At 36.2% G+C, this 72089-nt stretch overlaps 2 protein-coding genes and 1 pseudogene across 2 annotated transcripts; 1 reads left to right on the top strand and 2 right to left on the bottom strand.

The window, feature by feature from the left end:
* Nucleotides 1-6148: 6148 nt before the first annotated feature.
* LOC101253346 (12-oxophytodienoate reductase 1-like) lies at nt 6149-8112 on the bottom strand (annotated as a pseudogene).
* Nucleotides 8113-52581: 44469 nt separating this feature from the next.
* On the bottom strand, nt 52582-53259 carry LOC138339363 (uncharacterized). Its single transcript, XM_069290955.1, has 2 exons — nt 52889-53259; nt 52582-52819 (listed from the first exon to the last, which is right to left on the bottom strand). Exons 1-2 carry the CDS (start codon nt 53257-53259, stop codon nt 52582-52584), a joined length of 609 nt encoding a protein of 202 aa, XP_069147056.1.
* Nucleotides 53260-57901: 4642 nt separating this feature from the next.
* Nucleotides 57902-59165, top strand: LOC138339362 (uncharacterized). The gene is made up of 3 exons (XM_069290954.1): nt 57902-57914; nt 58015-58169; nt 58725-59165. The coding sequence occupies exons 1-3, from the start codon at nt 57902-57904 to the stop codon at nt 59163-59165; spliced, it is 609 nt and encodes a 202-aa protein (XP_069147055.1).
* The last annotated feature ends 12924 nt before the right edge of the window (nt 59166-72089 follow it).

The following is a 72089-nucleotide window of genomic DNA, read 5'->3' as shown; positions in this document are numbered from 1 at the left end:
AAAAGGAATGCATATTGTTTTGGACTAGAGAACAAACATATTTGGTAGTGTATGTTAGTTACTTAATGGGACATGAATGTGTAGACTATTTGATTACAATCTTCTCAATAGGTATGGTATGTTAGTGGTGGATGTACAAACTTTCACGATGCGATACTAATGGTATATGAAAAAAGATATGTTGATTGTTAAAAGTGAATATTAACTACCTAAGGAGTTATCAATTGTATCACATGATCATATAATAATGTTCGATGTTGAATTCATATTTGAGAAATCAACTAGATTGCTAGTACGAATTGATGTATTAAGCATTATTTATAAGAAAGCTTATAGTGGTGGATGTTTGTTATTATATTCATGTGTTCAGGTTGTGAAGTGTATCTCCAAGATTTTAAATGAGTAGTATTTCATCATAAGCACGTCGAAAGTGGATCAATATTAGGATGACAAAATTATAGGTAAAGGAAGTCTCAAGGAGTATACTTTCGTGAACGTAATTGGGAATTTTAGTAAGAAAGTGCGTATAAAATTGTGTTAATATTTTGAATGTGATTGGTATAGTTGGTTTGAGACGTAATCTCGATAAGAGTTGACTTTGTGGTGATGGAAAGGGCTAACTAAGCATAATGGTAATAAGAATTTGTGATGGATTACGACTGAGGAGAACTATTTGATAAAGATTGTTGGTTAACTATATTTTGACATGGTAATGATAACTTGCGGGTATCTAATGTTATGATATGCTATTATTTGGTGAATAGAGGGTTGCAAAGAAAGTTGTGGTAGGTATTGAAACACCGCTCGAATAGAATTTAAAGGAGTTAGATTCATAATAAAAAATACTAATAAATTAGTGGAATATAGTTTAACCTTCAAAAAGGGGTGTGAGAGTAAGAATGTTTTCTCTTATTTCAAGGGCCAAGGAGGTATCTTCAGAGGGGTTGAAAATTTGGTTCATAGATACGTGATTTCATCCGTTTTGTTCAGATTATGATAATATTTAGTGTCACAGGATCACCATATTGTTTTTTTAAAAAAATATTAGATAAAACTTGAGAATAAAGTGTAAGGACGTTAAGCTCGAGTATGATGATTAGTTCATTTGTATGTTTGAGCTTGATACTCAGTATGGTAGAAATTTTAGTGAAAGATATGCTAAGGTTGATGGAGAGGCGATCAATGATAATCTATGAAACGTGAGTTCATAAAAATCTTCAAGGTATGAGATAATGTTCATAGATAAAGTGATTGAGTTACATAGTTGAATTCAAAAATTCAAGTTTTTCATGGTGAAAGTTTGTGGTAGTGTGTTTTGTCAAGGTATAAATAAGTAAATTAAGAAAATGATCGATTGCATCGGGAGTTGGCCATTTTGAAGGACTTGTACATCGATTCGAGTAAAAAATATGTACTTTTTATTGTTAAAGGGCCTAAGAAAGTATTTCTCTTAATGTTTTTGTTTAAAGTATTCGATCAAGTGATAAGATTAGTAAGAAAGTCATCGAAAAGAAAAAAAATTGTGGTATTGAAGAGTTAAAGGTATTTAAAATTTGCGTCATGAAAAGAATTTAAGAGATTTGAAGGAATAAGATCTCTCGTATAGATCCTTGGTATGGAGTTAAAGTTTGTATAAATTCTTACCTTTGTGTTTGACTATGAGATGTGACCTAGTTTGGTACCAATTTACTTAGAGTTTATCATCGATTTTATGAAGTTTGGGTGTGTTTGGGAGGAAGAAATGGGAGTGGAAAATTCTATGTGATTATGTCAAGCTAGATTGATCAAAATATATTAGGTAATTTATTGATGTTAAAAGGTGTGGACCTATAGTTCTACATGGTTAATGAGTATTTTGATGGAATTGAAACTATTTTGATGATGGGACGATATACACTATTATGATGTGTTACATAGTCATTTGATGGTGAGTAGAGGTTATGAGCTTATAGTACACAAAATTATTGGAGTGATAGAGAGTTTCTCTAAGATTTGGGACGATGTATATGATGGTTTGAAAGGTGGTTGAAACTTGATATATGAATGATTGCATAGAGTTGACATTTGGTATGAATCAATTATTTTACCTTGATGGGAAAGTTCTTTTAGATTTGAAACTAGTATCAACAGTTTTGGGTGTGACCTATATTTATCATGAAATGATTAAATGAAAAGAAAGAGAGTCATAGTTCAAAAATTTTGAAGGCTACAATGTGTTTGATAAGAAATTTTTTATACTAATGACAGTTTAGCAGTAAAGCAAATGGCTAGTTTGGTTATGATATTAGTTAATTTTAAGAGTCTTGGCTCTAGTAGAGTACTATGAGAAGTATGTGGAGTCATACAAATGGAAATGTTTGATAGAGACACTATAGAAGAAGTATTTAGTGTTATTCAACTTTGGTTCCATATATTCTTACTTGATCACCTACTTCGTTTAGGATGGAGTATAATTCATTGCATATGTCCACATGTTTTTTTACATCTATGCGTAAATTCCTAGTGGTGGATCGGATATACCGATCCTCTTATGTCCTCTTGATAGAGTAGGATCCTTTAACAGACTTGGTCATTTCATTTATGATAAAGTTGGCGTTGTTGATATAGTCAAAGTATCTCAATACGTCTATAAAAACAACCTTGCTTATAAGAACTTATATAAGAGCTGCTATTAAGAGTTACAATTGTCTAAAAGTGTTGTTAGAGATTCTGCATTTTGGAGTGTATTATTTGTTCGGTGTTTACTTAGTCATTTTCTTCTTTGGATTAGATAAGTTTGATTCTCCCTTGATGGGCACCCGATGTCTGAAGATCGGTTTTTTAAACTTAAGTTGGTGAAAAGATTATGTTGTGAAAAAAAAATCTTGATAAGATCTGTGATGGTTTGTGCATTATAAGTGTATGGTGGTTGGTTAAAGTTCACTTTGGGTTGTAGTCGGAATTGACCGAGAAAGTTATCATGGATATATGAAGAAATAGTAATTTTTATGGTCGTGTTAAGGTCTAGTGAGTTTCATTTCAAATTGGGTCCATTTTTTAGTCTTTGACTTGGTAATCACTCCTTCTTAGAAGATTTTCCAAATATTGTTTCGAAATTTCAGTTCTTGATAGTTGATTTTGATGGAATGGTCCCAAGTATTAGTTCACTTGGAAATAGAATCATGACTCTGAAAGTTTTACATTAGGATCTTGGTATCCCCTTAGTATTTGACTTTCCTTGACTTTATGTTCGCGGACGAACATGGTTTTTAGTGGTGGATATTGTAATGACTCGGAAGGTCATTTGTGGAAATTTTAAATATTCATTTAACTAAATTTAATTAATTGATGGATAATTATAGATAATTGACCTAATTGATAGTTAATGGGTTAAAATGACAATTTATTTGGAACTGTACTTTTTGACCCTTATGTATTAAAATAACTAGTAGGGTTATCACTTTATAAAATCAAAAAAATAAGAAGAAGAAGAAGAGAAGAAAATTACCCAGGTGGTGTCGGACGATAGAGGCGGAGGGCACGGTCAATGCCATGATGCGAAGACCCAAATTTAGTTCATGTAACAATTTTGTTCGAGAAAAATGAAGATTTGAAATTTTCCTTTCATTTATAACATTGTAATCATCACTTCCAAATATTATAAGATAAAATATTGGTTGGATTTATGAGGAAACTAACACCAATAAATTCCATTATTGGAAAAACCAAATTGTGTTACAGATTGATGTTTTGGTGGGAAAAAAATAAGTGTGTTAATGGAGGATTAATTATTAGAGTAATTGTGGTATGTGGGTGTGAGTGCACTATTTCAAAAGGTATTAACACATAAGTATTATGGCTACGGTTCTTGATATATAAGTTTTGAGTTTGTTTATCCTTACATGATTGAAAGTTTATTGTATGCTATCACTGGATCAAGTTTTGTTATATTAAAATAGATAATTAAATATCAGGTGTATTACGTTATGTGAATATTATTAGATTTATGATATTGGAGAAATTGAAATATTATTGTGATTATTTGCTTGAATAGATTGTAATTATTTGGAAGTCCAAGGAAAGGGGTAGGCTCAAGTATCAGAGTGATTGTTCGACTATTTGAGGCAAGTGGATTTCTAAACCCTTGTTAAGTGTATGAAATATGTGGATTTACTTGTGGTATATGTTGGGAGTAATGGGACTTGTGTTTGGTTGACTTGTTCATATTGATTAATTCTAATGATGAAAACAAAGGGTAATAAAAGGTAGTGTAAATAATTGGTTGTGTGTGATGTGTTGATAATAGAGAATGGTTTGAAAGTCGTGTTGAATCTTTGTTGATGTTGTTGTGAAGTGTGCAATGTTATGAAAATGGTGATATCCTCTTTATTTGTGTGAACATGTCATTTGCATTATTTTAAGACATTGCTGTGAAAAGTGTTATGTGCATTGAGAAAGAATAATAACTTAAAGCGGATGAACCCTTTCGAGGGAAGTATCACATGCCGCGATAGATACTTATTTCATTGCACGTATCGCGCGCCACGATGATTACTATTATCGAGGGTCGTGTCGTGCACCGCGACAGATGCATGGACAAATATGTTCCTTATGGATCCTGGACTGAGAGCCAGTGGGTGTGTATCACTAGGTCAGACATGTATCATTATAATAGACGTTGCATTCCATTGCAATGTACATACTTATCATTAGTGAACTTGATATTGTGTTTTGTTGATCTTGTGATTGTCTTTCTGCGAAACTTGTGATTGATGAATACTGAGCTTGTTATTAAGGATATTGAATTTGTTGAAGTGTTATTGTTCAAAATATGTAAGTTATTGAAGTGTTGTTGTTGAGGATATGTATTTTGTTGAAGTGTTGTTGTTGAGGATATGCAATTTGTCAAAGTGTTGTTGTGGAAGACATATAATTTGTCTAAGTGTTGTTGTTGAGCTACGTGCTATCTAAAGTGTGAGCTGTTGGGATGAGCTGATTGTTATGCAGGTGTTAGTTGTCGAGATTTGGTTGGGGTTGTAGGAGTACCCTTATTTCATCTCTTTAGCTTGTGTTTAGACGTTTACTTGCTGAGTACCGTGTGGTTTGGTACTCACCCCTTGCTTCTACAATTTTATTGTAGGTTACTAGCCCGGACCTTATGATATATTCTCTTCTATTTTGAGGCTTCTCGGAGATTTGTGATGTAGCTGTTTGTCATCTCAGCAGACCTTCTTACTCCTGTTTATGATTTTGTTCTACTCTAAAAAAATGTCATATCAGACTTATATTTTCTTTTGATTCAATTGTATACTTTAGAGGCTTGTACACGTGACAATCAGGTTTTGGGGTATAATTTAAGTTGATAGTAAATTTTCCGCATTTTATTGTAATGATTGAGTTTTAGGCTGATTTGTCTTGGTGATAAGACGAGTGTCATCAAGTCCATTTTTGGGTCGTGACATTAGCTCTACATTTCGGCTAGCGAGGGCTTGATATACAAGGTGCATCAGTGTTCTATCTTCTATTATTATTAGCTACAACGTATATTTCAAGATTTTCCACACACATGTGTTCATATATACACACATTATGTTGTTGTATGTGTGAGGATCATATAAAATCATAAAATAACTACTTTTTGCAATTATGTTAGTCGATGAAGTTAAAGATATACATACCATAAATATGGTTGAAACATGCCTACAATAATAGAATTGCAAAAAAAATGCATAAATTCGTCCATGACCTTGTCCCGAAAAGTCAAATATACAACACCACCCGAGTTTGTACAACTTAATTAGGATATATGTGCTGATGATTTTCTTTTTTAATATGTTATGAATGAAGAAAGTTTCTCCTGAACCTTATATTCCCTCGCGATGCCTTTGGTTCATTCTTCTTTCATTTCATCATTATGTTGTGTTGTTCCAGAACCTAAAAATAAAATTTCTGGAGTAGGGCGACTTGGTTGACAATATATTGCATAATTCAAGGGAAGCTTGTGTTGAGAAGACGAAACACGAGTGGAATAGAGTTGTTGTGGTTGAAAATAGGTACAAAACGTTTTGCTAGTAAACTTTTCCTGAGAAGAATTGCCTGAACTTGAGTTGTGATCTGATGTAGGTAATTTATTTTAAAGATTTTCTCTTACTATTTGAAGATATGAACATCCATCCAACTTTTAATACTTCATTGCCTTTATAACAATAAAGAAATTACTCAATGATGTTTGAATTCGAATGGGGATATTAGTTTATATCATCTTACAAACCCCTACATCCATGAAAAGAGTAGTGGTTCGTTGGTGTCATATTGTGGTTTCTAGAAATGCAACAGGATCATCAGTATAGAATGTTTCCCTGTTATATTTGTTCAGAGGTGCATCAAGCTCAAATCTCCTTGGTAAATCCGGATTAGCTATGAACATACGTCCATATGAAACAAGATCAGCTCGGTCTTCGTCCACAACTTTGTTTCCATCTTCTCTATCGTAACCACCAACTACAATAAAAGTACCTTTAAATACCTTCCTCATGGGTATAAGGATTTCAGGACAGTCATCTTTTTCCTTAAGTGTTCTCATTCTTGGCTCAACCTTGTGGAAATATGCAATGCCATGTTTATTCAAGGATTCAGCCATGTAAAGTCCCAGAGCACTTGTATTTGAGTCACCTGAATCCATGTAGTCAGCAAATGGGGAAAGCCTTATTCCTGACTCTGTCAGCTCCTATCTCATTAAGAACTGCTACAACTATTTCGAGTGCAAATCTACAACGGTTCTCTAAAGACCCTTCATATTGGTTTGTTTGATCATTGACTTGGTCTTTCATAAATTGGTCAATTATATAGCCATGAGCTCCATGGATCTCAATCCCATCAAAATCTACACATTTAACACATAATTAAAACAAGGAATAATACATATATTGGATCCTATACTTGATTTCAAATTTTAACTTTGACCTCCAATTTTCATAATGCACAAACAAGCACTTTAACAATTCAACTTTTAAATAAATAAATACATGAGTCCTACATGGCACAATACACGTATCACACCACGTAGACAAAAAATGACATGTAGGATGACATGCAGGACATACTTGTCTATTTGTTTAACTTTATACAAGTTGAAGTGTCTACTTGCGCACACCCAAAGTTCAAGGCATAAATGTGATTCGAAGCCAAGTTAAAAGGCATATTTATGTATTATTTATTAAAATAACTCTCCTTTGTAATAGAAAACATGTCTAGTACTACCTCTATCCCTATTTACTTGTCCATATTTTCTCTTTAGTTGTTCCTACTTACTTTTCCATTTTGACAAATCAAGAAAGAACAATTTTTTTTCCTATTATACCCTCATTTAAACTTTTTGAAAATTATCAAGTTTTAATTTTTTTAATACATGATTAATACGGGTAAAATTATAACTTTACTATGCTAATTATTGCTATCTTAATATGTGTGTCATTTCTAATGTGGATAACTAAATAGAGACAGAGGAGGTATGTTTTACCAAATTCAATTGCATTTTTAGCAGCAAGTTGTCAACCGCTGTGGTGGTGGAAATTGTTGGACATCAAAACAAATTAGAGGTTTTGATGGCTTGTCTGTGCAGGAGATAGGAGCCTGTCCATTGGGCTGAAAATCTGTGGTAGGAGTCGGTTAAGAAGTAGGAAGCATGCATCAAATTTGAGTATATGAAGTGAGTTAGTTAAGTACCTATGCTGGAAACCGTCCCTGTATGCCAAAGTTGACAAAAGAAGATTACACCTTTGGCATGGACTGCACCTACAACTGGTTTCCAGGCCTCAATTGGCTGGTGTGTCCATATACCAGATGTATCTTTTTAACTTCAATAAATAATATTACTTGAAAACCATATTTGGAAGATATATGAGAAAATATAAGTTTATAACTGGTTACCCATGAGCAGTGTCAGAAATTCCACAGCCTTCTGCTATTAGAAGACCCCCTTTTGTGGTTCTTTGAGAGAAATAAAGGATAGCATTTGATTGTGGAACATTGTCATATGATCTTTGTCATGTTAATGGTGCCAATACAACTCTGGGAAACATATCTAAGTGTTATAATAACAAGTAATTCAGATTTTATTCATCCTTTAAAGAATCAAACTTCAAATGACTTACAACATATGAATTAAAAAAAAGAATAAATTGAATAGATGTGGAATAAAAATACTATGTGATAATTGGAAGTTTTCTATTTTATAAGGCCTCAGTAAAGGAATTTGTTGTTTTCCTTCACCTGATTTGTTTTCTATTTTGGACTTATTTGTGAGAGTATTCTTTTTTGATTTATGCAGCAATGACAGATGCTAGCTATGCATATTTATAACCTGTAGGGAAGGAGAAAGTATAATATAAGGGAGGTGCTTATATTCATTGCTTTTTTTCTTTTATTACTATATTATTCATATTTATTTCGAATTGTTATAAATATTACGTCAATATCCTTCGTTAATCTCTTGAGTTGTGTATATCCTATCATTAATATTTTGGAATGTATATACCCTTAAAATAAACGAGGAAAACATTTCATGATCTTAATGTTCAATCCAAATTTAATTTAATTCTTATACATAATAAAAAAAAGAAGCACCCATCTTTCATAATTTTATCTCATCCGTAACCCAAATTGTAACCAAAAGCACCCAAAATAAAAAAAATAAGTAACCGCAAGACAATCAACTCTCTCAACTTTCTCTTTTATTAGCTTCTACAACAAAGACTTATTTAAAACATTTCGAATTGAACAACATTTTCAAACGAAGAACATAATCTTTTCTTCCAGAAATCCTTTGGACAATTACTTATTTAGATAACTTGGATGAAATCACTCATAAAGATTTTAGTTTTGAATGTATGAAATTGGAAAAACATAAGAATACTAAAATCCCTTCCCCAAACTAAATCTATCATAAAACCACTTTTAAATTTTGATATTTTCTCAACTTTTATTGCATATCCAGTTTTTCATGCCTCTAGGAACACAGAAACTAGAGAATGAAGCATCCCACAAGTTGTTTGTGCTGACAATGTGCACGGTAGCTATGCTAACACAGAAGGAGTGCAAAATCAGATGGTGTTTGCTCATCTATTATGCGCGGGGCTCGAAGTCTAGAAGAAAAAGAATTAGTTTATGGGACAACTGTCTTAAGTGGGTGTTTAAGTTGAGTTCGGAGCCAAAAGGGCAAAAAAATTGTTAAAAATTTCAAAAAGGCACATTAGTTTTCTTTTAACCAAAAGGGTAAAGTCGCTCATGACGGAGCGATTTTGATTTGATAAAATTGACTCCGTTATATAAAACTCGCTGCCCCAGCAACGATTTTATCAATTTTTTTCTTTTAAACATCGCTGCAGGTGCAACGTTTTTCTACAACCAAAAAACACTTTTAACAATTGAAATCACAGCTATAGCAACAATTTTCTTTAAAACGTGAATTTTATTTGTTAAATCGCTAACCAGACAGTGATAACCTTAAATTCTTTTTTAATTTTGAACATATTGCTGCCTTGAAGAAAGCAGATTTTTTTTTTAAAAAAAATCAGCAATTGGGCAGAATTAGTACACTTTTTTCACTTTGATGTTGATATCGCTGCCACAACAGCAATTCTAGGTAAAAAAAAAATAATTTGGACAAAATCGTTGCTAGGATAACAATATTAATATTTTTTGTGAAGTAACGTAGTCAAATTTGTCAGAAGAAAATTGCTCATGACAGAGCGTTTTTACCCTTTTAGTTAAAAAAAATTGATGTGTTCTTTTAAAATTGTTGATAATTTATTTTTCCGTTTTAACTCCGAACTCTGTTTAAGTTAGATTAGATTGGGGAAGAAGAAGAATCAGGTTATGGATGAGTTAAAATTATAAAAAATGAATGGATTTTTATAATTGTAGGTAAAAATAAATTAAATAAAATTTGGCATTATGATAGGTGTCTCGTCTATTATAAGGGTATATATATATAATATTGACAAACAATTGATCTTTTGAAACAATACTCACTCAAACAAACCTAATTTGTGGAAAGTTCATTTTCAATTTTTTAACCTTCTACTTCTTCAACAAAATGTCAACACTACTTCATAGTAATTCCAACAATGGAAATGAATGAATGATTTTTATATGTAAATTTCCCCAAAATCTGTCATTACCAATTACTAAAACTATATATAAATATGAGACCATTTCATTTCAAACAAGCAAAGGAAATAAGTTAGTTACTTATCGTCGCCAACCACTATTAATATGACATATGTAACTATTTATTTTATTTAATATGGATGTCATTACTCGTTATAATAATTGAGAAATACAATATTATTTAGTTAAGTGTAGCATTTTTCTTACATGACTATCTATTCTGTAGACTTACTTGCATCTTGATTAGTATCATTAACCCACGTCCCACGTTACTATTCTTATATTTACTTATTTTATTTTCTCTTCTATTTTTATTCTTTTATTATTGAATATTCTAAAGTTCACAAATGATGCATTACCTTAAATCTATCATCGGTTAAACAAAAAGGAAGAAGACACAATGGAATGGACGTGTAAGAAGAATACATATGAGATAACGGAAACCTTTTCATTTTAGGGAAAATAACAAATATACCTTCAAACTATCGTAAATGATATGTATTTGTGTTATATTTTTTGGACATTGATGTTTCTACTATCTAAAAACTAGAGCATATATACCCATCATAGTAACGAACATGTATCATTATCTTATCCACCGATCTGATATTTACTAATTATCAAATCGATAAATAAGATTTTACCAAGTGTCGCTATTTAATATTTTAATAGAGCAAAAAATATAAATGCTTTAATTTTTTAACAATAATAACGTAAACATTTTAAAAGTATAATATAAGATATCAATATATTATTTATTATAATTCAAAAAATATTTATCCGTCAAACTGAGGGATGTGTTGCTTCTCTTGAACAGATATATTTTCCATTTTTGGATTTTTTTCGTGTTTTTTGTGGTGGTACAACTTATACCACAGATAAGAGGTATGAATAGATATATTATTGGAAAGGAGCAAGTGTGATGTGATTGGTGTGGATTGTGGAGCCACACAAATGGTCCACATTATTTCTCTTTATCCATCTACCATCTCAGCCGCCCTAAAATGAAGTATCTTACTGCCTTTTCTGATTTACATTTATTGTTTTTCTTTTTTAAACCGTCTATATCTTTTTAGCATAATACATAAACGTGTTTTTTGATTTGATTTCAAATTACATTTATATTTTTCAATGTTGAATGTTGATATACCGTGGTTTCACGGTATTATTAATACTTTTTTCTTAAGTTTAGTGTGTCCAAAAGCCTTTTTTTTCTAATTTTTATATAAGTTTCTCCTTATTTGCAGGAAATCTGTCAAAATATGAATGCGGAGGTTCTTGAGCAAAGAAATGCAGAAGAGACCACTTACAGAGCTTGTGACGGTCCGTCATGCTCGTGACGGTCCGTAAGTGGCAGCGTAGTGTAGCTGCTGAAGGAAGATGGGGAAGTCTGACCAAGTGTGGGGTTACGGAAAGCGTGACGGACCGTCATAGCCATGACGGTCCGTCCTTTAGGTTCGTCATGAAGATCAGAGAAGTAGTCCAGTACCCATATTTCAAAAGTTCAAGTGGTTTGGAACGGAGACCCTCAACGAATCGTTGTGCCTCTGACGATCCGTCATACCTGCCGTCGAGGGTAATGAAGAGAGAAGCAGAAGAAATTGCACAAGTATGGGACAACGGAATCCATGACGGCCCGTCGTGACTACGATGATCCGTCCCGAGGTCCGTCGACCCAGCCGCGTTTTGACAGATTTCCAACAAATAGAGTCGTTGTTTAATTAGGTTTTTATTTTCTATAAATAGTTCGAAAAACCTCGTTTTTGAGGTTAGGTTCTGTATTATTTGGTTAGGCCCTTGATTATTGTTAGAATCTATATTATTTTAGACCTTTTGTGAGATTCTTGATTATTTTGAGATTCTTGGAATTGATTGTTGGTGATTTTTGTTGATTAACCAAGCGAACTTTTGGATTTTACTCTTTCTCATTGAAGTAAGTATACGAATTCTTATACAATATATTTGAATATTGTGATTATGACTATGGGTAACTAAACTCCATAACTAGGGTTTTAGGAACCATAGGCAAATAATGAGGTAATACCTAACTAAAATAACAATTCTAGAATAGTGTCTTGCATGGATTGATAATTCTTTCGCTTAGAAGTCTTTTTAACGGATGACCAACGTTAGAAATCACCTTAATGATACTTGCCGGACCAAGGAGGTAGATAATAGGAAAAGAATTATCAACATATGTTTAGTGTATACTATCTAATAGGTTAGTATTGATTGGTATGAGGTAATAACTTAGTCAAATATCGAATACGATGCTTAATATGAGGTAAAGATAAGGGTTATGATAGCAACACACGTAGCTGGACCAAGGTGCAGAGTGAAATTTTCTAGATGCCGGACAAAGGATTTAGAAATACATAACTTATCACTTTGCATTCAAGATACTAGGAAAGAGTTGTTATATTTAGACTTATCAACTTATGAACCTGTGGGGAACACGTACACCCTAGTTACTTTCATTAATTGATTAAACTCCAACATTTGAAGCTGTTAAGTGACTCTTTCAATTTCGCTAGTTGTTTTCATTTATTTAGAAATAGAAAACCCCCCTTTTATTATTTTTGCTTTCCAAGGAAGTAATTGATTAAACAATAATAATAATAGATTGAAGTTAAGTCTAAACTATTTTCCTCGTGGGAACGATCCCAACCTCATTAGTTGGGTTATTTACTTGACACCACCGCTTTACTTCTTATTTGAGAAGTAAGTTTGAGCGTATCAAATTTTGGCGCCGCTGCAGGGGAAAGTAGCTTTTAGAATTAACTTAAACTTATTACTATAATTTAGTTGATATTTTCTTGATTTTACTTTGTTTTATTGTTTTTGATTCGTGCAGAACCACCTTCATCGTATGCCAAATACACGGAGAGGAAGAGAACCGTTGTTTCCCTATGATCACGAATTAGAGCGTACACTATGCAACATGAATAGAAACTTGGGAATTAATGATGCTGATCCAAACCAGAACATCCCAGGTCCGGTTGATGTTCATGGTCAGTTGTTACCTGATGCTCTGGGTGAACACCAACAAAGAGGACAAAATCCCGCTCCACGGCCCCAAGCATTCTACACAGGCTATGACAACATAGCAGACTCCGATGGGCCACTTGTCTTGACTCCTCTACCACCAGGCCACACCTTCGTGGTAACTAGTAGGCTGATGCAAATATAGCTAAGGTAAGGGCAGTGTGTAAAAGCTATGTAGAGAGGTCTGACTTGGACTTGGATGTAATAGGGCTTAGAGTGTTTCCTCTCTCACTGACGGGAAAGGCTGCTATATGATTCACTGAGCTCCATTACAACTCAATTTTCACATGGAACCAATAAGGGATGTTTCCTTAGCACGCTACTATCCGGTCTCGAAGAAAATAAACCACAAAGACAGAGTGAACAACTTTGTGGCACTACCAGGAGAGTCAGTTAGTAGTTCTTGGGATAGATTCACCTCGTTCTTGAGAAGTGTCCCAAATCACCGTATAGATGATGAGTCACTGAAGGAATACTTCTATCGGGAACAGGATGATAATAATAAAGCGGTGTTGGACACTATAGCAGGTGGATCTTATGGGGAGTGTCCTTATGATGAGATTGCTGAAAAATTAGAGAAAATCTCCCGGAATAATAAAGCTTGGAGTACTAGGAAGTCAGATACCGGGAGAAATACCTTTGCAGTGCAGTCCACTCATAACCCAGGCACAGTTGAGATTCATGAAGAAATGGCTCAGATGAGAACTGAGCTTGGGTTGGTACTAAAACATATCACCGGGGGTGCAGAAAAGATAAATGCAGTTAGCTACTTGCCTAAACCACCACCACCTAATGATGAATGCTATTATGCGGATGACTCCTATGCAGTAAATGAGCAGACGGGGGTTTCCGACCGAGCACCCAAGGCTCAAATCAGGATAATTGGAGCCAAGGTCAAGGGAACCAAGGTCGGATCTATGGTAACTATAATCTTGAGGGTCATTATGTCTGAGATGAAAACTACAACCGCGACAACAACTTCAACAGGGGTAATTACGGTAACAAAAATTAGAGGAATGAGCCCTATGTCCCTCCTCAAAATCGTGAATTTACTCCTAGGGATGATGGAGATAGTAAAGCACGAGTTGAGGATATGTTGCTCAAATTGATGAGGAGGTTCGATGCTAGTGATGAGCACATTAAAGAGTTAAGATGTGATTTAGTTGGTATTAAGCAAAAATTTGTTACACATGCAATATCGATTAAACAGATCCAGTTGCAAATGGCCCAATTATCTGCGACAGTGAACACACGGCAACTGGGCACTCTTCATAGCAACACTGTTCAAAATCCGAAAAATGATGCGCACTGTATGGCAATCACTACTCGGGGTGGTAAGCAAACTATTGACCCACTTATGCCGTTTAATGAGAAAAAGGTGAGAAAGGATGATGATAAGGTGGTAAAGGGTAGTGGTGAAGCAGAAGAAAGCACTGGAAAAGATGTAGAAGTCCCTATGAAGGTAATTCCCATGCCTATACCACCACCACCCTTCCCTAACAGATTAGTGAAAAAGACCGAGTATGGTAAATATCGGCCGTTTATAACAAAGCTGAAGCAGCTTTCTATCAATGTCCCTTTGGTAGAAGCTCTAGAACATATTCCCGGTTATGCCAAGTTTAAGAAAGATCTGGTTACAAAGAAAAGATCAGTCACTTTCGAGGACGATGATAGAATCCAACATTGTAGTGCTATTACTACAAGATCTCTCGTACAAAAGAAAGAACATCCGGGTGCGTTCACTATTCCTTGTACAGTCGGGTCATTACATTTTGCGAAAGCATTATGTGATCTGGGGGCAAGCATAAATCTCCTGCCCCTCTCGATTTACAAGAAGTTGGGTTTGGGTGACCCAAAACCCATTGCGATGCGGCTACTGATGGCTGATCGAACAGTGAAAAGGCCTATACGGATACTCCATGATGTGCTAGTAAAAGTGGAGTCATTCATATTTCCGGCAGATTTTGTTATTCGTGATTGTGAAGTCGATTTTGAAGTGCTTATTATTCTTGGAAGGACATTCCTTGCTACAGGTAGAGCCTTAGTTGATATGGAAAAGGGGCAAATGAATTTTTGGTTGAACAATGAAGAAGCGACCTTCAACATTTGTAGGTCCATGAGGCAGAGGGGTGAGCTCCAATCGGTATCCGCCATATCCCACAAAGAAAAGATGAAGAAGGAGAATGAACAAAAAAGTGAAAAATAAGAGTTTATGGTTGGGGATTTGGTGCTTTTAGACAGTTCTAGGTTGCCTTGTCTTCCGGGCAAGCTCAAGTTCAAACAGACAGGCCCTTACTTGATTACCCAAGTATTCCCTCATGGAGCAGTTGAGTTAAAAGCCAAGGAGGGAGTGCGGTTTAAGGTGAATAGAGAACGAATAAAACTCTATTTTGGGCATACTACATCGGTGAATGAAGTGATAGAGGCATACCATCTTGATAAAGGCTGAGTAATCAAGTGTCCTCATTCGTGCCGCGACGTTAAATCAGGCGCTTGTTAGGAGGCAACCCAATACTTATAGTTTTTCTTTCTAGTAATGGTAGCATTTTCTACTAATTGGTTTTAATTTTACAGGCACATCACCACGAAATTCTGCAGAATATTACTCCGCAGCAGTCACTAACGGATATAGCGACGGACTGTTGCTCCTGCGACGGATCGTCGCATGAATCCGTCGTGCCAGGTACATCTTTCTGTTATTTTCAAAGTAGGGCACACGCGACGGAACCAACGACGAACCGTCACAACCGAGACGGATCGTCGTCGGGGAATCATCGCGTCTTTAATGAAGCGTACCCGACCCGACCCGACTGGTTTTTTTTTAAAATTCATCATTTAAAACCCCCACCCCTTCATTTCACCCATTCGTTCACTCTTTCTCCCATTTCCCTCCCTTTTCAACTTTCAAAGCTCTCTTACAACCGATCTTTTTCCCCCAAATTCTCCAAATTCCTAAAAGTCATCATCTACTAGTCGGAGCTGCTGCTGTGAGTGTCTTCTTGATCACCAAGTACCTTTCCCTCTTGTTTTTCTCAAATTCTCAAGTATGTGTCTCTAATTTCTACTCATTTATATTGCATTTTTGTTTATCAATTAGTATTAGCCTAGTTCTTCTTGATATGTTCATTTTTTTTATAAAATTCTGTCTGACCTAGGTTAAAAATCCTCGACATTGCCGTGTTAAAACCCTAGAAATATGTGCTTTAGCATTGCTAGTTTACTAGGTATTTGGGTTAGACAAATGTAGGTTAAAACACTACCAATTCGAGACCCCGATGACGGACCGTCGTACCCACAACGGACCGTCATTGGGTTCGTTCCAACCGCCCTAACACCCTACTGTCCAATTTTCTCCAAGTGTCTACCAACGGCCATATGCGATGGACCGTTGTTCCCACGACGATTCGTCCTGCACAACCATTCTGGTTGTCAGAGACCCTATTCCTAAAGGTCTCTCACTTTTTCCAAGTATCCTCCAACGGACACATGCGACAGACCGTCATCCCTACGACGGTTCATACTGCACAATTGTTCTGGTTGTCAGAGACCCTATTTCTAAGGGTCTCTTATTTTTTTCTAAGTGTCCTCAAACGGACAACTACGACGGAACGTCACACCCACAACGGTCCGTCCTGTATGACCGTTATAATGGTAAGAGACCCCTCTCCTAAGGGTCTCCATATTTTTTTCAAGTGTCCTTTGACGGACACCTACGACGGACCGTCGTACCTGTGACGGTCCGTCCTGCACATACCGTCATACTTGTTACAGACTCTCCTTCAGGATTCTCCATATAAACATAGTCCAAGTAAGACACGACGGACCCCATGACGGTCCGTCGTATTTAGGACGAGCCGTCAACTGATCCGTTGTGTATCACAGTTACTATAGCATTGTCATTTTATTTTAGTTTCTTTTTATTTATTTTTGTTGTTTTTCTTTCTTGTTTGCTCCTTGTAGTACTAATATTGATCCTTTACAGGTACTATCTACTATGGCACCAAAACAAGATCAAGTCTATGCACGCGGGAGTTCATAGTCTCTCGCCCCGTCTGCCCGCCTGGTCATTGGCTCTGATGATGAGCGTGACCCCGAGTACGTGCCTCCAGGCATTTCCACCCCATCCCGTGCTGCACGTGCTGCCAGAGCCACACCAAAAAAGGTGGCGTACGACATAGTCACTACCTCCCAGTCTGATGAGGAGCGCACACTGACCGGCACACCTTCTGGTCAGCCACTAATGTAGAAGGAGCGTCTGGCTCCTTAGGAGTTTCTTGGTCGGAGGAAGCCTCTGGATCTACTGAGGTTCCCGCACCCGCACCGCTGCAACGTTGGCCTCGTCTGATGAGGTTGAAAGTTTGGAATCCACACCCGGTTCACCAGCTCGTGCTCTCACCCGGTTACTGACCAGCCCAACCGGTGGTGTGTCGACGGGCAGTTTCAAGTCTATTCTGATGCAAAGTTCCTGAATAACAAAGGAGTTATGACTTACATTGGAGCGGCGGGTCCTTACGGGAAGTCTCCCAACGATGCCTGAGATCCACAATCTCTTCACCAGACATCGACTGGAGTGGACAGCATGTCCGTTGGGACGTTATAGTGAAAAGTTGGTCCGAGAGTTCTATGCATCCTACTTAGCAACTCTCCGATCATAGATTGATAGGCAGGCTACCACCGCCAAACAGGACCCACTAGAGCAGGTTTCAGTACGTGGCGTTCAGGTTGATATCTCCCTGCCTGCCATCCGTCGGTTTTTATACGGCGAGGATGTTGATGCTAATCGGCCCCCTCTCACTGCCGAGTTTGACTACCGATGGGAGATTGTGAAAGATGTCCAATTCCTGTGTGAGCCATCGCTAAGAGAGACCACCAAGAGGTGGATGGCCCTGCACTTGTACGTTGATTGAGAGGGTGCCGACAGGGTGACCGAGCTGAAGGGGAACATCCTGACTTTCACAGTGAAATTTTTGTGGTTGGTTGTCCGCCACTTCCTTTCCCCCCATAGCCGCTGACAATATCGTTACATGGGATCGAGCAGTACTGATAGCGGCGATGATAGCTGGATTTGAGGTGGATTTTTCATGGCTTCTACAGGCGGTCATGCACGAGAGGACTTTTAAGGTTACAACTACTTAAACTTTCCCGTGCATGATATTTTCTCTATGCAGGTCCACAGGTGTGACTATATTGCACGTTGATCAGCTCAAGACCCCTCTGGGCACTGTTGATATCGGCCTCATCAGGGATGAGTCCATTGAGTTGTCTCCACACAAAGGGCCCCGTCTAAAGTTGCCTCCACTTCTTTACAATCTAGCTGATATGGTAGCACAAGCCCGCACGGCTACGCAAGCGTCTTCTACTGAGACTACCCCGGTCGAATCTATCCCGGGTAGTAGCACTGCCCCGAGATCCTCTCGCTCAGCCCCTTTACCCGCTCTAGTCCTACTTGCTAGGGTCCATAAATTAGAGGCGTAAATGTCTACACTTCTGCATCATATCCAGCCTTGGATGCAGAGGTCTATTGCTGAGGCAGAAGAGCACTTGGAGTGGAGAATGGTCCAGCACACAGAGCGGAAGATCGCTGAGGTTCATCAGCACTTGGACGCTTTTGAGTTGCCGGTGCTAGCCCGTCCAGCCCCTTCGGTGGATGTGTCGACCCTTCAGGCTGCGGTCGATAGTCTTCGCGCAGATATTGATATGATCTTAGAGGCTAGGGTGCCTGAGTCTGAGGCCCCTTCTGCAGAGCCTGCTGAAGACACAATGATGGAGGCCCTATTCGCCACTTCAGGGGTCGAGAGGAGGATGAAGCTCAAGCATGGAAGAAGGAGCCCCGTGATATGGAGGCTGCGAGGAGAGCCTCGCTTGCTGAAGAGGAGGTGCGTCAGATGAGAGCAGGAAAGTTAGCTACTAGGGCGTCTAGCTCCAGAACTATGGAGATAGTGGGAGGCACTGTTGATAGTGTTGTTGATTCTGAGGACACCACTGAGGATGTCCAAATTACAGTGGTAGTGGGTTCGGGGGAACCGGACCCACAAACTTGCTGATCGTCGACGCTTTGCGCCGCAGGTTTGCTTCACATACCACTCTAGTATTTAATTTTTTTATGCATTGGGGACAATTGCATGTCTTTTTGTTGGGGGTGGGGTAAATGTAAAGTGATTGCTAGGGTGAAGACTAAGTAGCCCAATTCACTATCCTCTTTTGGGGTTTTCTTGCTTGTGTTCCTTTAACCCAAGAGACTGATTGCTTTTTCTGTTGAATCGGCATGTCTATATCTTGTTACATAGTTTATTTCTGGAGCATGATGGCTAAAATGATATCCTGATAAAATGGAAAATGATTCATGACTAGGCATAGTAATTGATAAATGTGTGGCTCTAAGCATGACATAGAGGTACACCACTGCATGACTCTAAGTCTAAAATTCGAACTAAGTGTCTAATAATCTGGTAGACAGATGAGATGTCAAGTGAGTGTGAGGAAGATTTGAATAGTCCACTATTTGTATTGAGCTAGAACTTGCCTGGTTAGTCATGCTAAAAGTAAGTTTTAATAGACAATTAGGAAAGGATCATAGGCCCTTATTCAATATAGCCCATTTTTAGCCTAAATAAAAGAAAACCAAATGAAAATTATCCTTCTTTGATCCAAATGATTTGAGCTTAAATTAGACCTTTCTTTTTTCACACCAACTGATCTTTTCTGGGAATAATGTGTTGGCCCTGGTCGCTCCTTGGACATGTGCACCTCAGCTTATGCCAAAAGCATAAGTTGAGGGTGACTAATGCAGTAAACAACCTTTTTATGGCCCTGACCCAACATTAGGTATTGTGTACTTTGACTCATGGCAAAGACATGTGTTGAGGGTGGCTATTATGAGGAATTCTCTGGAAAGTGGGGTTGAAAGAACAAAGAGAGAGAAAGAACAAAAGTAAAAAAAAATTACAAGAAAATACAAGCAAGAAAAGAAGAGAGTCACTTACACAAATGAAGAAAAAAGGGAAAATAGCAAGGTGAAAGAATATGGGAAAGTGGGCAAACTAAAATGATAAAAAATGGTATGTTTAGCCGATATGTCAAGGAGGGAAAAAATTCACTTAAGTATACCTAAATATACCCTACCTGACCATGAGCCTATGTTACAAGCTAAGAAAGTCCTATCGTGATCCTAAGGGTTGTATAGTGAACTTAAAGTAGTGAAAATAAGGGCAAGCTTATGGCAATAGGTATGAATGAGTGTGAATCTGTTCTGAGAGTGAGTTTTGAAAAGTAATCCTTATACTCAAACTTAAATAATTGTGTGAAAAATGAGGATTTAATTTTGAAGTGAGGACACTAGTTGCAGTACCGGAAATATTAGCACCTCGGTGAGAAATTGAAGAGGATAGGTATTAGTGCATGGTGAGTCTGTGTCATGCTCTAATCCCAAATTATTCAATCCTAATAGTGATAGCATGCCTTAATATGATGATATTAATCGGTTTTGATAGCCAAATGATTGCAAATGATAAAACATGGATACTATTGTACAAAGATTGTGTATTGAGTCATAGTGCGTCGCTTGAGGATAAATAACGAATTTAAGTTGAGGGTGTGCACAAATACACTTACACTTGTATAAAGTTAAACAAATAGCACACATATCCTACATGTTATTTTTTATCCTACATGCATTATGTCATGTTTATTTATATAAAAGTTGTGTTTATTTGTGTATTATGAAAGTTGAAGGTCAAAATTAAAATTTGAAGTCATGTTTAAGATCCAATATATGTATTGTGTCTTTTTTATAAGCTCAACGACCTAAAATTTATTTTCTTAAGGAAATTTTTTATTAATATATAATTTTATGAAAAATTGTATATAATAACAAATTATTAATTTAAAATCAAATTATATAATTATAGTTTGATTTTGTGGTACCTCATAGCAAACTCGTCACTCTCGTTCTCTCACTCACCTTTGTCGCTTTTATACTTCTGCAAATGTATAAAATGTGTTTGTGCTTGTATAAAGTGATAGAAAATATTATCTATACATATATTTGTTACCCTCTCCCAGATCTCGCTCTCCCATATTCACTCGCTCTCTCACTCGCCTTGCCTTTCTCACTTTATCAAACAAAAATGTATACATTGTGTTTGAGTTTGTATAAAGCGAGAGAAAATTATATATACAAATGCAAATGCATATATTTTCGTTCTATACACTTATGATTATAGAAACACAATCTTTTCTAGCCCAGTTTTCTTTTGTGTTTCTCTCTTTTTCGCTTTATACAAACACATATTTTACCATTGATCTTTTATGTATACCAAAGCAAATAATACAACTGCTTTCTTTTGTAAATGTATAATGAAAATATACAACTATTTTTTTCGTATATGTGTAGCGAAATATACATGTTCAGGTTTTCTATGTAGCGCAATTATGCAAACTATAGTTATAACATATAAATATGATTTTTATACTTACTATATATGAAAGTTGAAAAAATATAGCCCAAAATTTATATTTCAAATTTGTAGCTCAAAATAAAATTTGATATGTACTCCTTCCATCAAACAATAGTTGTTGAATATATTATTTTGGAATATCCATCAATATTTGTCCACCTTATGAAATCAATGAATATTTTCACGCTTAGTTCTAAATTTAATCTTATAATTATAGTCACTTCCTTATTACATTTTCTAAGACAATGTATTTTTATATTTAAAGGGTGATTCAGTAAAATTACCCTTCTATTAATGGTTTTTAAAGAGTATATCAAGTCAATAGTGGATAACTATTATTGCACAGAGAGAGTAATATTATACATTTGGTGACCAATATACAACAATATACATAATTTCTATAGTTTCTTTCTTATAAAATGTTAAAAATTTTATATATAGTATTATGCACTCGATATGCAATATTCTAAGTGTAACGATCATTTTTGATTGTTTTGAGCACTAGAACTTTTTATGTCAGAAAATATTTTTCGAAAGATTCTAATGGGTGTTTTGGACTATTCATAATTATAATTATGAAATCAGTGAGGAAGTTTTAATAATTTATTTAGTAAATGGTTAGAAAAAATAATATTAAAATTAATAGTAGACCACTTTTGCTATTTTCATAATTAGTGTTAATAATTAGGGATATTTTATAGGAGGAATAAAGATTTGTGCGAGGAAAAGGACGTCAAAACTCATTGTGCCTCATCACCACATAAACACAAAGAGCATATCGTAGCTTCAGGTAAATCAATCACAAATATTAGATCTTATATTACATTGTGGGTTGCTTAATACTAGTTATTATATTACTAATATTGAAAAGTAGATAGAAAAAGTGAATTAAAAAGGTTAGAAATGGAGGCACTGATAAATTGGACTTTGGGGAATATATGATTGTTATGGATAGTATAATAGTGGGGTAGAAATTGGTTGATACTTGTGAGGGCATTACATTATGATTAGAAGAAAGAATTCATTACAGGTGGAATTAATGTTAACATTATGGTTATGATTTGTACACGTTATGGTCATAGTTAGAAATATTGGACCATTTCTTTTGTTTGGTTTTCAATTGTGGGGACTCGTGTTTGATTATTATTTTATATACCATGTTTTGATATATTGGGACACATAATTAAATATTAATTGTAGTATATTATTTGAATACCATCAAAGTTATATTATTCAAGAAATTAAGACTTAATATTAGGCTTAAATATAAAAAATAAGAGACCTGACATGTTAATAAACCTCAATATTAGAAAATTGAGTATAGAGTTGTGATTGATGATTTTTTGATGTAGGCTAGACATAGAATAATATGAATGTTTATAGGCTTGTTAACTTACAAATTATGCATATATACTTGATAGATTAAAAAGGTTCGGAAGCATTGAGGAAAAGAAAAACATTGGAGTAGTAGCTGCTTGACTTCAGTTCTTTGGTGGAGGTAGATTATGGTTTATTTCTACTTGATAGATAAACTCTCAATAGATATTGATATGTATTAAGTGATATCGTAAAGTCTCCTATGTACTTGATTGTGTGGATTGTTGTTGACCTAATATTATAAGACTGTTGAATTTCTAATCTTGAAGCCTCTCTATTAAAATGACGCCTTGAATAAAGAAGGCTTGATGAAATAAAATAATGAGATAATTGGATCGGAGTGTCATATTCCGACACGGTATTATTGGATCGGAGTGTCACGTTCCGACACGGTATTATGGGATCAGAGTGTCAAATTTCAACACAGTATATGGGATCAGGTGTCATGTTCCAACACAGTATATGTGATCGAAGTGTCACGTTCCGACACAATAACATTAAAGGAAAGGAATCTTCAAAGTAACTTAATATACTTAATCTCAAAGAACCTATTTTCCAAATGAGTATGGTGTGGAGGCATCGGTCGTCATAGGTGTGATTGATGTTGTACCTATTATGGTGCTGTTGTCAATGGTTCATGTGTTTTGTTGCTTGCCACCTTTTAAATATTGTAGTTAATTTTATATTATTGTTCAATATATATTGATTTCTATTTTGAGTTTGCCGATGATACCTACTCAGTACGTGTTTGTTGTACTGACCCCTACTTGTATTTTCTTTTTTGTTCTTTTGTGGAGTTTAACAAGTGTACCATCAACTTCGACTCGCCCTCAGCTCTAGCCAGTCTCCAGCACATAAGATTTCAGGGTGGGCTATTAATTCTAGCTCGTGCTAGATTCTCTCATTCACGTCTTAATGTCTTTGAAGTTTGAACATGGACAATCTTTTTGCCTATTTTGGTTTCTTAAACACTCACAGACTTGGTAATTTGAAAATAAATGTCCTTGACGTGTTGACTATCAGATTTTGGTATAACAAGTATTAAACATTAGAAACTTATTTAAATTGGTTACTTAATAAGTATTGGACCTTCCACATTATTTATATTATTTTTAGTTGAACTATTGGTATATGTTGGGGTTTAGATGTGTTGGTTCACCTACTTAGGGAGGTAAATGTGGGTGCCACTTACGACTCATTTTGGGTGTTGACAAACTTGGTATCAGAGTGTTAGGTTCAGTGATCTCATCACACAAAGACAAGTCTTGTAGAGTATTCAGGAACGGTATGGGGATGCCTTTACTTTTCTTCGAGAGGCTATAAGACTTTAGGAAAATTTCGTTCCTTCTCTCTTTCGTGATATTACTTGGATCCAATTGGAATCTAGGTGATACAAATTGATATCTAACCTTGTCACTCTATTTCGGAGATGGTTAGAACTAGAGCAACAATTGTGCCTATACTAACACCGGCAAGACATGGTGCATTTGAGCCAACCATTGGGGTTGTAACTCGAGGAGTAGTAGTGGCAAGAGGTCGTGGTAGAGGTCGAGGGAGGACGCCTACTAGAGGCATAGGACAAACACCTTGTCCAGCCAGGCATAGAGTAGTGACTCCTCCACCGACTGATGAGGTAGTGAGAGAGGGTGAAGAAGGGGAAAATGAGAAGATTCAGAATAAGGAAGTACCACCCCAGCCTACCCCAGAGATGATTAATCAGGTTCTTACTTATTTTAGCGGGTTATCTAATCAGGTACAAACACCTCCAGTGGTTTCTATACCAGCACCTCAGGTTCAGGGAGTAAAACATGCAGTGATGTGGCTCCTTACATGGATGGATCATTAGAAGTAGACACATTTCCTCGATTGACTACAAGGTCTATAATGACAGGTGATCAACATGACCTTTTCATTAGGTTCTTAAAGTTGAAACCTCAAGTATTCAAGGGTGCTGAATCTGAAGATGCCTATAATTTTCCGGTTGATTTTCATGAGCTGCTGCATAAGATGGACATAGTAGAGCGATTCGGTGTTGAGTTTGTGACCTACCAGTTTCAAGGGGATGCCAAAATGTTGTAACGGTCATATGTTGAGTGTCAACCAGCAAAGGCACCACCTATGACTTGGGCATCATTTTCTAAGTTATTTATGGAGAAGTATATACCCTGGACTTTGAGGGATAGGAGGAGAGATGAGTTCCTGAGCTTAGATCAAGGAAGGATGTCTGTTGCTGCTTATGAGGCCAAGTTTCGTGCACTTTCCAAGTATGCCACTCGGATTTGCTTCAGTCCACAAGAGAGGATTTTCCGCTTTGTGAAAGGATTGAGGTTAAGTTTGCAGACTCCAGCCTTACAGGTAGCAGCAACAGCAAAATCCTTTAAGGAAGTGTTTTATTTTGTGATAGATGTAGAGGGGGTGAAGCCAGATGACTTAACCACGACATTGATATTTAAGAAGTTCCGTAAGGGAGGTGAGTTTAGTCGTTCTTACTCCAGAGGGAAGACTTTAGGAGGTTACCCAACCCATCCTATTTAGTCTTCATTGAAGGCTTTGCCTGAGGTCCGTCGCAGACCAATCAACCTTTTTTGAGTTTGGAGGTTATCTCCAGACTTCATCATTTTCAAAGAGACCTATAATTGACTCCAAGAATTGTTATGGATGTGGAAAAGCTAGACATATTAGGAAATATTGTATAAAATAGAGTTACAGATCGCAGTAGTTAGAGGTAGAGGTGGTCATGGTAAAGGCCGCCATTCTAGGGGACGTCGTGGACAAGGTAATGGTGGTCACCAGTTCACTCGGGGTGGCGGGCAGGTTGGAACTACTGTAGCGCAGCTTGGTAGGGGCAATGGAAAGACAGGTGATAGAACCCATTGTTATGCTTTCCCCGGGAGGTTTGAGGCAGAGACAACTGATGTTGTTATCACAGGTAATCTTTTGGTCTGTGATTGCATGACTTCTGTATTTTTTGATCCTGTATCCACATTTTCATATGTTATTTTCTCATTTTCTACTGGTCTTAATTTATATTCTGATTTGCTTGACATGTCTATTCGTGTCTCTACTCCTGTGGGTTAGTCTGTGATAGTTGAGAAGGTGTATAAGTCTTTCCTTGTGACTTTTACGGGGAGCAATACTTACGTAGATTGGATTATTCTAAAGATGGTTGATTTTGATGTAATTCTGGGTATGACTTGGATTTCTCCAAAATTTGCAATCTTAGATTGTAATGCTAAAACTGTGACATTGGCCAAGACTGGGACAGATCCTCTAGTGTGGGAGGGTGACTATATTTCCACTCCAGTTTGTATTATCTCTTTTCTTCGTGCTAAAAGGTTGGTGAGTAAGGGTTCTTTAGCTTTCTTGGAACATCTCAGGGATGATACTTCCAAAGTGCCTTCGATTGAGTCTATTTAGATCGTCTGTGAATTTTTGGATGTGTTTCCTGCAGACTTTCCTTGTATGACACATAATAGAGATATTGATTTTTGTATTAACCTGGAGCCGGGTACTAGCTCCATTTCCATTCCCCCTCATAGATGGCTCCAACTGGGTTAGAGGAGTTAAAAGCCCAATTTCAAGAGTTGTTACGTAAAGGTTTTATTAGACAGAGTGCATCCCCTTGGGGTGCTCTTGTTTTATTTGTGAAGAAGAAAGATGGAAGTTTATAGATGTGCATAGACTACAGGCAGCTGAATAAGGTAACTATTAAGAACAACTATATCATTCCTCGCATTGATGATTTGTTCGATCAGTTACAAGGTGCATGTTTCTTCTCTAAATTTGATTTTAAAATCCGGTTATCATCAATTGAAAATACGGGCAACAGATGTGCCAAAGATTGTTTTTCGAACAAGGTATGAACATTATGAATTCTTAGTAATGTCTTTTGGGCTTACGAATGCCCCTGCTGCTATCATGAGCCTGATGAACGACATTTTTAAGCCATATTTGGACCTCTTTGTTATTGTATTTATTGATGATATACTGATATACTCAAAGAGCAGGAAAGAACACGAGGAGCATTTGAGAATTGTATTGAGTTGTTAAGGGATAAAAGACTTTATGCCAAATTCTCCAAGTGTGAGTTTTGGCTCGATTTAGTGTCCTTCTTGGTGTACGTGATTTCTAAGGATGGAGTGATGGTAGAACCTTCTAAATTGAAGTAGTGAAGAGTTTGGTAAGACCTACTAATGTTTCAGAGGTAAGGAGCTTTGTTTGTTTAGCTATCTACTACCATCGATTCATCAATGGATTTTCTTCTATTGCTTCCTAGCTGACAAATTTGACTACGCAAAATGTTCCATTTGTATGGTTGGACGACTGTTAAAAAAACTTTCAGAAACTCAAGACCTTGTTGACTACTGCAACAATTCATACCTTGCCAATGGAAGGTAAGATTTTATTGTTTATTATGATGCATCTTATTCTTGTTTGGGTGTAGTGCTAATGCAGGAGAGGAATGTAATTGCTTATGCTTCTAGTCAATTGAAAGTGCATGAACGTAACTATCTGACCCATGATTTGGAGTTGCCTGCAGTTGTATTTGCATCAAAGCAATGGAGATATTATCTATTTGGGGTTAAGTGTGAAGTTTATACAGATCATCGTAGTTTACAATATGTCTTTACTCATAAAGATTTGAATTTGAGGCAGAGGACGTGGATGGAGCTATTGAAAGACTATGATATTACTATTTTATATCACCAAGGAAAATCTAATGTTGTGGCAGATGCTTTAAGTAGAAAACCAGGGAGCATTGGTAGTTTAGCCCACTTACAGGTTTTTAGACGCCCATTGGCTAGAGAGATTCAAACTCAGGCTAATGACTTTAGCAGGCTGGAAGTACTATAGAAAGGAGGATTTTTGGCCTGTGTAGAGGCAAGCTCATCTTTTCTTGACAAAATTAAGGGAAATCAGTTTGCTGATGAGAAGCTGAGCTGAATTCGAGATATGGTTTTGCGAGGAGAGGCTAAAGAGGCAGTAATTGATGAAGAAGGCATCTTGAGGATTAAGGGAAGGGTATGTGTGCCCCGTGTTGATGATTTGATTTACACTATTCTTACAGAGTCTCATAGTTCAAGGTATTCTATAGATCCTAGTACAACCAAGATGTATCGTTATCTAAAGCAACATTTTTGGTGGAGTAGAATGAAGCGTGACATTGTTGATTTTGTTGTCCAATGCCCGAATTGTCTGAAGGTAAAGTATGAACACCAAAGGCCTGGAGGGACACATCAGAGAATGCCCATTCCTGAATGGTAGTGAGAAAGAATTGCAATGGATTTCGTAGTTGGTCTTCCAAAGACATTGGGTAAGTTTGATTCTATTTGGGTAATTGTTGACAGGTTAACTAAGTCTTCTCACTTCATTCCCGTCAACATGACTTACAATGCAGAGAAGTATGTCAAACTCTATATCTCGGAAATTGTTCGATTGCATGGAGTTCCACTTTCCATCATATCAGATAGAGGTACGCAATTTACTTTTAAGTTTTGGAAGACCCTACATGTTCAATTAGGTACTAGATTCGATCTTAGTACTGCATTTCACTCTCAGACTGATGGGCAGTCTGAGCAAATAATTCGAGTGTTAGAGGACATGCTTCGTACGTGTATGATAAATTTTGGTGGTCATTGGGATAAATTCTTACCCTTAGCAGAGTTTTCGTACAACAATAGCTATAACTCAAGTATTGATATGACCCCATTTAAGGCACTGTATGGGAAAAGATGTATGTCTCCCATTGGTTGGTTTGATGCATTTGAGGTTAGACTTTGGGGTACTGATCTTCTGAGGGAATTACTAGAGAAAGTGAAATTTATTCAACAAAAGATTTTAGCAGCTCAGAGTAGGCAGAAGGAATATGCAGATTGAAAGGTTAGGGACTTGGATTTTATGGAAGGTGAACAAGTATTGCTGAAGGTTTCACTCATGAAAGGTGTGATGTGGTTTGGTAAGCAAGACAAGTTTAGTCCGAGGTATATTGGACCATTTGAAGTTCTTAAGCGCGTGGGGGAGGTGGCCTATGAATTGGCCTTGCCTCTAGGGCTGTCAGGAGTGCACCAGGTATTTGATGTGTCTATGCTGAAAAAATACTACATTGGTGGAAATTACATTATTCGTTGGGATTTTATTCTTTTTGATGAGAATGTCTTATAAGGAAGAGCATGTTGCTATTCTAGATAGTGAAGTCGGCAAGTTGAGATTAAAGGAAATTTCATCTATCAAGGTTCAATAGAAGAATCAGTCAGTTGAAGAGTCCACTTGGGAGAGTGAGGTTGATATGCAAGAAAGATATCTAAATCTTTTTACAAATTCAGGTACTCTTTCTCGCCCTCGCCTTTCTTTCTATGATCGTTCGAGGACGAACGATGGGTAAATTGATATCTATTGTAACGATCATTTTCGATCGTTTTTAGCACTAGAACTTTTAATGTCAGAAAATAATTTTTGATAGATTCTAATGGGTCTTTTGGACTATTCATGATTATATTATGAAATTAGTGGGGTAGTTTTAATAATTTATTTATTTAGTGGTTAGAGAAAATAACATTAAAATTAATAATGGACACTTTTACTATTTTTATAATTAGTCTTATATAATAATTAGGGAGTAAATATTTTATAGAAGGAATAAGGGTTTGGGCGATCAAAAGGGCGTCAAAATTCATTGTGCCTCATCACCACATAAACACAAAGAACATATCGTAGCTTCAGGTAAATCAATCACAAGTATTAGATCTTATATTACATTATGGGTTGTTTAATACTAGTTATTACATTACTAATAATGGAAAGTTGATTGAAAAAGTGAATTGAAAAGGTTAGAAACGGGGAACTGGTAAATTGGACTTGGGGGAATATATGATTGTTATGGATAATATGATAGTGGGTAGACTTTAGTTGATACTTGTGAGGGCATTACTTTATGATTAGAAGGAAGAATTCATTACTGGTGGAATTAATGTTGACATTATGGTTATGATTTGTACACGTTATGGTCATAGTTAGAAATATTGGACAATTTCTTTTGTTTGGTTATCAGTTATGGGGACTAGTGTTTGATTATTATTTTATAAATCAAATTTTAATATATTGAGACAGATAATTAAATATTAATTATAGTATATTATTTGGATACTATTAAAGTTATATTATTAAAGAAATAAAGACTTAACCTTAGGCTTAAATACAAAATATAAGATACCTGGCATGTTAATAAACCTCAATATTAGAAAATAGAGTTGTTTTTGATGATCTTTGGATTTAGGCTAGACATAGAATAATATGAGTGTTTATAGGCTTGTTAACTTACAAATTATGCATATCTACTTGATAGATTAGAATGGTTCGAAAGCATTGAAGAAAGAAAAAACATTGGAGAAGTAGTTGCTTGACTTCACTTTTTCGGTGGAGGTAGGTTATGGTTTATTTTTACTTGATAGATAAACTCTTAATAGAGATTGATATGCATTAAGTCAAATCATAAAGTCTCCTATGTACTTGATTGTGTGGTTGTATGTCTTGATTGTGTGGTTTGTGGTTTGCCTAAAATTATGAGACTGTTGAATTTCTAATCTTGAACCCTCTCTATTAAAATGACGCCTTGAATAAAGAAGGTTTGATGAAATAAAATAATGAGATAATTGGATCGGAGTGTCACATTCCGACACGTTATTATTGGATCGGAGTGTCACATTTCGACACGATATTATGGGATCGGAGTGTCATGTTCTGACAAGGTATATGAGATCGGAGTGTCATGTTCCGACACAATAACATTAAAGGAAAGGAATCTTGAAAGTAACTTAATATACTTAATCTCAAAGAACCTATTTTCCAAATGAGTATGGTTTGGAGGCATGAGTCGTCATAGGTGTGCTTGATGTTGTGATTGATGGTGTACCTATTATGGTGTTGTTGTCAATGGTTCATGTTGTTGCTTGCCAACTTTTAAGTATTGTAGTTAATTTTATATTATTATTCAATATATATTGATTTCTATTTTCAGTTTGCCGATGATACCTACTCAGTACGTGTTTCTTGTACTGACCCCTACTAGTATTTTCTTCTCTGTTCTTTTGTGGAGTGCAATAAGTGTACCATCAACTTCGACTCGCCCTCAGGTCTAGCCAGTCTCCAGCACATCAGAGTTCAGGGTGAGCTATTAATTCTAGGTCGTGCTGGATTCTGTCATTCACATCTTGATGTCTTTTAATTTATGACATGGACAATCTTTTTGCCTATTTTCGTTTCTTAAACACTCTTAGACTTGGTAATTAAAAAATAGACGTCCTTGACGTGATGACTATCAGATTTTGTGATAATAAGTATTAACCTTTAGAAACTTATTTAAATTGGTTACTTAATAAGTATTTGGCCTTCCGCATTATTTATATTATTTATAGTTGAACTACTTCTATATGTTGGGGTTTAGATGTGTTGGTTAGCCCACCTAAGGAGGTAAGTCTCGGTGTCACTCAAGACTCATTTTGCGTCGTGACACTAAGAAAGGCCAAATACTCAAATAAATTCCTAGACTTGTTGAGTTTTTTTTCCTCAGTTACCTCAATTATGTTATTTTTCTATTGAATCATCGAACCACCCATAATTTGTTCATTTTTAACAAACACCGTTTGCTGATGTGGAATCAGATTTTGTGAGGGGTATTAATAGATGATACATATGTTGTTCCAGGACTCATTTGTCCAATTGATAGTGAAAATGTTCGAGAATAATTACTTCAAGTCATTTGAACACATTAGAAAACACATGAGCTTCACACAGTTTGTCTTCATTCCTTCAATCAAAATCATTACAATACTAACACAATTGAATAGAAAAGTCAATTAAAATCAACCAACAATGTTTAAAAGGAACAAATTATGGGTGGTTCAATAATTCAATAGGAAAATGATGTAGAAAAATCCAACAAGTGTACGAATCTGTTTATGAGTTCGACCTCTAAGAAATTATAAAAGATATTTATACCTCCACAGAAAATGAACTTCACTTTTTCTTTGAATCGAATTGTCATATTTATCCAAAAACACCTCAAAAACTACATCAAATCACCCAATAATAATAATAATTTCATGTTTAGGCTCCTTCATATGTAAGTAAGTGTTGCAACAATAAATACTCAAACAAAGCTTATTTGCGGGAATTTGATTTTCAAATTTTGAAGCTTCGTGATTCAACAATGGTTGCCTACAACTTCAACAAAATGTCAATAGAACTTCATAGTAAATCCTATAAAGGAGCTAAATGAATGGCTTAATATGCAAGGGGTCATTTAGTAGATTGTATTATTAAAAAATATGCAGGTTTAACTCTGGGTACCAATAATACCTTGTTTGCTAGACTTTTATAATGCTATGCATAACTAATACTTTTTGATGTTATACTTTTTTATGTTATGTATAACTAATATTTTTTTTGGTCTATACACTCTATACTAATACTAAGATTTCTAGGAATGTTACGCAAGGGAATTTATTGCATGCACTAACATGTTTAAAGACTTAGCTATCCCAAAATTCATTTTACATCTTTTCTATCATAAGTCAGATTTGAAGAATTTAACAAGACATATTACATTACTTAGCAGCCACACTAGGAACAAAGGAGAAAAAAAATAACATATGAGTCACATAGGAAGCATATAACACAAGTAAGTTACATTAGTTAGTTACTAAGTCCCATAAGTCAGATTTGAAGAATTTAACAAGACATATTACATTACTTAGTAGTAACACTAGGAACAAAGGAGAAAAAAAATAAAAAGTTACATAAGTAAGTACTCAGGGGGGAAGCCACGTAGGCACCAAGGTGTCCAATTGGACACCCTTCATTGAAAAAAAAAAGTTATATATACACGTACAATTTTTATTTAATATTGGTATATACAAAAGTTTGACCCCTTGTAATGACTAAGTGAGATGCAGTGGAGTTGGCAATAGCTGTCGCACCCCTACACTTGCTCGAGTTTGATTCCCCGTAGAGTGTTTGATTTTTCTTACTTATTTTTGATTTCTTGAATTTAACTAATTAAAAAACATGCATAGTTTTAGCATAGACATTTAGTAGTGTGTTGGTTGATTGTGTTATGAACCTCTCCAAAGACCCAAGGTCAAATTTCCTCCAACACTAATTATTTTTTTTCCAATTAAAATTGAATTATTTCCTTAAATTTCAATATCTTTTCACTATGGAATAAGATTTCCTAAAATTAAATACTTTTTCATTGTGGATTTTTTCAATTAAAATTGAATTATTTCCTTAAATTTTAATACCTTTTCCTTGTAGAATAAGATTTCCTTAAAAAAAATTAAAACTTCTTATGTAATAAAGTTTTCTTTCTCTATAAATAGGAGACACAATTATCCAAATTATATCAACATATTATTAACAATAAAATCTGAATAAATTTCTCTCTTTTTCTTTTCTCGTTCTTTTATTTTATAACAAATACCAACATAATATTTTAGTTCCAAGTTTCAATGGACATGAGGAATTAATATAGTGTAAATTTTGTATATATCATTATATGTAGTATTATTATAAAGTTATGACATTAGAGTTTCAATTTCATTTTGTAGCATTTAATATCTCACTCTATAACATTTTATTATTAATTATAATTTATTAAAAAGAGTTGTTATTAAAAATAAATTAAAAATTAAGTGGATAAAGTGATAATGAGTAATTACTTTTAATGATTAAAATTCTGACAACATAAATTAAGTGGCTTTTGTCAGTGATAATTACTGCATTTATTCAATGTTGCACGCCTGAGAAATGAAGAGTTTAACTTTTTATTGAGTTAAATTAAAGGTAGATAAATGATTAGCATTAAAATTATTCTTCATTACAAAATTTCTCTATTATTTTCAAATTTCTTTCAACATATAATTCCTTCCCCCCCCCCCCCCCCCCCAAGAATTCACGATTATTTTCATAGCTGCATATTTCACTTCTGATGGATAACTTTGTGTCAATTTTAATCAAACATGGTGAAAAGTGAAATTCTTCGGGTTAGTTTTTAGTTATTATTTGTTTCTTTTAATTATGAGTTGTTGGTTTTATTTAGATTTGTTATTTTTTAACAATGTTAAATTTTGTTAACTGTATTATCTGTAATACAATTTGTAAATTTTTTTTGAAAGAAACAGTATGTTCTCTATAGTGTACATGATGTCTGAAGTTTATTTTTTTAGTGAGTGAAATGTATATGAAATATGTATCATTTGTGTATGATTTTTTTAAAGTACAATATTTTGTTTCTATTTGAATTATAATATATGTTATTGTAGGAATTTTATTTTTACAATGTATTGTGTATCTTTAATTAGAGTATTGTATAAGTTAGTGAATGATATAATTAAATGTATATGAATTATATGTACTGATTAGTGTACAGGTAATTGAATTATATAGTAAATGTGTATGAAGTGTGTATGAATTATATACCAATTATACATTATATTGTACTAAAATATTATTTTAATGTTGTGAGACGGGAAAATACATTGATTTTCAAATGGAGGGGAACATATATGATGCGTCTACTCTCTACATTGGTTTAGTTAATGCAATAATAACTCAACTTTTTATAGAAGAAAATATAAATTCTATTGAGATAAAATACATTGTTAACGATATGTGTCCCCCTATACTATTCATAATTTTCACGACCCAAATCGAGCCGCGAGTGGCACCCACACTTACCCTCCTATGCGAGCGAACCAACCAATCTAAACCCCAACATTTCAATTCAATGTAAACAGAAATTAAAGCGGAAGACTTAAAACTCATTAACAAAATCAATTAAATAACTTCTAAAACTCAATACTTATTATTCCCAAAATCTGGAAGTCATCATCACAGGAACATCTATCCTCAAATTACTAAATCTAAGAGTATCTAGGAAGCTAAAACAAATAAAAAGCTAGTCCATGCCGGAACTTCAAGGCATCAAGACATGAAGAAGAAGATCCAGTCCAAGCTAGAAGCATTAGCTCACCCTGAAATCTGGTGTGATGAAGACTGGCTAGAGTTGCGGTTGAGTTGAAGACGACGGCACGTTTGCTGCACTCCACTAATAATAAAGAAAAGCATACAAGTAGGGGTCAGTATAAAACACAAGTACTGAGTAGGTATCATCGGCCAACTCAAAATAGAAAGCAATATATATCAGATAATATCATAAAATCAACTACAATACTCAACCGGTAGCAACAACAAGTAAAAGAATCATTGATAAATAACGCCAAGTACACCCATAAGGACTCAAGCCTCCATACCATACTTATTTGGGAAATAGGTTCATTAGATTGAGTATATTACATATTTCAAGATTCATTCTCTTTACTATCCTGGTGTCGGAACGTGACACTCTGATCCTCATCATACTATCCTGGTGCCGGAACGTGACACCCGATCCATTAATACTACCCTGGTGTCGGAACGTGACACTTCGATCCTCATCATACTATCCTGGTGCCGGAACGTGACACCCGATCCATTAATACTATCCTGGTGTCAGAACGTGACACTCCGATCCTCATCATACTATCCTGGTGCCGGAACGTTACACCCGATCCATTAATACTATCCTGGTGTCGAAACGTGATACTCCGATCCTCATCATACTATCCTGGTGCCGGAACGTGACACCCGATCCACTAACCTCATTCTTTTTGTTCATCAAGCCTTCTTTTATACCAAGACATCATCATTCACAAAGAGGTTTTTAAGATTTAGGATTCAATATCCTCATCGTGCTTATTTTATCACCATGATATAATCACATCATGTAAGCATACGATTAAGCATATAGAAGGGTTTACAATACTAACCAATACATATCATTCACTATTAAGAGTTTACTATGAAATAGCATAAACCATAACATACCTCCACCGAAGAATTGCGATCAAGCAATCTACTTTTCCAAAGCTGCGTTTTTCCTCTCTCTCAATCGATCGTGTCTCCCTCTCTCTTTGTTCTTTTTCTCTTTCTTATTCAAACCCTCTTTCTTTTACCCTAATTAGCATATAATGAAGTATAAAAGATGATAAAAGTAACCCACTAATTAATTCAAGGTTATCTCCTTTAACCCTCAAGTAATTGAATTTTTAATATTACCCACTAACTTTATAATTATAAGCAGAAATAATCCAAAACACCCCTCAAAACATTTAACTGAAATCCGACCCAGGCAGGGTTACGCAGGCTGCGACGGCCCGTCGTGCTTGCGACGGTCCGTCCTGCTGCTTCCATCACAATGTTCAGAGACTAAATTTCACTAAGGGTCTGTGACGGTCTGTCATGCTTGTGACTGTCCGTCTTGCCATTTCTTCGCGAAGTTCAGAGAGTCGATCTCAGTACCCAAAATTCAGAATTCTAAGTGTTTTGGAACGAGACACCCTCGACGGTCCGTCGTGCCTGTGAAGGTCCGCCGTGGGATCCGTCAACTCATACAATTATTACCATAAATACTCCACTGCTCAAAACGACTAAATAGGTCATTACAATAGATACCAATTTACCCATCGTTCGTCTCCGAACGATCACTAGAAGAAAAACAAGGGCGAAAAGGAGTACCTGAATCTGTAAACAGATGTGGGTATCTTTCTTGCATATCAGCCTCTTTCTCCCAAGTGGATTCTTCAACCGCCCGATTCTTCCATTGAACCTTGATGGATGCAATCTCTCTTGAGCTCAACTTGCGGACTTCTCTATCTAATATAGCAACAGGCTCCTCCTCATAAGACAAATTCTCAACAAGTAGGACTGAATCCCAACGAATGATGTAGTTTCCATCCCCATGGTATCTTTTCAACATAGACACATGAAATACCGGATGCACTCCTGACTATTATTGTATGAAAACTCTGCTAAGGGTAAGAAGTTGTCCCAGTGGCCACCAAATTCTATCACACATGCACGAAGCATATCCTCCAACACTTGAATCGTTCGCTCAGACTGACCATCGGTCTGTGGATGGAACGCGGTACTAAGGTCCAACCTAGTACCCAATTCTGCATGCAATGTTTTCCAATACTTAGAAGTAAACTGCGTACCTCTATCTGATATGATGGAGAGTGGAACCCCATGCAATCGAACAACTTTCGAGATGTAAAGTTTGGCTAACTTCTCTGCATTGTAAGTCACCTTGACCGGAATGAAGTGAGCAGACTTAGTTAACCTATCAACAATCACCCAAATGGAGTCATACTTACCCATTGTCTTGGGAAGACCAACCACGAAGTCCAATGCAATTCACTCCCACTTCCATTCAAGAATAGGCATTCTCTGAAGTGTTCCTCCGGGCCTCTAGTGTTCATACTTTACTTGCTGACAATTTGGACATTTGGCAACAAAATCAACAATGTCGCGCTTCATTCTACTCCACCAAAAGTGTTGCTTTAGGTCACGGTACATCTTGGTTGCACCAGGATGTATAGAATATCCGGAACTATGAGCCTCTGTAAGAATAGTGTGGATCAAATCATCAACACGGGGCGCACATACCCTTCCCTTAATTCTCAAAACACCTTCCTCATCCATTATTGCTTCTTTAGCCTCTCCTCGCAACACCATATCCCGAATTCGGCTTAGTTTCTCATCATCAAACTGTTTTCCCTTGATCTTGTCAAGAAAAGAAGATCTCGCCTCCACACTGGCCAAAAATCCTCCCTTCTCATTTACTTCTAACCTCATAAAATCGTTAGCCAGAGTATGAACCTCTCTTGCCAATGGGCGTCTAGAAACTTGTAAGTGGGCTAAACTACCCATGCTCCCGGCTTTTCTACTTAAGGCGTTTGCCACAACATTAGCCTTTCCTAGGTGATACAAGATGGTAACATCATAATCCTTCAGTAGTTCAATCCACCTCCTCTGTCTCAAATTCAAATCCCTCTGAGTAAAGACATACTGTAGGCTACGATGATCCGTATAGACTTCACGCTTGACCCCATATAGATAGTGTCTCCATTGCTTTAATGCAAACACAACTGCGGCCAATTCCAAATCGTGGGTCGGATAGTTACGTTCATGCACCTTTAATTGCCTCGAAGCATAAGAAATTACATTCTACTCTTGCATTATCACTGCACCCAAACCAGAATTGGATGCATCACAATAAACAATGAAGTTCTTACCCTCTACTGCCAAGGTAAGGATAGGTGCAGTAGTCAGCAAGGTCTTGAGTTTCTGAAAGCTTTCTTCACATTCATCCGACCATACAAATGGAACATTCTTCTTAGTCAAGTTCGTCAATTGGGAAGCAATAGAAGAGAATCCCTTGACAAATCGACGGTAGTAGTTGGCTAAACCAACAAAGCTCCTTATTTCTGACACATTAGTAGGTCTTACCCAATTTCTCACTGTTTCAATCTTAGAAGGATCCACCATCACTCCATCCTTAGAAACCACGTGCCCCAAAAAGGACATTGAATCTAGCCAAAACTCACACTTGGAGAATTTGTCATAAAGCCTTTTCTCCCTTAACACTTCCAACACAATTCTCAAATGCTCCTCATGTTCCTTCTTACTCTTAGAGTATATCATTATATCATCAATAAATATGATAAAAAAGAGATCCAGATATGGCTTAAAAATCCCGTTCATCAAGCTAATGAAAGCAGCAGGGGCATTCGTAAGACCAAAAGACATTACTACAAATTCGTAATGCCCATACCTGGTTCGAAAAGCAGTCTTGGGCACATCCGTTGCCCGTATTTTCAATTGCTTATAACCAGATCTCAAATCAATTTTTGAGAAGGTACAAGCACCTTGTAACTGATCAAACAAATCATCGATGCGAGGAAGAGGATACTTGTTCTTAACGGTTACCTTATTCAGTTGTCTGTAGTCTATGCATATCAGAAAGCTTCCATCCTTCTTCTTCACAAACAAAACAGGAGCACCCCAAGGGGATGCACTTGGTCTAATGGAGACTTTTCCTAACAATTCTTGAAGTTGAGCCTTTAACTCTTTTAACTCAGCGGGAGCCATTCTATAAGGGGGTATAGAAATGGGGCGAGTACCCGGTTCAAGATCAATGCAGAAGTCAATATCTCTATCTGGTGGAATACCAGGAAGGTCTGCGGGAAACACATCTAGAAACTCACGGACTATCGAAACCAACTCAATTGAAGGTACTTGGGTAGTATCATGCCTAAGGTGTGCCAAGAAAGCTAAACAACACTTACTAACCATTCTCTTAGCACGAAGAAAGGAGATGATACGAACCGGGGTGGAAGTGTAGTCACCCTCCCATACTAACGGATCTGTCCCAGGCTTGGCCAACGTTACAGTTTTAGCATTACAATCCAGAATTGCAAAATTTGGAGAAAGCCAAGTCATACCCAGAATTACATCGAAATCAACCATTTCTAAGATAACCAAGTCTACATAAGTATTGCTCCCCACAAAAGTCACCAGACAAGACCTATATACCTTTTCAACTATCACAGACTCACCCATTGGAGTAGAAACACGAATAGGCATGTCAAGCAATTCGCAAGGTAAATTAAGACCAGTAGCAAATGAGGAAGAAACATATGAAAATGTAGAGCCATGATCAAATAATACAGAAGCCATGCAATCGCAAACCAAAAGATTACCTGTGATAACAGCATCAGATGTCTCTGCCTCAGACCATCCGGGGAAAGCGTAACAATGGGCCCTATCACCTGTCTGCCCGTTGCCCCTACCATGTTATGCTGTAGTGGCTCCAGTTTGCCCTCACCCCGGCCGTTTTAGTGACCACCATTACCTCGACCACCACGTCCTCCAGAATGACGGCCTCTTCCATGACCACCTCTACCTCTGACTATTGGAGGTCTGTAACGCTGTTTTGGACAATACCTCTTAATGTGTCCAGTCTCTCCACATCCATAACGCTCTCTAGATTTAAGCATAGGTCTCTGTGAGAATGACGAAGTCTGGGGATAACCACCAAACTCAGAGAAATGTTGACCGGTCTGCGGTGGACCCCCAGCTGCAGCCTGTAGTGAGGATTGAATTGGTCGGACTGGGTAACCTCCTGAACCCTGTCCTCTGGAGTAAGAACCATTAAACTCACCTCCCTTACGAAACCTTTTTGATGTTGATGCCATGGTGAAGTCATCTGGCTTCACTCCCTCCACCTCTATCATGAAGTCTACCACTTCCTGAAAGGATTTTGCTGTAGCTGCTACCTGTAAGGCTGAAATCCGCAACTCTGACCTCAACCCCTTCACAAAACGGCGAATCTGCTCTTGTGGACTGAAACAAAGCTGGGTGGCATACCAGGATAATGCACGAAAATTAGCCTCGTACGCAGTAACCGACATCCTACCTTGCTCTAGGCTCAAGAACTCATCTCTCCTCCTATCCCTCAAGGTCTGGGGGATATAATTCTCCATTAATAAGCTAGAGAATGACTCCCAAGTCATAAGTGGTGCCTGTGCGGGTTGACACTTAACATGTGACCGCCACCACATTTTTGCATTTCCCTGAAACTGATAGGTTACTAACTCAACACCAAATCGTTCCACTATGCCCATTTTATTTAATAACTCATGACAGTCAACCAGAAAATCGTAGGCATCCTCAGATTCAGTACCCTTGAAGACTGGAGGTTTAAATTTCAAGAACTTACTGAAAAGTTCATGCTGATCACTTGTCATTATAGGCCCTGTAGTCAACCGAGGAAACACGCCTATTTCCAATGAGGCATCCATGCGGGGAGCCATAGTAGCTGCATGTTGTACCTCCGGAACCTGAGGTGCTGGTGCAGAAAACACTGGAGGTGTCTGGCCTTGATAAGATAGCCCGCTAAGATAGGCAAGAACCTGATTAATCATCTCTGGGGTAGGTTGGGGTGGCAATTCCTCATTCTGCACTTGCTCATTTTCCCCTTCCTCACCCTCTCTTACTACTTCCTCAGTCGGTGGAGGAGTCACCGCCCTAGTACTGGATGGGACAGGTGCTTGTCCTCTTCCTCTAGAGGACGTCCTCCCACGACCTCTACCACGACCCCTTGTCACTGCTCCTCTTCGAGCTACAACCCCAGTGGCTGGCTCAGACGCACCCTGTCCTGCCGGTGCTGGTGTTGGCGTAGTTGTTGCTCTAGTTCTAACCATCTGCGAAATACAGTGAGGATGGTCAGATACCAATTTGTATTACCTAGATACCAATTGGATCCAAGTAATGGCACGAAAAAAAGAAAGAATGGAATTATCCTGAAGTCTTATAGCCTCTCAAGGAAAAGTAAAGGCGTCCCCCTACCGTTCCTTAAGACTCTACTAGACTCGTTCTTGTGTGATGAGACCAACGAACCTAATTCTCTGATACCAAGTTTGTCACGACCCAAATCGAGCCGCGAGTGGCACCCACACTTACCCTCCTATGCGAGCGAACCAATCAATCTAAACCCCAACATTTCAATTCAATGTAAACAGAAATTACAGCGGAAGACTTAAAACTCATTAACAAAATCAATTAAATAACTTCTAAAACTCAATACTTATTATTCCCAAAATTTGGAAGTCATCATCACAAGAACATCTATCCTCAAATTACTAAATCTAAGAGTATCTAGGAAGCTAAAATAAATAAAAAGCTAGTCCATGCCAGAACTTCAAGGCATCAAGACATGAAGAAGAAGATCACATCCAAGCTAGAAGCATTAGCTCACCCTGAAATCTGGTGTGATGAAGACTGGCAAGAGTTGCGGTTGAGTTGAAGACGACGGCACGTTTGCTGTACTCCACAATTAACAAAGAAAAGCATACAAGTAGGGGTCAGTACAAAACACAAGTACTGAGTAGGTATCATCGGCCAACTCAAAATAGAGAGCAATATATATCAGATAATATCATAAAATCAACTACAATGCTCAACCGGTAGCAATAACAAGTACAAGAATCATTGATAAATAACGCCAAGTACACCCATGAGGACTCAAGCCTCCATACCATACTTATTTGGGAAATAGGTTCATTAGATTGAGTATATTACATATTTCAAGATTCATTCTCTTTACTATCCTAGTGTCGGAACGTGACACTCCGATCCTCATCATACTATCCTGGTGCCGGAACGTGACACCCAATCCATTAATACTACCCTGGTGTCGGAACGTGACACTCCGATCCTCATCATACTATCCTGGTGCCGGAACGTGACACCCGATCCATTAATACTATCCTGGTGTCGGAACATGACACTCCTATCCTCATCATACTATCCTGGTGCCGGAACGTGACACCTGATCCATTAATACTATCCTGGTGTCGGAACGTGACACTCCGATCCTCATCATACTATCCTGGTGCCGGAACTTGACACCCGATCCTCTATTACTGTCCTGGTGCCGGAACATGACACCCGATCCACTAACCTCATTCTTTTAGTTCATCAAGCCTTCTTTTATACCAAAGCATCATCATTCACAAAGAGGTTTTCAAGATTTAGGATTCAATATCCTCATCATGCTTATTTTATCACCATTATATAATCACATCATGCAAGCATACGATTAAGCATATAGAAGGGTTTACAATACTACCCAATACATATCATTAACTATTAAGAGTTTACTATGAAATAGCATAAACCATAACCTACCTCCATCGAAGAATTGCGATCAAGCAATCTACTTTCTCAAAGCTGCATTTTTCCTCTATCTCAATCGATCGTTTCTCCCCCTCTCTCTGTTCTTTTTCTTTTTCTTATTCAAACCTTCTTTCTTTTACCCTAATTAGCATATAATTAAGTATAAAAGATGATAAAAGTAACCCACTAATTAATTCAAGGTTATCTCCTTTAACCCTCAAGTAATTGAATTATTAATATTACCCACTAACTTTATAATTATAAGCAGGAATAGTCCAAAACGCCCCTTAAAACATTTAACAGAAATCCGACCCAGGAAGGGTTACGCAGGCTGTGACGGCCCGTCGTGCCTGCGACGGTCCGTCCTGCTGCTTCCGTCACAAAGTTCAGAGACTAAATTTCACTAAGGGTCTGTGACGGTCCGTCATGCCTGTGACGGTCCGTCCTGCCATTTCGTCGTGAAGTTCAGAGAGTCGATCTCAGTACCCAAATTTCAGAATTCTAAGTGTTTTGGAACGAGACACCCTCGACGGTCCGTCGTGCCTGTGACGATCCGTCGTGGGATCTGTCGACTCAGACAATTATTACCAGAAATACTCCACTGCTCAAAACGACTAAACAGGTCATTACAATAATGATGTTGGGGTAAATGTTTTTCTAGATCAGAAAAAGGTTAATTTGGATTTCTTTTCAAAATATCTTTTCTGCATCTCTTTGGTAGATCATGAGATGCATAATAAAGGTCATAGTGTTATTAATATTGATATAATAAATTGTGATGTTAGATTGACAAATAATAACGTAGATTTATATTCCAATAATTCTATTCATTTAACCGGAATGAATTTAGAAGGAGTTATCAATGAGAATAATGAAGGTGGAAATGATATTATAAGTGACCATTCAAACCTATTTGTTGCTGAGGATCAAGTTTACAACAATAGGAATACACTAAAGGAGGTTATGAGGCATGTTGGACTTGTTGAAAAGTTCAGTTTTCGTGTTGAGCGTTGTAATGCATCAAATTAAGTGTACACTACTGTTTTAAGTTGGTCTTTTTTATTTTGAATTTTTTTTTGCTGTATGATATTTAAATTTATATTTTCTTGATTTTGAAACAGTTTTCACCTGAAGTGTATTTCTGATACATGTTCTTGGATGATGAGGGCATCTAGTTTGAACAAATCAAATTTATTTAATGTTAGAAAATGTAATGCTCATAACACTTGTTCTGTTAGAGATCGAGTGTATGCAAAACGTCAGGGGATAACTGACGTTGTAGCTGTCTGGATAATGGAGAAATGTATTGATCCGTCTACGGTATACACTCCAAAGGATATATCTTCTAATATGTTGAAATTGCATAGCGTTTTGATAACGTACATACAGGCATGGAGGGCTAGAGAAAAAATAATAAAATTGATGGGCGGAGATCCAACAGAGTCATATGTAAGATTATTGGGTAATTTGCACAGAAAGAATGAATTTAAAAGTTTTTTAAAAGTTTAAATTTAAAAGTTATCATATAGTATGTTCTGATTTGTGTATTCTTTACGTATAAAATTTGTATATTTTTCAAAGCTTTTTATATTTTTAAATGAAATAAATGTCCATATAGTATGTTATCCTAATGAAAAGAACTTTTCTGTTTCTTGTATACTTTATGTATGAAATTTGTATACTTCAGTAGAAGTTTTTTTACTTGTTTAAATGAAAAAAAGACAGTATAGTATGTTATATTAATGATCTGGAATGTTTTGTTTCTTGTATTAATCATGTATGAAAATTTTATACTTTTTGTATGTATACATAAAATATAAATAAAATATGTATCCTTTAGGTAATAATTAATTGTTCGTTTTGTCTCCATTAAATTTTAACTGTAAAAATTTCAGGTTATCTTTTCATTTTGGATCAAACATATCCAGGATCCGTATTGAAAATAAAAAGGAAATGTCACGATCGGAATCTAGACCCCAGAAGAGACCGGCGTCGTTGACCTCTCAGAGGTCGTAAACAATCTTACTTACGACATTCTTACTTTACATAGGTTAATTTTAGCGGAAAATTTGAAACTTTTTATTTCTTAACATACTTATACAAAAACATTCTCATTAATACATAATTGTTCACCATCAACCATCTATCATTAAGACATAAGCAACTAAAAGAAACAGTCCAATTCTTATCCAATACATTGTCTGAATAAAAAAAAAAGGAAAGAAATGCTAGTGGAACATGGTCCACTAGATCAATTCTAAAACTAAGCTAGAATATAAAACAACAGCATCCTCGAGAGCATGAGGACCTACCAAAGCCGGATGAATGCTAAATGTCCAGTTAACTGCAGCGATGATCCTGTACTAAGTATGGGTATATGCAAGCACACACCCACACATGCATGAGAGAGAATAGATCTTTCCTAACAACATGATTTTTGAAAGTCAAGTAAGTAGACTTGCCAAATCGAGATTAAAAAGGTTAGTGAACTTTCCAAATTGGATTAGGAAGATTATGCTATGAGAGTAACATGCATCATCATAAGTATTATATTGCACACAACACGTAACATCTTCATATAGTACATACCATAGCAAATAACATATAACACATAGCTTCTTTCATATCATTCATTCATATGCCATGAGACCTTGGAAGTCATGAACTTGACATTAAGACTTTCCAAATTGAGGGCTCAACATATGGGACCTCAACTAGGGAGTCTTCATTACCGAACACAAAGTCTACTTCATCCATTCATACGTACTTTATTTCATTTCATTCATAGGCCAGTGTGAAAAACAGCTATACCTAGGATGTAGTTTAAAACTTTCATTGGGTTTGTTGTGAAATGATCAAGAACAACCTAATATCATTACCTGAGTCTAGATCACCTCTTGATTATCCAATCCAAACACCTTCGGTATCATTAACTTCTTTATATGATTCATTTGAGGCTGGCCTCATTCATTCATTGGGAACTTTAACTTTAACCGACATATATCATGGAGCATCATGAAATCTAGTGTCTCCCCCACATCTAAAAGAGGTGGAATCTTCGGCCAAAGTGACTCAATAACATACTAGCGTATATGGGAATTTAACCCCGTCAGATCCCTATGTTGGCAGTATAGGTTCAAAGACTAGGAGATGTATGGAGACCTATACCCGGCAAAGCAGAAAGTCTCATCTCATGAGAGTTACATGAACCTTCGCTCTTCCGAAAAGAAGGCATCACCGCTCATAGCTAGCCTATCGGTGCTCAATATAAAGTTCCATTACATTTCACTTAAGCTTCATGGAAGCTGACTTCTAGTATGAGGACAACATATCTCATTGGATGATTTCTCATCTCATCATTAGTATATTAAGTGTGTTAAACTCAACACTTTCATTAGAGTGTTCATAGAGACTGGTCTCTTAATTATCTTACACTCTCCTTAGTGAGTACGTATTGGTAACATTTATTTAAGCTCACTTGAGATTGCTATCATCATATTCATTAGTCTCATGTTATGTTGTCACCACATTCTTCATTATTAGCACCTTTGCTTTTCATAGTTACTCATCTCTTATTACATGAATGCTTATTTCATCATTTCATATTTATCTCATTATATGCCATGCACTTGGCCACTTAATGTATCTTACACTTATACTTAACCCTCCTAGGGTTCATGGTTTCATTACATAATCTTAGGTTCACTTATTTTTGAACGTATGTTAGACTTATGTGTCTATACATACAAGCCATGGGGCTTTTATTCGTAGTTTGCTAAGCGATTATTTCATTCCTAAGATTATGTAGTACAAGACTTATGTATCTTATATGTATGCCAAGATCTTAATTTTTGATCTAAGTAGATGACATTATTCTTGGATATTTTACTCACGTATGACTTTTGCATCAATACGGAAATTAGGGTAAGAGAACCCAAATCTTGGATCACTTCGATATCATTTATATTTTTTATTAATTTTATTTCTAATATTCATAACAATAGAAATTTAAATTAAATCTCAACATTTACATTGAAGGATTAATTTTCTATTTTAATTTCACTATTAGATAACCGAATGGTTGAGGGTTCAAGGCCCCACATCCCTTTTGATTTTTAGAGTTAAATTCGCTATAATAGGGAGGTTGTGGGTTCGAACCCCCACAACCCCCTTATTTCTTTTTAAATTTCGCTGAGGAGGCCGTGAGGTGGTGGGTTTGAACCCCCACAACTCCTCTATCATTATTTCTTTTATATGGGCTAGTGGCACAAAGGTTATGGGATCGAATCCCCACAACCTCACTTTATTTCGTTGTTATTTTGCCTCTCCCTTCAACGCTGAGGTCGTGTGTTCGATCCCCACGCCTCGCATTTTTTTTCATTATTTCCTCTCTTTTCGCACGTAATGGAGTTCGTGCGTTCGAATCCCACGCCTCGCATTTACTTGTTTACTCAAATTTTTTCCTTCTCCTCCTCATAGGTCGCGAGTTCGATTCCTCACCAGTCCCATTTCCCTTATTTTTTCCGCAAAAATAGGAGTTAGGATCGAATCCCCCAACCCCCATTTTGCTTTTTCTTTGCATCACAAAACCTGTAGCTAAGGGGTTCAATTCCCCTTAGCTCCTTCACGTTTTTATCTTATTTTTCAGCCTTCTCAACATCTGAGGTCTTGTGTTCAAATCCCATTTACCTCACTTATTTGTTTCCCTTTTTAAAACCCAGAATTTAACCTTATGGGAAAGTATGCAATCTAGAATTTTTTTTCTTATCATTCTTCACTCCATTTTAGTCACCTCTTTCATGAGTTTACTTATCTAAAAGAGTGTGATTCAACCCATCATTTTTCATTAATATGAACATCACATTGCACACACATTACACACATAAAATACACCAAAAACACATGAATATTAGACCCCAAAACAGTGGCTAAAGCCATTGCCCACGATGCACACACAACACCAATTTTTGGTTACATTTCGAATATCATTTTCATAATTTCCCTCACATTAAATATGTTTACACTTAATATAAATACGTCGATCATGCTTAAGTCTAGCAGAACAACATACCCATCCTATGAATTCGTTTGGGAGCTAAGGAGAAGGACATACAAAGGGGAACAACCTTAGTTTTAAAAAGCTTGAGAAACGTTTGAAGGAAAGTACTCTTGGAGAAAGAATTCCAGGAGAGAAAACCCATACCTTTTGATGTTGTTCAAGTGTGAAGATTTTTCCCAGAAACTCCTCCAAACCACACCCAATTCACTACAACGTACACCCCACTCGACAAACCTCGCTTAGACTTGATGTTTTCATTACTTTGTCTTTTACTTAAAAATTCTTGTGAGTTCTTCAAGTGTGAAGAACTCTTGATGTACTTTTTGGTTTTTGTTGTGTTTGGCAGAATAATGAGAGAGAGAGAGAGATTGAGAACGTGAGAGAGAGAGACTTGAGAAACGTCAGGGAGAGAGATTTATTAGGATTAGGAGACTACATTAAAGACTTAGTCAAAATTGGATTTAATTAACTTAATAAAAATCTGATATATTTTAATTAATACGTGAAAGGACCATTTTACCCTTAATTAATAGATTTTAATTGATGATTAAATCATCAATTCCTTGCTCCTAGTGGGGCTCGAACCCGAGTGGCAACCCATTTGCGTAAAGGAGTCACTCTGGGTCGCCCCAAATTTGAAAATCTCTGTTAATTAAATTAATTAATTAATTCCTCAAGGTAATTACAATATTACCCTTGGCCTGCAAAATGAGCATTTTACCCCTGGACCCTCAAAACATAAAATTTCTTCTTTTAAGTACGGTAAAGACTCTTTCGATTAAATCTTCATTTTCGCAAGCCTACTTGGTTAGTTCCAACCTTTCCAAGCCCAACTAACTCCCTAAGTTAGTTGACTTGATTGTAGTAAGGGTTCTAAGGTCTAGTTCTACGGGTATAAGTCCGTGTGAAACTTGGTTTAATCGCAAGCATTCTTGATAGCCTAAGTCTTGATCCTATTCATTTTTAGGGTTGTTACATTATCCCCCCCTTAGGAACATTCGTCCCCCAATGAAACTACCACTTCTTAGCGTAATGCTAGTCTGGTCATAATAAAATCACCATACATAGTCAATCAATAGCAACAAAATACGGAGAGATAAGGAAACATAGGCTTAAGAGTAGGAAGTCTAACCTCAAGACCTAAAAAGATGAGGGTAGCGGGATCTCATGTTGGCCTCAGCCTCCCACGTAGCACCCTCAACAAGATGATTTCTCCACAATACCTTCACTGTGGAAATCTCCTTGTTCCTCACCTGCTTAACATGTTTGTCTAAGATCTCAACAGGTACCTCCTCATAAGACAAGTGTTCACCAACTCTGAAACCTTCAACATGTATGATTGATGCTGGATCACCTAGCATTTTTTCAACATAGAGACATGAAAGACTAGATGAATAGAAGCTCGCTCCGCAGGCAATGCTAACTCATAGTACACCTCACCCAAATGCTGTAGAATTTCATATGGCTCAACATAGCTTTGACTTTGCTTCCCTTTTCTACAAAATCTCATCACCCCTTTCATAGGAAATATCTTAAAGTCAACCTGGTCACCAACATTAGACTCTAAGGTCCATTTTCTGTTACTAGCATATGACTTTTGCCGCCTATAAGCAATAGTCAACCTATCCCTAATCACTCTGACCTTCTCTAAGGCCTCCAGAATGATCTACTGACCCAAAATGGATGAATTTCCAACCTCGAACCACCACATTGGAGATCTACACCTCCTACCATACAGTGCCTCAAATAGTGCCATCCCAATGCTGGAGTGATAGCTATTATTATACAAAAACTCTATCAAAGGCAGATGGACATCCCAGTTACCTCTGAAGTCAATCACACACACTCTGAACATGTCTTCTAATGTCTGAATGGTGTGCTCTTCCTGCCCATCTGTCTGAGGATGAAAGGCAGTGCTAAGCTTTACCTGCGTTCCCAAGATTTTCTGGAAAGATCTCCCGAAATATGAAGTAAACTGAACTCCTTTATCTGAAATGATAGGCAAAGGAATCCCATGCCATCTCACAATCTCATCGATGTAGAGTCTCGCATAATCCCCGGCTCTTTAAGTAGACTTTATAGGGATAAAGTGGGCAGACATAGTGAATCTGTCCCCAATAACCCATATGGAGTCATGCTGCCTCCTAGTCCTCTGAACACCAACCACGAAGTCCATATTAATGGCCTCCCACTTCTAAGTCGGAACCTCAACAATATGAGTCAGATCACCGGGCTTAAGATGCTCTTCCTTAACCTGCTGACAATTAGGAAACTTAGCCACATACTCGGCAATGTCCTTCTTCATGCCATCCCACTAATAAATCTACTTAAGATCATGATACATTTTGGTGGAACCTGCATGTATGGAATGTCTAGAACCATGGGCCTCTGCCACAATCCTAGTTCGCAAATCATCAACATCTGGTACACACTGCCTGTCCTGGTATCTAAGTATGCCATCCCCTCCCAAAGCGAAAGACTCATTAATTTTTAACAACACTGAGTCCTTCAGCTCCGTCAACAAGGGATCAAGATGTTGACGCTTCTGGACTTCAACTACCAAGGATGATTCAGAACGAGGTTGAACTGAAACATCCCCTCTAGTAGAGCCAACCAATCGCAGATCCAGTCTGGCCAGTCTGTGTACCTCTTCACCAGCTCCTTGTTCTCATCCTCAACGTGGGCTGTGCTTCCCAAGTTCATCCTACTCAAAACATCAACAACAATATTGACTTACCTAGATGGTAGTGCACATTCATGTCATAATCCTTCAACAACTCCAACCATCTCCGCTGACGTAAATTCAACTCCCTCTGTGTGAACACGTACTGGAGACTCTTATGGTCTGTGAACACATCAACGTGCACTCCATACAGATAATGCCTCCACAGCTTCAGTGCAAACACCACAACTGCCAACTTCAGGTCATGAGTGAGATGATTCTTATCATGAACCTTGAGCTGTCTGGAAGCATAGGCTATCACCTTGCCAGCCTGCATTAGAACACAACCCAAACCAACCCCAGATGCATCACAATAACCCATGTAATTCTCACCACACTTGGGTAGAGTAAGCTCTGGGGCTGAAGTAAGTCTGTCCTTGAGCTCCTGGAAACTCTTCTATCAAGTCTCCGTCCATTCAAACATGGATTTCTTCTTCGTCAATGCTATAAGTGGGGCAGCAATGGAAGAAAATCCCTCCACAAACTTGCGGTAGTAACCAGCCAATCCCATAATGCTATGGATATCAATGGGAGTAAGGGGCTTTGTCCAGTTCTTAACAGCTTCAGTCTTCCTGGGGTTCACCTCTACACCTTGATCGAACACAACATGACCCAGAAAGGTCAGTGATTCAACCAAAATTCACACTTGCTGAATTTTGCATAAAACTGATGACGTCCAAGTACCTGCAAGGTTATTGTCAAATGTTGTTCATGCTATTCCTTGGTCTTAGAGTTGATGAGAAAGTCATCAATGAATACTATGACGAGAGAGTCAAGATATTCATGGAAGACTCTATTAATGAGATCCATAAATGCAGCAGGTGAATTCGTGAGACCAAATGACATAACCAAGAACTCATAATGACCATAATGGGTACGAAAGGCTGTCTTTGGGACATCTCCCTCTCTAACCCTAAGATGATGATATCCTGAATGAAGATCAATCTTAGAGAATAAACTAGAACCTTGAAGCTGATCGAACAAATCATCTATTCTAGGGAGTGGATACTTATTCTTTATAGTCACTTTGTTGAGCCACCGATAATCGATACACATTCTAAGGGTCCCATATTTCTTCTTTACAAACAACACTGGAGCGCCCCAAGGGGATATGCTCGGGTGAATGAAACCCTTATAAGTGAGGTCTTTTAACTGCAACTTCAACTCTTTGAGTTCTGCTGGAGACATTCGGTAAGGAGGAATTGAGATTGGTTTAGTATTGGGTTCTAAGTCAATACCAAAAGTCGATCTCTCGAAGGGGAGGAACTCAAGGCAAATCTTGAGGAAACACATCTAGGAACTTATTCACTATATGCACTGATTCTATGGAAGAAGTGTCATGATCTAAATCATTAACACTCACAAGATGACATAGTTACCCCTTGGACATCATTTTATTGGCCTTTAGATTTGAAATCATGGGATTAAGACGAGTCGAATTGTACCCCTCCAAAACTAACTCCTCTTCATTAGGGACTCCATGCAAGCATAACAACTGTTAAGCTAGTCCATTCCAATAATAAGATCAAAATCATGCATGGGTAACTCAACCAAGTTTTCACACACAGTCTTACCACTTACAAACATTGGGCAATCCATGTATACCCTATAAGTTCTTACATTTTTCTCTTAAAGGAGTACTAACAACTATAGGATCATGTAGAATTTTAGGTGGTATTTCAAAAGTAAGGGCAAACAGGAGAGTCACAAAGGAAAGCGTAGACCCTGGTTCAATTAAAGCATAAACAAAAGTTGAGAATACTTGCAGCTTACCTGTGACCACATCAGCTGACTTCTCCTGCTCCTCCCTTCCTTTCAGGGCATATAATTTGTTCTTCTTGGGAGGCTCAACTGCTGCTGCACCCTGTGGGTTAGGCCTAGGCTGAGAATTACCTCAGGCATGACCTCTGTTCTGTGGACAGTCTCTAATCATGTGTCCACTCTTACCACAACCGAAGCAGATATTTGTGCCTTCTCTGCACTCTCCACTGTCAGCTCGGCCACAATTAGCACAATTTTTCTTAGGAAGCTGCATCTCACCTCCATTGCCCTTCTTGGGCTCAAGCCTGCCTTCTTTAGGTGTAGCACCCCTCTGAGGATTTGAATTCCCATAACTCTATTGCCACTTTTTGAACCCTGGCTTCTCATGGACGCCAAAATTATTTCTGTGGCCTCCATGAATGGTAATTGCGATCTTGAGGCCTAGGATTCCTAACATCATGGACACACCTTTTTCTACGGCTATCCTCTACTTGATGGAGATGCATCATCAACTTGGAATGATCCATATTATCATGGAGCATCGTAGATCGACACTTCTCCTCCAGGTCTCCATTAAAACTTGTGAGGAACCTGCTCATCTCATCCCTGGTGTAAAAAACCAGGGAAGTAGCATACCTGGATGATTTCAACAGAGTTCAGTATTCAGCCCATTCATGCTATTAAATACTAGGGAAATTAACATACCTTGATAGCTTAACAAACTTCAGGGAATAGTCCCTGACCGTCACAGAACCTTGTTTAAGGTTGATGAACTCCTCAACCTTGCCCTCCCTCATCTTTTTGAGGAAGAATCTTTCCAGAAATGTTGTCTTGAACGAATCCCATGTGAGTGAAAATCTACCTAAATCACGACTATCTTGCCATATCTTGCACCAAGTCTGTGCAATGTCCTTGAGCTGGTAGGAATCCAACTCAGCCTTCTCAATATCAGTGGGCCCCATAGCCACCAAGATCTTATGCACCTCATCTACAAACTCTTGAGGATCCTCCGATGTCTTAGCCCCTGTGAATATGCTAGGGTTCCTCCCCGTGAAATCTCGTAGTATGTTAACCATGCTGCGAATCGGTGGGTTCTCTCTCTGAACATACTATCAGTTGACTAAGGATATCATAGCCTGAGCCTGCATCGTGATGGCCTGTGCCATATGGGCCAAACATCCCTTCAGATGAGGCCTGGGGTGGAACTCGATTGCCCACAGCAGTTGCCCCCCTCCTGCTTTGCCAATATTCCTCCTAGGGTTCATTCTCTAAAAAACAATATGGGTTGATGTTAGACAATCTGATAACACAAACAACTCAGACATTAAGAAATAAGATTAGAAGAAGGGAAATTTTTCCTAAGAATCATGCAGTCTCTTATTTAGGATAGTGGTGCACTTAACTACCATGATTTAGAAACTACCCAATGTGGTTGATGTGAACTCATTATTCTCGGAATTTAACCTAGTGTTCTGATACCAACTTTTTTACAACCAGAATCTAGATCCCAGGTGAGACCCCTCTCAAAGGTCGCAGACAAGCCTACTTACATCATTCTTGCTTTAATAGGTTAATTTTAGCGGAAAATTTGAAACTTTTTGTTTTTTAACATACTTATAAAAAATATTCTCATTAATACGTAATTGTTTACCATCAACCATCTAACATTAAGATATAAGCAAATGAAAGAAACAATCCAATTCTTATTAAGTGTATAATTGAAAAAATGGCACCAATACATAGTCTGAATTAAAACAGGAAACAAACGCTTATGGAATATGCTCCACTAGCTCAACTCTAAAACTAAGATAGAATATAAAACAGTAGCATCCTCGAAAGCATTAGGACCTACGAAAGACGGATGAATGCTAAACGTCTGGATAACTGCAATGATAATCTTGTATCTCTATCGTACACTTGTGCCTACACCTAAAATAGTAAAGTTTGTATAGGGTTAGTACGCACTTGTACTGAGTATGGGTATATGCAAGCACACACCACAGACATGCATGAGAAAGAATAGCTCTTTCCTAACAATATGATTTTTGGAAGTCAAGTAAGTAGACTTGCCAAATCGAGATTAGGAAAGTTAGTGAACTTTCCAAATTGGATTAGAAAGATCATGATATGAGAGTAACATGCATCATCATAAGTATCATATTTCACACAACACGTAACATCTTCATATAGTACATATCATAGCACATAATATATAAGACATAGCTTATTTCATATCATTCATTCATATGCCATGAGAGCTTGGAAGTCATGGACTTGACATTAAGACTTTCCAAAATGAGGGCTCAACATATGGGACCTCAGCTAGGGAGCCTTCATTAGCAAACACAAAGTCTGCTTCATCCTTTCATACGTACTTCATTTCATTTCATTCATAGGCCAGTGTGAACACGAACTATACCTAGGATGTATTTTAAGACTTTCATCGGGTTCACTGTGCAATGATGAGGAACAACCTAATGTCATTACCTATGTCTAGCTCACCTCTTGATTATCCTATTCTAACACCATCGGTATCATTCATTACTTTATATGCTTCATTTGAGTCTGGACTTATTCATTCATTAGGAAATTTAACTTTAACAGACATAGATCATGTGATATTAATGAAATCCAGTGTCTCCCCCACACTGAAAAGAGGTGGAATCACCGACCAAAGTGACTCAATAGCATTCTACTGTATATGGGAATTTAACCCCGCTAGATCCCTTTATTGGCAGTATAGGTTCAAAGACTAGGAGATGTATGGAGACCCATACCCGGTAAGCTGGACAATCTCATCTCATTAGAGTTATGTGCACTTTCACTCTTCCCGAAAGAAGGCATCACCGCTCATAGCTAGCCTATAGGTGCTCAGTATAAAGTTCTATTACATTCAACTCATATGTCATGGAAGATGGCTTCTAGTATAAGGACAACCTAGATCATTGGATGATTCTCATCTCATCATTAGTATTAAGTGTGTTAAACTTAACACTTTCATTAGAGTGTTCATAGAGACTGATCTCTTCAACATCTTACACTCTTTTTTGGTGAGTACGTAGTGGTAACATTTATTTAGGCTCACTTACGATTGCTCTCATCATATTCATTTGTGTAATGTCATGTTGTCACCATATTCTTCATTATTAGCACATTTGCTTTTCATAGTTACTCATCTCTTATTACGTGAATACTTATTTCATCATTTCATAGTTTATCTCATCATATGCCAATGCACTTGGCCACTTAGTGTATCTTACACTCATACTTAACCCTTCTAGGGTTCATCGTTTCATTACATAATCTTAGGTTCACTTATTTTTGAACATATGTTAGACTTATGTGTCTATACATACAAGCCATGGGGCTTTATTCGTAGTTTGCTAAGTGATTATTACTTTCCTAAGATTATGTAGTACAAGACTTATGTATCTTGTGTATATGCCAAGATATTAATTTTTGATCTAAGTAGATTGCATTATTCTTGGATATTTTACTCACGTATGACTTTTGCATCAATACGGAAATTAGGCCAAGGGAAACCAAATCTTGGATCACTTCGATATCATTTATATTTTTCATTAATTTGGTTTCTAATATTCATAACACTAGAAATCTATATGAAATCTCAACAATTACATTGAAGGATTAATTTTCTATTTTAAATTCACTTAGATAACCGAGTGGTTGGGGGTTCGAGTCCCCACAACCCCTTTGATTTTTAGAGTTAAATTCGCTACAATAGGGAGGTTGTGGGTTTGAACCCCCACATCCTCCCTTACTTCTTTTAAAAAATTCGCTGAGGAGACTGTGAGGTGGTCGATTCGAACCCTCACAACCCCTGTATCTTTATTTTATTTAAATGGGCATGTGGCACAGAGGTTGTGGGATCGATTCCCCACACCTCACATTTTCTTTTTTCATTATTTCCTCTCCCTTCGCGCGTACTAGGAGGTCGTGGGTTCGAATCCCACGCCTCCCATTTACTTGTTTACTTAATTTTTTTCTTATCTCCTCCCCATAGGTCGCGAGTTCGATTCTCACTAGCCCCATTTCCTTTAAATTTTTTGCGAAAACAGGAGTTAGGATCGAATCCCCCAGCCTTTATTTTCCATTTTTTTTGCCTCACAAAACCAGTAGCTAAGGGATTTGATTCCCCTTATCTTCTTCACGTTTTTCTCTTATTTTTCAGCCTTTTCAACATGTGAGGTTTTGGGTTTAATTCCCATTGACCTCACTTATTTTTTTTCCTTTTTAAAAACCGAGAATTTAACCTTATGGGAGAGTATGCAATCTGGAATTATTTTTATTATCATTCTTCACTCCTTTTTAGTCACCTCTTTCTTGAGTTTACTTAGCTAAAAGAGTGTGATTCAACCTAACATTTTTCATTATAATGAACACCACATTGCACACACATTACACACATAAAAATACACCAAAAACACATGAATATTTGACCCCAAAAAAGTGGCTAAAGCCACAACCCACGATGTACACACAACACCAATTTTTTGTTACACTTCGAATATCGTTTTCGTAATTTCCCTCACATAAAACATGTTCACACTTAATATAAATACGTCAATCATTCCTAAGTCTAGGAGAACAACATACCCATCCTACGAATTCGTTTGGGGGCTAAGGACAAGGATATAAAAAGGGGAACAACCTTAGTTTTCAAAAGCTTGAGAAAAGTTAGAAGGAAAGTACTCTTGGAGAAAGAATTATAGGAAAGAAAACCCATACCTTTTTATGTTGTTCAAGTGCGAAGCTTCTGCACGGAAACTCCTCCAAACCACGTCAAATTCACTTCAACGTACACCCCACTAGACGAACCTCTCTTAGCCTTGACGTTTTGATTACTTTGTCTTTTACTTAAAAATTCTTGTGAGTACTTCAAGTGTGAAGAACTCTTGATGTAATTTTTGGTTTTTGTTGTGTTTGGCAGAATAACGTGTGTGTGAGAGAGAGATTGAGAACATGAGAGATAGTTGAGAAACGTGAGGGAGAGAGAGTTATTAGGATTAGGAGACTAAATTCAAGACTTAGTCAAAAAAGAATTTAATTAACTTAATAAAATCTAATTTATTTTAATTGATACGTGAAAGGACCATTTTACCCTTAATGAATAGATTTTAATTGATGATTAAATCATCAATTCCTTGCTCCTAGTGGGGCTCGAACCCGAGTGGCAACTCATTTGCAAAATGGGTCACTCTGGGTCGCCCCAAATTTGAAAGATATTTTAATCAAATTAATTAATTATTCCTCAGGGTAATTACAATATTACCCTTGGCCTGGAAATGTTCATTTTACCCCTGGACCCTCAAAACATAAGATTTCCTCTTTAAAGTACGGTAAAGACTCCTTCGATTAAATCTTCATTTTTGCGAGCCTTACTTGGTTGGTTCAAACCTTTCCAAGCCAAACTAACTCCCTAAGTTAGTTGACTTGATCGTAGTAAGGGTTCTAATGCCTTTTTCTATGCGTATCAATTCGTGTAAACCTTGGTTTAATCGCAAGCATTCTTGACATCGTAAGTCTTGATCCTATTCATTTTAAGGTTTTTACAGGAAAGAATGTGATAAGATCTTATATGCATTTGTTGCATTAGAAGCTTGTATTAGAGGTTGAAAGTATCATAAGCCAATTGTAGTTGTTGATGGGGCGGGATTAAAATGTTCGTATGGTGGTACAATTTTAACTGCAGGCACAATGGATCCGGGAGGTATTTTTTGATCCTATTTAATTTTTCGATTAAGTAATATAATAAATTATTTTACAAATTGTATTTGATTTGGATGTTATTTTTATAAAAAATTTATCAGGTCATATACTTCCTTTGGCGTATGTGATAACGGATTTTGAAAATGATGCTTCATGGTCTTGGTTTTTTGAACAATTTAAGGAATCATATGGAGTTAGACAAAACATGTGTTTTATGTCGGATAGAAATGAAAGCATATGGAAAGGGACTGCTACTGTATATCCCGAACCCGAACATTATGCATGCATATGACATCTGTCAGTAAATGTGGTGAAGAATTTCAATAGAAATACTGAAGATTTGAAGATTTTGTTTTTAAAATTGGCAAAATTTTATACAAAACAACAGTTTGAGAAAATTATGGGAAGAATAGACTAGATAGATACACGCATATGACCATACTTGTTTGATATTGGTTATAGCAAATTTGTCAAGAGCTTACTCGAATTGTAAGCGCACATGGACCATGACTTCAAACATCGCCGAGTCATTGAATAATGTTAACAGGTTAGCAAGGAGGTTGCATGTAATTTCACTTCTTGAATTTATAAGGGTAACAATTCAGAGGTGGATTCACAAGTACAATGAGGAGGCTGATAAGACAACATCTGATCTAACAAAAAATATAATCATTATCTACAGAAAAGTATTGCTATGTTTTACAATATGGGGGTATGTATTTTACTATATTGAATAACATATAATTGTAATTTAGTTACCAATATTTAGTTGATTGTATATTAGCAATAATACATTTTAACTTTTAATTAGGTGATACCTTCAACAATTGATCTGCATGCTGTAGCTGAAGGAGCAAAGAAGTACATTGTAAACTTGAACACAAGGATGTGTAGTTGTGGGATATTTCAATATTATGAGATACCATGTGGTCATGTAATTGCAGTTCTCAGATACAGAAAATTGCATGAATCAGATTTATGTTCTCCTTTTTATAGCTTGAAGAATTTCATAGATGCTTATGCCATTCCTGTCGAGCCTATCCCAAGTGAGAGTACATGGGATATATCAATTTATGTTTCAGAGCCTAAAATGCTGCCACCAGGTCCAAAGAGAACAACTGGTATACCAACATTTGAAAGATGGAAGGGGTTTGCTGACCTGAAATTCAGAAGAACGAAAATGACTTGCAGTAGATGCCGTCAGGTTGGACACAATAGAAAGACATGTTCAAATTATCCTGTGCAAAAATAATAATTTGGTAATATTAAATTAGTTATTATGTTGTTTTGAATGTTAGAAACACGTTTTGTTGTATTGAGTGCAGTAGTTATCACTAACATTTATGGTATTCATATAATGTTTTATATAAATTTTTTTTAAAAATCATATATATATATATATATATATATATATATATATTGTGTGTGTGTTTGTGTGTATCATTTGTTTCTGTTACATATGTTAAAGTACAATATGACATTCATAATTTATAAAATATTTATACATAATAAATATAAATTGAACTATACTGCTATTCATATAATCTTCAAGTTGTATTCATATAATGTTCATACAGTATTCATACAATGTTCATATATATTATTTGTTTATTTTTCATATATCAAAGTTCAATATGACATTCATAATTCATACAATGTTTATACATAATAAATATTCCTTGAACTATAATGCCATTCATATAATCTTCAGCTTGTATTTATATAATGTTTGTACAGTATTCATAGAATGTTCATATATATCATTTCCTTCTGTTGCATATGTCAACATTCAATATGTCATTCATAATTCATACAATGTTTATACATTATAAAAATAAATTGTACTGTCCTGCCATTCATAAAGTGTTTTATATGTTATTCATACATTGTTCATACAATATTCGTACAATGTTTATATATATATATATATATATATATATATATATATATATATATATATATATATATCTCATTGGTTTTTGTTATGTATATGTAAATCAATATGGCATTCATAATTCATACAATGTTTATACATTAAATATATACATGAATTATACTGCATATAATAAACTATTATGATACATGTATTTATTGTCAAGAAAAATTGAAATTCATAACTTGTTATATTATAAAAAATAATAAAAATAACATAAATTGTTATGATGTTAAAAACATTGAAAATAAAAGAAATCAATAATTATAAAAATACACTAAAAATAACAGAAATTGTCATTGTTAAATTAACAAATATTTCAATAAGAATCCAAAACGTGCATTTAACTTTTTTCATTTCCTGTTTCGTGTTCTTGGAGTGGGATAATTGGTGGTGTCCATAACTTGTTCTTTTTGCGTGCGAGGTCCACCATACTTGCTTGCAACTGTACACGTAACTTCACTGTCACTTATTGCTTCCTCTTCATTCTTTGCTTTTGCATAGTGCCAAAGTAAAGTTGCATACCTCTGACGATGGTATGTTGCATCTACTTCAATATCAGACAAATCAAAAATAACATTGCTGATATATTCAGCTAAACGAGGGGTGTACATACTGATATATCGTGGTTTCACGGTATAATTAAGACTTTTTCCTTAAGTTTAGTGAGTCCGAAAGCCTTTTTGTGCTAATTTTGATATAAGTTTCTCTTTGTTTTGCAGGAAATCTGTCCAAAGCTGAATGCGGAGAGTTTGAGCGAAAAAATGCAGAAGAGACCACCTACGGAGCTTATGACGGTCCGTCGTGTCTGTGATGGTCCGTAGGTGGCCGCGTAGAGAAGCTGCTGAAGGAATATGGGGAAGTCTGACCAAGTGTGGGATTACGAAGCTTGTGACTGTCCGTCATGGCTATGACGGTCCGTCCTGCAGGTTCGTCGTGAAGATCAGAGAAGTGATCCCAGTACCCAGATTCCAAGAGTTGAAGTATTTTGAAATGAAGACCCTCGACGGAACATTGTGCCTATGAAGGTCCATCAAACTTTCCGTCGAGGGGAATGAAGAAAGCAGCAGAAGAAATTGCACCAAGTATGGGACGATGGAGTCCATGACGGTCCGTTCTGACCACGATGGTCCGTCGCGTGGTCCGTCGACCCAACAGTGTTCTGGCAGATTTTCAGTAATTTGAGTCCTTGTTTAATTAGGTTTTTTATTTTTTATAAATAGTTCGAAAAACCTCGTTTTTGAGGTTAGACTCTGGGAGATTAGACATCATATTATTAGACTTTGTGTATTAGTGTTTGATGTTCGGAGATTCTTACAAGTGATTTTTTGTGATTAATTAAGCAAATTTTTGGACTTTATTCTTTCTCATTGAAGTAAATACATGAATTCTTATTTAATATATTTGAATATTTTGTTTATGGCTATGAGTAACTAAACTCCATAACTAGGGTTGTGGGAACCATAGGCAAATAATGAGATAAACCCTAGCTAAAATAACAATTCTAGAATAGTGTCTTGCATGTATTAATAATTCTTTCACTTAGAAGTCTTTTTAACGGATGATCAACGTTAGAACTCGCCTTAATGCTACTTGCCGGACCAAGGAAGTACATAATAGGAAAAGAATTATTAACATAGATTTAGTGTATACTATCTAATAGGCTAGTATTGATTGGTACGAGGTAATAACTTAGTCAAATATCGAATACGATGCTTAATATGAGGTAAAGATAAGGGTTAGGAAAGCAACACACGTAGCCGGACCAAGGTGCAGAGTGAGATTTTCTAGATGTCGGACCAAGGATTTAGAAATACATAACTTATCACTTTGCATGCAAGATACTAGGAAAGAATTGTTATAGTTAGAATTATCAAGTTATGAACTTGTGGGGAACACGTAAACCCTAGTTACTTTGATTAATTGATTAAAACCCAAAATTAAAAGCTATTAAGTGTCTCTTTCAAGTTCGTTGTTTATTTTCACTTATTTAGAGATAGAACCCCCCTTTTTATGTTTTTACTTTCTAAGGAAGTCATCAACCGAACAATAGTAATAACAAGTTGAAGTTAAGTCTAGACTATTTTCCTCGTGGGAACGTTTCAACCACACTAGTTGGGTTATTTACTTGACGCGGCCGCTTTACTTCTAATTTGAGAAGTAAGTTTGAGCGTATCACATACCACAATCACTGTAACAAAAATCAAATTAGAAAATTTTATATTAACTAAATATAAGAATTAGATATAATAAAGAGATTACATACTTGGAACTTTCTTCTTGTTGAGGAACATCTATCTCATATTTGATTTCGGAAGGTTCTGATTTAGACTTGTTTTGATATTCAGGGATATTGTTTGCATACAAATCAAGTCGTTTGCAAGAAAAAATGGTATCATTGTTGCAAGTTTATCAACATCTTCTTTCACTAATTTTTTGTGAACAACTCCTCCACTCATCGAATAATAAGCATGTAGACATCTACGCTTGATACGGAATACAACAAGAAACCAATGACATTTCTCATAAACATTAACATGGATAATGACTTCATCAACTCTGTCTCAAGCAATGAAAGGTAATTTCACCTTTATATATGCTGATTTGCTGTGAATATTACAATAAATATTTTATTAAATTTGATATTGTTAAAAAAACAAAATAATATGATTTATATATATCCATACCTACCACGTGTTTTTGAAACGTCTTTTATAAGTCATTTGTTGAAATGGTCAATTATATCAGCTGGAAAATCAAATCCACTGTGACTTGTGAATGGATGCCTTATTGTGAAAAAAATGGAACTTTCTTTGAACTGCTTTCGACTGCCGACGGTCGAATATAAGGAGAAAATTCATATTTGCCGGGATTCCTGTGTCTTGTTTGCACATCTGGTGTTGTGGTAGTACTTAAAATCGGATCAAGTGCTATGATTTGTGTCAGGGTAATAGCAGGGTAATCATCCAAAGTAGGTGGTTTTGAAGTCGATGATCCAGGTAAGTCGGCATTGAAAAATTCAACAGTTGACTTTTAACCTTTTTTTTAAATAGAAAAAAATCGTTAGCTAAAATCAAAGTTATAAAAGAACGTAAGTGTCATAAAATTGTATATAACAGACCATCTGTGTTTGAAATGTGAACGTATTCACCCATTAAAATCGAAGGTTGTTCAGTTGAATGTTTATCAGACTGTGCAATATTTGAAGTTACATAATCCTAAATTAAAAAAATCAGTTAAAAATGTAAAAGCAGATTCTTCATTATAAAGCTAATATATGAGTTCATACAATAATTATATAGTTTTTATATATAAATTTATACACATTGATACATACCCATTCTTGTGCATCAAAAGTTGATTGACCTCTTGACATTCTAATCTCTTCAGAGTGTGCAACATTTGAAGTTGCATCATCCTAAATTAAAAATCTGTTAAAACTATAAACACAGTCTCTTTTTTATAAAGGTAATTTATGAATTCACATAACAATTATATAGTTTTCATACATAACTTTACACAGTTGTATACGTACCCGTTGTTGTGCATCGATATTGGTTGACCACTTAACAATCTAATCTATTCGTACTGTGCAACATTTTGAGTGACATCATCCTAATTAATTTAAATAAAAAAACTTAAAACTGTAAAAACATTATGTTTACTTTAAAAAATAATAGATTAATTCATACAATAAGTATACACTTTTCATACATACACATTACAAACTTTATTACATTCCCGTTGTTGACCTTTTGACAATCTAATTTCTTAAATTATCAGCTTAGTCGAATTATCAACGTAATTTTTTATTTCAATCATGTGCTTGTCAACCCTTTATATGTATGAAAAATACAATATTAGCATAATAAAAATAAAACATATAATGATTATAGAATTAAATTTAAATGTGATTTTAACTAACATTATCTTTGAGCTCTTTCAATTCCACCTTAACTTGTTCATAACATAGTAATAATTTTGATATGTATAAATATTTAAAAAAATTTATTCGTAAATTTTCATTTGTATGCTTTCAAGTCAACGTATTTTCCTTCAACTTCTACGCCTGCTTTACCGATGTTCCTTGCTCTTCAGAATCTTGGTGAGTGGGAGACTAATTTAAAATGGTCTCATCCATGACAGTTAACTCTTCTTCAGAAAAAATCATATTTCATAATTTATGCTATATAATATAAAAATATCAGAATATGCAATTATTTATAATTAATTTAATTACATTCAATAAAAATTTACCCGATTGCCATGTGTTCTGACAATCATTTTCTTCAAATCATAAAAAATAAAGTCATTTGTTGTCTTCCAGTTCAAGATACGCGATGTGCAATCTGAAGCATGGATAAAAATTGTGTTATCAAATAGGTGACAACACTCATAAAACCATACCTGCAATGATATATGACGAAGGAGTTTTTTTGAATTTTTGACTTCACGCTTTAAGTTTTGAATTAAAACACTCATTCACCCATGGAAATGTGGCATACCGGTCAGATTCTACTAAATCAAAATATAGTCTGAGAATGATTGTTTTTGAAGGGTCTAATGCCGTAAGGAATGACGAAATGAAGTACATAATTTCAATTTTTAAACGATCACCTTCTTCCTAAAAGATTTTCAATTAAAGCTTGTTGTGAAAATTTGATTTTGGGACTTTGTCCATGTCTTTGAAATTTTCTGCAATTAGTCTATTTGGAACAGATGGATCAGAAACAAAATAAGAAATTGTACAAGATTTTAGACCGGTTACAACAATAAAATCTTTTATCCAAAATGTGACCCTGTACCATTTACATTGATAATGAACATGTCATCCCTGTCATTTTCAGATTCAAGAAGAAAAATATCGCACAACAATTGACATTGGATTTTTATGTTATGTAAATCATAAAAATATCCAAATGGGGTTTCTTGTAAAAATTGTTGGAACTTATCTTGACCGAGGAATGTCAACAAATCAGCGAACACATTCATGTTGATACATGAAGATAAATATGTTTGAACTTTCTTCTCCTATAAAATTTGTAAAACTGAATTATTACTTTTTATATACTATAAACTATATATGAAAAATCATACAACTATATACCACAAATCATTTCATACATAAACCATACAAAAACTTCAAACGGTATTCGAACAAAGAATACAATATTAATACTACAGTGTGTAACGACCTGTTTAGTCGTTTTGAGCAGCAGATATTATTTCTGGAAAAACAGGTTGCGATGACGGAACCCACGACGGAACGTCATGGGCTTGATGAACCATCGAGAGTGTCTCGTTCCAAAACACTTAGAAATTCTGAAATTTGGGTGCTGAAATCGACTCTCTGAACTCTGTGACGGACCTGCAGGACGGACCGTCACAGGCACGACGAACCGTCGTGATCTACCGTTTCAAAACACTTCAACTCTTGAGAATTTGGTACAGGGAACGATTCTCTAAACTTCGTGACGGAAGTGCAGGACGGACTGTCGTAGGTACGACGGACCGTCACAGACCCTTCAGAGAAATTGAGTCTCTGAAGTCTGTGATGGAGCAGCAGGACGGACCGTCGTAGGCGCGACGGGCCGTCACAGACTGTGTAATCCCAGTCTGGGTCGGATTTCTTTATACGTTTTAAGGGGCGTTTTTGACTATTCCTGCTTTAATTATAAAGTTAGCGGGTTAATGTTAATAAGTCTAATTACTTGGGGGTTAAAAAAGGTAACCTTAAGTTAATTAGTGGGTTATTATTGCCATCTTTTATTCTTAATTATATACTAATTAGGGTAAAAGAAAGAGGGTTTGAATAAAGAAAATAGAAAGAACAAGAGAAAGAGAGAGAAAGTTGAACTAACGAACAGGGAGAGAAGAAGAACAAAGCTTTGGGAAATTGCTTGCTCGATTTCTAATCTTCGGTGGAGGTAGGTTATGGTTTTTATGCTATTCGTAGCAAAACTCCTAATAGCGAATGATATGTATTGGTAGTATTGTAAACCCTTCTATATGCTTAATTGTATGCTTGCATGAATGTGATTATGTAATTGTGATATAATAAGCATGATGAAGCTATTGAATCCTAAATATTTAAAGATAACCCTAATCTACTTTGTTAATGATGATGTCTTGGTATAAAAGAAGGCTTGACGAACGAAAGTAGTGAGATTAGGGGATCGGGTGCCACGTTCCGGTACCAGGATAGTATATGAGGATCGGAGTGTCACGTTTCGACACCAGGATAGAATATGGATCCGGTGTCACGTTCAGGTACCAGGATAGTATATGGATCGGGTGTCACGTTCCGACACCAGGATAGTATATGGATCGGGTGTCACGTTCCGACACCAGGACAGTATATGGATCGGGTGCCATGTTCCGTTACCAGGGTAGAATATGGATCGGGTGTCACGTTCCGACACCAGGATAGAACGAGGATCGGAGTGTCACGTTCCGACACCAGGATAGTATATTGAGGAGCGGAGTGTCACGTACCGACACGAGGGAAAAAAAATGAATCTTGAAAGATATTAATATATTCAATCTAATGAACCGAATTCCCAAATGAGTATGATGAGGAGGCGTGAGTCCTCATTGATGGGCTTGGTGTTGTAACCAAGGGTTATGGTAATTGTAAATGTTGCATGCTAAGGATATTAGTTGATTTTATGATATTATCTGATATATACTATTTTTTATTTTGAGTTGGCCGATGATACCTACTCAGTACTTATGTTTGTACTGACCCCCTACTTTTTTGTTTTTTTTCTTTGTTATTTGTGGAGTGCAGCAAACGTGCCATCGTCTTCAACTCAACCGCAACTCTAGCCAGTCTTCATCATTCCGGATATCAGGGTGAGCTAATGCTTCTAGCTTGGACTGGATCTTCCTCTTCATGTCTTGATGCCTTGAAGTTCCGGCATGGACTAGCTTTTATTTGTTTTAGCTTCTTAGAATACTCTTAGTTTAGTAATTTGATCATAGATGTTCTTGTGGTGATGACTTCCAGACTTTGGGGATAATAATAGTTATTGATTTTATTAATGAGTTTAAGTCTTCCGCATTACTTTCTGTTGATATTATATTGAAATGTTAAGGTTTAGATTGTTTGGTTCGCTCACATAGGAGGGTAAGTGTGGGTGCCAGTCGCGGCCCGATTTTGGGTCGTGACACAGTTTCATCCACAATGCATACAACTTTATATCAAAATTTCATACACAATTCATACACTTATACCCTATAGTTCATACAAAATTCATACAACTAAATGCCACATTTCAATACCAATCTATACAACTATATGCCACATGTCAATACCAATTTATACAACTATATGCCACAATTCATAAACAATTCATATAATAATAAAATATATATTTGATTTCAATAAAAATCTGTGACTTTTGAAAAAATAAAATAATACTCAATTGATATAAAAATCACACAAAATTCATTTCGTACACTATTGACAAATAATATATATAAAAAAATAAAACAACACATTTTAAATTCAATTTTGAAATAAACTTTTTACTAACATTATCAACTTTTTTTGTTTTATTTTTTTCTAGAATCTGTGTATCTTTTTTTTGAAGACTTCGTTGTTGAACGATCAATTTCAACACCTTTTAATTTTTTCGACTTTGTATTTTTTACTACATCAACAAAGTCAGAGTCAGATTCTGACGATGTTACAATTTCTTTTCCTTTACTCTTCTTGCCTCTTTGATTTTTTTCCTTCGATTTCTGAGTTTGAGATTGACAATATATCGAATGAAGGAGCATGAAAGTCGTCTTCCTCATCGACCAATATTTTAGTTTTCCTTGGATATTCACTACCTTTCTTCGACATTGTGTATAAAATTAACGTGAAACGGATTTGAGATTTTAGTTTGTGTTTTTGGATGAACTGAAAAGAGAGATTTTGGGGAAGATGTGGATTTGAGAAAGATGACAAAGTGGCTGCATTTTTTTATTTGAAGTGATGATTGAGGCACGATTTTTGGGGAATATTAAATAACTTCACGCATGGGGAGAGGTTGAGTGTATTGGGGGAAGATAAAAGTGTATTGGTTGATATGGAGTTGGGTAGTTATAAGGTAACCATATAATATGAAATTATTTAAAATCAAATCCCTAATTTTTAGATTTTATTTTTGAGAAGGTAACTATATAATATTAAGTTTAATTAATATTCAATAAATAATAATTTATTATTTATATTATAAACATTAAAAGTTAATTGATTAGTATTTAATAATTTATTATATGTATTAAAAACTTTTAAAGGCAATTGATTAATCAATAAGAATTTAAAAGGTTTTGTTGATAAAAGGTAAGTGAATAAATGAAAGTAATTATTTAAACATAATAATTATTAGTTAAATAATAAAATAATTTTTTTATTAATATATTATTAGTTAATATGATAGAATTTGATCATAATATGCTATAAATAATTTATTTTTAAATATTTTTTAATTAATATATTATTAATTGATGTGTTATAAGATGATAATAATATGCTATAAGTAATTTATTTGTAAAAAGTATGATAAAAACTTGATATTTATCCTCTTAAATGTGTGTGAGATGTTAATTTTACATTATTATAATAAAGTACCAAAACAATTCGACTTATCTAAATATTGCTTAACATGATTATTTTATTTTTGTAGTTTAAATTATCATTTTATTTTTTAAAATATATTATCAAAAATTTGGACACCCTTAATGAAATTTCTGTCTACGCCACTGCTAAGTAATAAGTACTCACATTGGTATAAGTTACATTACGTTAGTTCGTAGTTACATTAGGAATAAAGGACAAACAATAAAAAGTAACAGTCAAACAAATAAGGTAAGTACTCACATTGGTTTAAGGTTAGTTACTAAGTTCTCATATTAATATGTAAGTTACATCAGTTAAGTTAGTGAATCATATAAGTTAGTCACATTAGTTAGTACTCACATTAGGAATAAAGGAGAAAAAAATTCGAATGTGTCATTCTAATAGGTAAGTCAAACAATAAAAGTTTAATAAGTATGTTAAGTATTTGAACTGATTATACAATACTAATTAACAGAAGAATAAAGAAAAATAATATTAAACAAGTGGTCCATGTTAAGTATGTGAGTTAATTAGACACTACTTACAGGGGCGGAGCCACGTAGGCTCCATTGGACACCCTTCATTGGACACTCTTTGTCGAAAAGAAAAACACTATATATACACATATAATTTTGAATTAATATTTGTATATATAAAAGTTGAACCCCGTAAAATGACTAAGTGAGACGTAATGGAGTTGGCAATAGCTGCCGCATCACTACACTTTGCTCGGGTCTGATCCCCCTTTTGATTTTTCTTTAATATTTTTGACTTCTTAAGTTTAATTAATTAAAAAACATGCGTACTTTTAGCATAAACATTTAGTAGTGTGTTTGTTGATTTCGTTATGAACCCCTCCAAAGACCCAAGGTCAATCCCCTCCAACACTAATTATTTTTTTCCAATTAAAATTGAACTATTTCCTTACATTTTAATATCTTTTCACTACGGAATAATATTTTTTGAAATTTAATACTTTTTCCTTATGGAGTTTTTCAATTAAAATTGAATTATTTGCATAAATTTTAATACATTTTCCTTGTATAACAAGATTTCCTTAAAAAAAATTAAAAAATTCTTATGAAATAAGATTTTCTTTCTCTATAAATAGGAGACGCAATTACCCAAATTATATCTCCATATTATTAAGAATAGAATCTCAATAATTTTTACACTTTTTTTCTTCTCGTTCTTTTATTTTTTAACAAAATATCAACATAATATTTTAGTTCCAAGTTTCAATGGACACGAGGAATTATTATAATAAAGTACCAAAAAAAAGATCGACCGTTTTGAGCAGCAGATTTTAATTCTGGAAAAACAGGCTGAGACGACGAAACCCACGACGGACCGTCATGGGCACGACGAACCGTCGCAGGGTCTCGTTTCAAAATACTTAGAAAATCTGAAATTGGGTACTGAAAATCGACTCTCTGAACGTCGTGACGGAATGGCAGGACGGACCGTCACAGGTGTGACGGACCGTCACAGGTGTGACGGACCGTCACAGACTCTTCAGAGAAATTGAGTCTCTGAACTCTGTGACGGGCAGCAGGACGGACCGTCGCAGGCGCGACGGGCCGTCACAGACTGCAAAATCCCAGTCTGGGTTGGATTTGTTTATACGTTTTAAGGGACGTTTTTGACCATTCCTACTTTAATTATAAAGTTAGTGGGTTAATGTTAATAAGTCTAATTACTTGGGGGTTAAAAGAGGTAACCTTAAGTTAATTAGTGGGTTATTATTGCCATCTTTTATTCTTAATTATATACTAATTAGGGTAAAAGAAAGAGGGTTTGAATAAAGAAAATAGAAAGAACAAGAGTGAGAAGGAGAATCGAACGAGGAAGAGAGAAACAAATCTTGGGAAACTGCTTGCTCGATCACGAATCTTCTGTGGAGGTAGGTTATGGTTTTTATGCTATTCGTAGTAAACTCCTAATAGCGAATGATATGTATTGGTAGTATTGTAAACCCTTCTATATGCTTAATTGTATGCTTGCATGAATGTGATTATGTAATTGTGATATAATAAGCATGATGAAGCTATTGAATCCTAAATCATGAAAAGAAACCCTAATCTACTTTGTTAATGATGATGCCTTGGTATAAAAGAAGGCTTGATGAACGAAAGTAGTGAGATTAGGGGATCGGGTGCCACGTTCCGGTACCAGGATAGTATATGAGGATCGGGTGCCACGTTCCGGTACCAGGATAGTATATGGATCGGGTGTCACGTTCTGATACCAGGATAGTATATGGATCGGGTGTCACGTTCCGACACCAGGATAGTATATGGATCGAGTGCCATGTTCCGGTACCAGGGTAGAATATGGATCGGGTGTCACGTTCCGACACCAGGATAGAACGAGGATCGGAGTGTCACGTTCTGACACCAGGATAGTATATTGAGGAGCGGAGTGTCACGTACCGACACGAGGGAAAAAAATGGATCTTGAAAGATATTAATATATTTAATCTAATGAACCGAATTCCCAAATAAGTATGATGAGGAGGCGTGAGTCCTCATTGATGTGCTTGGTGTTGTAACCAAGGGTTATGGTAACTGTAAATGCTGCATGCTAAGGATATTAGTTGATTTTATGATATTGCTTAATATATACTGTTTTCTATTTTGAGTTGGCCGATGATACCTACTCAGTACCCGTGTTTGTACTGACCCCCTAGTTTTATGTTTTCTTCTTTGTTATTTGTGGAGTGCAGCAAACGTGCTGTCGTCTTCAACTCAATAGTAATTCTAGCCAGTCTTCGTCATTCCGGATATCAGGGTGAGCTAATGCTTCTAGCTTGGACTGGATCTTCCTCTTCATGTCTTGATGCCTTGAAGTTCCGGCATGGACTAGCTTTATGTACTTTTAGCTTCTTATAAACTCTTAGATTTAGTAATTTGAAGTAGATGTTCTTGTGATGATGACTTCCAGATTTTGGGGAATAATATATGTTGAATTTTAAAAGTTAATGGATTGATTTTATTTAATGAGTTTGAGTCTTCCGCATTATTTACTGTTGATATTATATTGAAATGTTAGAAATCAGATTGATTGGTTCGCTCACATTGGAGGGTAAGTGTGGTGCCAGTCACGGCCCGGATTTGGGTCGTGACAAACTTGGTATCAGAGCATTAGGTTCGTTGGTCTCATCACATAAGAACAAGTATAGTAGAGTCTTAAGGAATGGTAGGGGGACACCTTTACTTTTCTTTGTGAAGCTATAAGACTTTAGGAAAATTCCATTCTTTCTTTCTTTCTTTCGTGCTACTACTTGAATCCAATTGGTATCTAGGTGATACAAATTGGTCTCTGACCATCTTCACTCTCTTTTGCAGATGGTTAGAACTAGAGCAACGACTACTCCAACACCAACACCAGCACCAGCGGGACAGGGTGCGTCTGAGCCAGCCACTGGGGCTGTAGCTCGAGGAAGAGCAGCGTCAAGAGGCCGTGGTAGAGGTCGTGGGAGGACGTCCTCTAGGGGAAGAGGACGAGCACCTAGCCCATCTGATACTAGGGCAGTGACTCCTCCACCGACTGAGGAAGTAATAAGAGAAGGGGAGGATGGGGAAAATGAACAAGTACAGAATGAGGGATTGCCACCCCAACCTACCCAGAGA

This window comes from Solanum lycopersicum, chromosome 11 (assembly GCF_036512215.1).
Source record: "Solanum lycopersicum chromosome 11, SLM_r2.1".
Lineage (NCBI taxonomy): Eukaryota > Viridiplantae > Streptophyta > Magnoliopsida > Solanales > Solanaceae > Solanum > Solanum lycopersicum.
The sequence above is the reverse complement of the archived record's forward strand: the minus strand, read 5'-3'. Positions and strand labels throughout refer to the sequence as shown.

Coding starts and splice junctions, on each gene's coding strand:
- LOC138339363 (XM_069290955.1), bottom strand. CDS start 53,259: ATGGTTAACATACTACGAGATTTCACGGGGAGGAACCCTAGCATATTC. Junction 52,820..52,888: donor AAGTTTGTTAAGCTATCAAG/GTATGTTAATTT, acceptor GAAATCATCCAG/GTATGCTACTTCCCTGGTTT.
- LOC138339362 (XM_069290954.1), top strand. Junction 58,170..58,724: donor TATGGAAAGGGACTGCTACT/GTATATCCCGAA, acceptor ACTTTTAATTAG/GTGATACCTTCAACAATTGA.